Source organism: Melozone crissalis, unplaced genomic scaffold, assembly GCF_028551555.1.
Source record: "Melozone crissalis strain CALT ecotype California unplaced genomic scaffold, PUWL_Pcris_2 ptg000016l_1, whole genome shotgun sequence".
NCBI classification, from domain to species: Eukaryota; Metazoa; Chordata; class Aves; order Passeriformes; family Passerellidae; genus Melozone; species Melozone crissalis.
This window is the reverse complement of record NW_026535794.1, coordinates 43,388,741-43,449,688: the sequence shown is the minus strand read 5'-3', so window position 1 is coordinate 43,449,688 and position 60,948 is coordinate 43,388,741. Positions and strand designations below refer to the sequence as shown.

The window sequence follows — 60,948 nt, the reverse complement described above, 5'->3', positions numbered from 1 at the left end:
GTGTGGGAAGCTTGGGTTTCCAGTCCAAACTAGCAAGACAAGGAGAAATTTGATAACAAGAGAGGTTAAAAAATAAAATTAAAAAAAAAAAAAATCACCATCAAAACAACCATTCAAAGAACCCAGGAAAATGTAACAGGTGTTGACTGGGAGGTCTGCAAAAGTGAGATTCAACCACAACGACCTCTGCTAGTTTTCTAACTGAATGGAGCACAGACAACAGCTCAGCTATGACAGTTTAAGTAAAAACACTTAATACAATGTGGCACTCCTGTACTGCTTTTCATATTAAATACTGTCTATCCCAGCTTTTTACTAAGTAATGATCACATCAGAAGTTGGAACCAGACTTCTTTCCTAAGCATTTTTTGTGCTTGGAACTGCTGGCAGTGAAAGATTTCAGCCTTAAGGTCTTCAAAAGATGTAAACATATAAATGTCTAACAGCTGTAATGTGAGGAATCTATTTTTCTATGAAAACAGGATTCTTTGCCTCCAATTCTGCATGGCTTTACAGCCAATTTTAGCAGCATTAAGTACAGAGATCTTATGTAACAGAATACTTCCCTCCTCCTGCACTAAGGAGGTTTTGGAGAGCCTGACTGCAGCTCTGGTCTTGTGGCACAGTTCAGAATAAAATGTGAGCCACGTATGCAGGGATTTGGGAAGCTGGAAAGAGGCACCAATTGCCCACGTACCTCAATGGATTCTAATGCCAGTGTGACCTCAGCCTGCAGTCTTCAGCTGGAAGTGGACATTTGGAGGCTAAACTTGCTATGGGAGAAGACTGGTTCCTAGCACTTGAGATAAACTTCACTTGCACAGACTCAAAATGTGGAAAACAAAAATGTTTACTGTAGTGTGAAGAATTTTACATTAACTTTGAGAATAGATACACAAGCTGTGGCAGGGATGAAATACAACAGGACTGCAAAAACAGAATAGAAAATACTTTGGGCAATACTAAGATTCCCATCAAATCAACAATATAAACTGACATTTTAGAGAAAATGGTGCTTTCAGAAATGCTTAGTCACCAAAACTGAAGAGTCCTAGGATTTTTACTACCACTTATTAGCATAATTATCAGACACTACTACTGCCTAACAGCTGCTGGCAAAACATGCCCCGTGCCCTTCCTAGTTTTATTGAACACTTTGTCTAGGGCATACTAAAATCCCAAGTCCCTTGAACAGTTATAAACCCCCACACAGTACAACCTACAGAGAAGCTTAAGAACACATTGTCAATCTACACTGGCAATTCCTTTTCTTCATGCATATTTCAAGGGCAAACCCCTTATCATAATCATCCTGAAAACATCTATGACTCCCATTTTTGAGGGGAAAAAAACCAAAACCAAAAAACACTTAAAGTGCTGAAAAATAATTCTTCACTTCTCAGGGAAGCAGAAGGGCAAGGGGCCAACCAACTCTTTTTGGTCACTGGAATCACCTGCAGAGTCCAAGCCAGACTCAGGAAGGTGTCTAGAAAGGGCTTCCCACTGCTGGGCATTACCATCCCCTTCATGTCATCCATCTGTTTTATAGGCTTTTAGAGGCATGACTCATTTTATTTTCTGTGAGCACCAAGGGAAGAGTGAAGGCTTTCAGACCCCCCACATGCAACAGCTTTCCTGTATACAAAATATTTCTACAATTTCAGCATAATAAAGACCAATACAGATGTTTAAAGATTATGCCACTTGTACTCAAGAGACTGGTTGTATCTAAAGAGCATTTCATTCTACAAAACCGAAGCCAAACCACTCTCTGCAAAAGTCTGGCTTGAATTTCAGACCCCTGACTGGCATGAATTTACACGGGAACATTACTAGTTATTGCTTCAGCCAGGCTGCTACAAAACAATTTACAAAGTCTGTGAAATATGAGCACAGCTTAAACATTTGATAACTCGTCCGGCCTACAAAGGATTTACTGAATAAAAACTTCAGCCCTCCACATCAATTAAACTCCTTAGTGCATTTTTCAATTCTCAGAGTAAACGCTTAAGATTTGGCATATATTATTGGCACAACGTTCTTCAAACACTTAGAAGTTCATGTATAAATATTTAGACTCCCATTATTCAGGATGGGGCACGAGAAGGCCTCAGCCAATCTGGGCAGCTTTCCTGCCAGCACAAATTCCCTCCTTGATTTTCATGCACTGCAGGGAGAGCTGCTTCATTCGGTTATCCAGAGCCAGCCCCTCCGTGGAGCTGCCCCTGGTGCTGCTCCTGTTCTTGTTCGCTCTGTCGCTTGTCTTGTTCTCAGCCCCTTCTGCCCTATCCCCTGCAAAGAAAGGATTAAACTGCACGTTAAACCCAGATTTCATTCTGCAAGTTAAGGTTCAAGCAGGTGCCTCTGCAGCTTCCTTTGCCAAAGCACACAGAAATTACAGGAGCAGGAGCAAGATGCTGTAATAAAACCAAGTTTGCCTTCCAAGCCGTGCTCATCTTGTGCACTGCATCAGCAAATTAGTGAGAACAGCCTTAAAATGGAGCAGACAAGGACAGTGGTAATCCTCTAGTCTGAATTAGTCAGCCAGGGCTGCCAGAGCCTGCAACGAGCTCCTTCTGGCATGTTATTTTTTGTGGGGATTTTGCTTTGCTTTTTTCCCCCCTGGAAAGCAAGACTTTCAAAAAGCAGGACAGTAACTTAAATCAATGAACTCAGATTTTCCTCCAAATAAATGTACCATGAGAATCCCACTGATCACTTATTTAGTGAGAAATCTCAAACCCCTGCACTAAGGCAGAACTGGGGAAGGTTCTCAGCCAGGAGAACAGTAATTAATACATTATAGAAATCACTGTTAACTCTAACACACAGGGTCTTCCACAATTGCCTTCCCCACAGAAGCAGCCAGCAGCTCTGAGCATTCCCTGGCATTTGCCTAGGGGAGCTGGGAAGGTTTTCCTGCTCCCTTTATGAGGCTGAAGAGCACTGGCCCAGGGTGTACCCAGCTGTGCATACCTCTCTCAGCTTCACACTCGGGGGAGGAGGCCCCACTGCATTCGCTGCGGGGGCCCAGGACAGGGAAGATCATCCCAAACTCGGAGAGGGAGACGGGGCTGGGCAGGTCCAGGCTTCCAGGCCGTGTGGCAGGAGGAAACTGAGTGGGCACCTCACAGGGACTCGTAGGACCAGAGCTGAAGCTGGACACTGACTGAGTTTCTGAATCTTCTTCGGACACAAAGCTGCTGCCGTTGTCATCCTCAAACACTTCTGAAGCCACTGCAACGTTCAAAGAATATTCCAGTCAGTAATTCAGCCTCCCCTCCTGCACCTTCCCAGGCAAAGGCAAATTTCAGGTTTGCATCCTCCATACACAGACACACTGCTAACCCATGGGCTGCCCCCTCTGGTTTTCTGCCCCCTGTGCAAATCCTTGGCCTGGTTCTCCCTGGGCAGCAGCACACCTGCCAGCCGGGCCATGCAAGGCCAGCTCTGCACTAGCTACTGCTCCTCATGCCAAGGAGCTCTTGGATTTTTACCAGCCCTGCTGGCCTTGTTCATTTGTGGTTTTCAGTAGACAACTTAGGTTAGAGCCTAATTCCCTGTGTCTGCCTCTCCAGCACTATCTTGATGCCTGTGCAGCCTCCTGGTTATTTAAGGTGCTAATCAGAAAGACACAGGTCCCAAGATTTCTTTTTGAATGAGGATCACCAAACAACACCAAAATAAAACAAAACAAAACAAAACATTATTTTCCCTGCTTGTGTTTGCTCAGATCTGAATTCTAATTAAAGCAAACCCGCTCCAAACTGTCTGTCTGGGTTAAGCTGCAGGGTCCTTATGAACAGCCAGAGGACAAACCCATTAAAGAAAGCTCCATTTTGTGCAACACAAGGGTGTAGATTCTGCTGAAATTCAACACACTTCAGAGGCTCATTGCAGGTTGGGGACCAAAGACTTCTGCACACAAGCAGTCCCACTGGGATCAGAAGGTTCTCTACACACATCAGCCTCTACACCACACAAGAGTGTGCTGGAATCCCACTGGCCTGAAGAAGTTCCAGACACAGCAAGACATCCACAGTGACCTGAGGTTATCTCCAATTCCTCCTCCTGGTGACTCCTGCCATTGTTAGCCAGGCTCAGAATCGCCTTGGAAGAGCAGCAGGAGCAAAGCAGAGGCGTTAACAAAATGGCTCAAAGGAGAAGCTTCAAAGAAGTTCTCCTGTCACCTTGGCAGCCTGGGGCACACAGGCACCACTTGGACACAAAGGTGCCAGCAGAGGCTGTTCCTGCCATTTTTATGGCAGAGATGTTCACCCTCTTCCTGCTGGACTTTCAGATTGCAGAACTGCACTTACAAGTTGCAGAATTCACCCCAAAGGCTTCAAACATAAAATGGATAACAACATTATCCACCTTCCTGAGTCCTCTCAAGGGCATTTCATACTCAGAGAGAGCCTTTCTTGTGGTTTGGATTTTGTTGTTTTGTTTTTAATGAAGTCAAATCTAAGACTGCAGCGGGGCCTTTCTTCTCACTTGCTGTGTTTCACCAATATATGGTGAGCAGTACAGATAACTTTGTGGGGAGAAAGCAATAAAAGGTTTGGCAAAAAAGGTGTTTCCAATTAGAGTCCTCTGCTTGGCAAGAAGCACTGACATCAGGCAGTCTGCACATGGCACAGCTAAACTGGAGCTTGCTTTTCACTGTCTAAAAATCACCATAATGCACAGGAGCATCTGCAAGGGCCAAGAAACTCTTGCTGATGACAAGGTGTTATCCAACTCCAGCAGACAGAAATCAAGATACAAAAGGACCTTGGTGGAAAGCTCCCCCCACATTACAATGAGAACTTAATCCAGGCTATTTTATTATTTAATCCAGTCTGCTAGTCCTGCCCTGTCATAACCCAGTTCTGTGTTGGCACCAGACAATCTGATGTCCTTCCACTCATGTCAGACTGTGCATTCAAAGAGAGGGATGAGCCCATGATGCTGGTCCTTGCCTGCAGCCAGGGGAGGCAGCAAGGAATGTTAACATTAACTTGTCTGGCTCTTTCTGCCCCTATATCCCAGGTCCCTGAACTCCTTCAGCACAAAACACCCTAAAGCTCAGTTACACCTAAGGCTTTCAGGAGGCCTTCTGCATGAGGAGGGGGACTTGTGGGTATCCAAAAGAGGCAATTCCTGCCTAGGCTGGAAAGGGTCCACCTCGGGAATTAAGGGTGGCAGAAGATAAGCAGCCATACTGAAACCTGGCTGCATCAGCTGTCCAGACACAGCCCTCCCTTGCTGCTGCAACTCAGGTCCCAGCTGCACAGCACTGAGTGAGAGCTCCAACACATTGTGCAGAAATTCCTGCCACTGCAGAGGGTGGAGGCCAGCCCAGGCCTGCTTCCCAGCTCCCAAGGCTGTACCATGGACCTCCAAGGCCTCAGTGCCAGCACACACTGGTGTCTATGGGGAAATTGCATCTTCTGCCTTTGGGCACCAGGGTTGTGCAATCATCAACTCCTGCAATCCTGACCTAGACTTTCCCCTGTAGAAACGAAGCTGAAATACAAATTAAACTGGAATTTGTGGGACTGGGCAGCAAGAAAAAGACTTTCTGCATTGAGAAGGGGGAAAAGTGTCCAGGAAGGAGGCAAAAGTAGGCCACATGTAATGCCCATCTATCCACTTTCACCCAGAGCCAGGACAAATGCAAACTCATCATACAACAGACCTTGGTGGCACATGGGGACCTTGTCCTGCAGAGAGCAGAGGTTACCTTGCTTGTTTGGAGCTTCCTTGGAAGTTGTTGCTGTCCCACATTTCTCCTACAGAGCCCCTCAGCACACTGCAGCAGCATATTGCTGCTTCTTCCCTTCCCTAGCTCACAGCACACATGCTCTGCTGAAATCACACCTTGGCAAAAGACTCTGCAGCACAAAGGAGCTTATCCTTACATTCTTCGCTGTGAGCATCACACCTTCTCTACTACTGTAGCCACAACTTTAGCTCCCTGTGCCACAGGCCCAGCACTGGAAGAAGCCCCTGATCCAGAAGGTCTGTTCCCAGACTGGCTGAGTGATCTGCCACAGCCTGCAGCCACCCCAGGAGAGTCACTGCCAGCAGCACCACTGGTGTAGAATTAGACACAAGCTTTGGAGTGTGTTCATTTTACTCCTTTCATACAGCACTGTGCAAAAAACTACAGAGATGTTAAGGGAATGGCTGATGCACTTTAACTCATTACCCTTTCCCTTGAAAACTGCCTATTAAAGAATGTAATCAACTCCTGCAATAACAAGAAGCATCACAACTTAGCCACAGTCCCACAGCAGCCAGCCAGCACATTTCAAAACTGCAGAAGACACAGCCCTAACATCAGCATTTCCTACAATGCCCATGGGATGTTCCCAGCACAGAGTGCTCTGTACTCACTGGAGACGGTGTCTGGCTCCGGCTTACTCGCTGCCAGGTCCTCCACGGAGGCGTTGCTCCCCTCGGCACCCACGCCGCACCCTCGGGGCCCCATGGCGGTGGACCTTCTCCTCTCATGGATCTCATCTGAGATCATCTCCAGATTTTTCAAGGCAGTCTTGTACTCTCCCTTTGCCAGGGCCAGTTTGGCCTGCAGGTCATCCACTGTTTTCTTCAGTTGCTAACAAGGGAGACAGGGATTAGATGGACCTTCACTACAAACGAGGCACAGCACACAGCTCCCTGTTACACGTCCAGGCAAGCACAAACTGGGCTGGTATCTAGGGGATGGCAGAGCTCAGAACTCAGAAGCACCCTGGCCCAAGCAGTGCCACTTGTGAAGGAGACAACAGCAAAGCAAACCACGGGAGCCAGGAGCTGGAACTGTCTCTGGAGTGTGGTCATGGTCCCTGGCTAGGCACAGAGCAGGGGTCCCGTTAACATGGGAGCATGCAGGATCTCTCCTTAACAGGAATGCAGCTCTCAGCCATGTCACTGCTTATCCCAGAGCCACCTCCCAGTCTGCAGGGCACAGCAGGGCTGGGGGCCACCCCTGAGGGGGCTGAGCCTCACTCTCTGCTGAGCATCAAACCCATCGCTTTGCTCACTCAACCTGCAGAGCAGAAAGCAACAAACCTCAAACCCTGGCAGCTGTAACACAGCAGTTCCTGTGTCCCCAGGCACAAACACCACCCTACAGCAAGGGCAGAACTGTTGTGCATCCTACTTCCCAAAGGGGAAACACTGCTTGTGTGTCTGTGGTTCTCTCAATGCCTGCTTTTAATGCACAAAAAAACCATCTGTGCTTTTTCCATACGGTTTACACAATCACCTTGCTTCAGGAGGGCACTGAGCAGCTGCCATGGAGAAGCAACAGGCCCACAAAGAGTGCGCCATGCCCGTGGAAAAAAGGGAATTTCTCAAAAGATGCTTCTGGGCAGCAGGGATTATTGCCTGGCTGCCCGCCCAGGGCAGGCAAGGGCTCAGCTTGATGCAGCAGCAACTGCAGGCAGGCAAGGCAGAGGAGGAGAGAGCACCCAAGCCTGGAACCTGGCAAGGAAAAAGGTGCACACCAGAGTCTCTGAGGCTTACAAAATGCTGCTGAATCTCAGGCAGGAAAGGGCTCACAAAACCTTTGTGGGATATGCCTTGCACCCCAGACAAGGAATGGGAATCCTTTTCTAGCCAGGATCCAACTGACCCCGCACCCCACTGGAGCCTTCCTGCACCCATGGCCAGCAGTCCAAGGCAATGTGCTCCACTCAAACCCTGTGCCCATCCCACACAACAACAGCACTGGCCACCGCCCTGCAACTGTGAGGAGCCACAGTCCCCCATTTTAGGGGCCACATGCAGCAAAAGTCACTCAAGCAGAAAGAGAGTGACTCCTGTATTTGAATTTGTAGGGCTGCCCTGCCCTCCAATCCCATCCCTGGTTGTAACAGCAGGGATTACCATCCCACACAGCACTGCCATGCCTGGCCCAGGGCCACTATGTGCTGTGCCCAAGCACTGGCCAGACATTACTGCACCACACAGAATGCACTGCAGAGATGCCAAAAAGCCCTGGAAGCCCAGCCAGCCAAACCCCAAATCCCTCTTATGCCAAACCCCAAATCAGAAATTCACATCTGCACGGTATTTGAGCACTGCAAGCAGGTTACTTATTCTGTTAATTGATCCAGCCAGTGAACATAAAAGAGCACCCCAAGTACAGTTAAACAGTCTGAAGCATAAAACATAGGGGGGGAAAAAATGAAACCCACAACAAATAAATCCCAGACACATTAAACTACAAGAAGAAAGATAGTCAAACTGTACTCTTTTGGTTCTGACAGAGTTCAAACACTCTTATTTCACACAAGGAAACAAAGACTCTCTTAGTCTTTTATCTTTAAAATGTGCTTAGCAAATTGCTCAAGAGGTTTTGAATTGGTTTTGTATAGAAACACAACACAGTTGTCAGAGCACTTGAGATGTAATTTCAGTATTTACTGTAAGCAGTAGAGTTTCAGATGGATGTGAATTACATACGTACCTCTAGCTGAACATAGTACTTCGCCTTGAGTTCAAAATAAGGTCTGTGGAAAAACAAAGAAGAGTTGTTTACAATCACTGGGACTGAATGCCATGTACTGGCGTGGGAGTTGCTCTCCTTGTAGCATTAACACAGCTATTTTGTGTATCACTGCAATCCCAGGAGACCATATCCAGATGATGGAACACCTACACATGCTCTCAGTGTCTCTCTCTTACTCCCTAATGCATCTATTCCTCTTGGGTCCTTTGACCTAAATACAAATTGCGAAATTCCAGTTTTTGGACTTGACAGCATAATTCCTCCAGGCCTAGATTCTGCAAGATAATTAAATGTAACATGCAACTCCAGGCACAGGCATCCTCTCTCTACCCAGCTACTTTCTGAGCCCACAGCACATGTGAATTACTACAGAACCTTCTCTGTGCTCAGGTGTGGGGGGTGGAGGGGCAGCTCTTGGGTTTTCCAGTGAAGGAGAGGGTGTGAAGGGAGGTCAGAGCACCCCACACAAGGGCACAGCACCTTCCTACAGTGGCCCACCAGGCACTTCCCTAAACTTGGTATAAGATTGCAAGAGGACAGGGGTACAACAGGGGCAATGCAAAGCCTAGAAACCACTTTCCACCCTCAAAGTTTTGAAGCCCACAAGCCAATATTGTCTGATACAACTCTGAGCAGGAAAAAGAAAATAATAGCCCTGCTATTTAGCAAGGCTCACTACCCTCCTCCCCTCTCAGAAGCTCTCCTGGAAAGTAGGGGAGAGATAAACAATCAGATATGGCTTTACATGAAAGTAGAAATGTGAACTACCCCTGTTGTGTTTCTACCCTGACAGCAAGGCTCTTCTGAGCTCTAAGCCCTACTGCAGCTGCATTTTGGACTGTGCACTAGAATTCAGGAGTGTGAAACTGTGGCTTTCTGAACCTATATTCTTTGAAGGGTTGAATTCACTACACGGTCACAGACAAAATAACTGAGTTGTGTTTCCATTAGAGTAGGTGATTTCCAGCTCTGATATTTTTAAGCACCCTTCCACCATCACCAGGAGCACACAGCCAAGTCTCAATGCTTCCAGTGACACCAATCCAGCCAGAATGCACTTCAGCCTCCCCTTAGTGGGACATCACCCTGCCAAAGGCTACACAGATGCACTGCCAGGCCAAATGAAACACTGCAGCTGAGAATTTGGGTCCAACAGATAAAGGACTCCTACAGCCCTACCCCAAAGCAATGGTAGCACACAGATATTGGCAGATATTGACAGAGTGGTGTTGCAGGGAAACATGCACAGGGAAAGCAGTGAAACCCACTCACCTCAAGTGACCTGATTCTCAACCTTCCTTACCCTGGTGCCAGCCGGGAGGGAACACCCAGGCTCAAGTCCTAACCTCCCACCAGCTTCCACAAGCCTTGGGAAAGGTCCCCTCTCTATCAGTGACAAGCACAAGTGTTTGCATGGTGTGAAAAAGCAACCCACACATGCACACAAACACATCCCTGTGCACACAGGAGCAGGAATGTCTCACTGCAACAGGTGAGGGAACCCCAGCCCAGCAGCACAAGGAGACCACGAGCCTGGTGTGCAGGAGCTCACATGAACACTCCTGCTCACTCATGGCTCACACACAGCTGGCCACTGGTGCCAGCAGGAACCAGGGCACTGCCAGAGACACTCCCACGTCCCAGGGTCCCTTCATTCCCTGACATCCATGGCCCTGCAGCCACTGGGGGCTGGTCTGTAACTCTGCAGGGCAGGGAGCTGCTCTCTGGTGTCCTACAGCTGAGCCCAGGGCACTGCACTGCACAAAGTGCTTTTCAAGGCAGTGACAGGATGAGTGAAAGGCACTTTGCCCAAGTCACCAGAGCAGAAAGTGACTTCCAAAAACCAGCTAACACAGGCAAGTTCATTATCCCCAGCTCAGAGGCACTGAGCCAGAAGATCTGGTAACTGTTAAGAACATGCAGCCGTATGCACATTCATAGATCACAAGCAAGTAAGCACCCAAAAACTAAACTAAAAGCAAAGCCAGAACAAAACTATCCAATAATCCTTTGCTCATCAACTTTACCCAGCAAATAATCTAAATTACTTTCCTCCAGGATGCCCCAGTCTTGCTTTCAGAACAGTAATGCTTTAAGCATCTTAATCTCAACTGAAGCAAGGAGCAAATGCAAATCATTTTCTGCCCAAAAGAGCACAAATCATTCAGTGTGTCTGTCCACAAGTTTAAAGAGAGAAGATGAAATAAAGGCCAGAAAGGCCAAAGTGTTACAGCCAGTGCTGCCACACTCGCAGGGAGGAGATCAGAGCAGGATGCTGGTGTTAAACCCCCCCTGAAGAGCAGCTAGAGGCCAGCTACACCCTACAATACACACAGCTGCAAATTCAGCAGCCTCATTTCCCAGTTTCTGCAGCCACTTGACAGCACTGATGTTTTCAGCTCAGCTGCAATTTTCCTTTATGTGAAAATTGCAATGCTGGGAGACAACTGACCTTTCCAACATCCCTATATAGCATAACTTCAAAGACATCCACGACTGTTTGTGCCACCAGGCATCTTTCTTAGAAATGGCATTTCTGTACACCCTTTATTAAAGGATGTCCAAAACACCCTACCTAGATGGTTTATGCTGCAATCAGCCCTGCTGTGAGACGAAAGAATACACTGGGATCCTTCCACAGAAGTGGAAACCAGCTTGGCCTGAGGACACTGACACAACACACCCCTCTGAGGATAGTTCCAGCAAAGAAATGAAAACTCAGAGGCACGTCACACAAGAGGCAGCTGGGAAACCAGGCTCCACACCATGATAAAAAGCTGTGTGGGACCCCACTGACAACTTAATCATGGTCTTTATTTTAAATCTTACTGCAAGGAAGGAGCTCCTGGCAGCCCAAACTGTTCTCAGCTATTGCCCTTATCCAGAGGGATCTGTCATTTGGGGATCTGATGATGGTTTTCACAGCCCCTGTGCAGTGCTAGACAAACAGCATGCAGCTCATTCTAGAAGTCACACCACTACACTGTTTCAGCAAACATGCTTGAATCTTGCTTGAGAAGTGCTAATCCTTTCCTGAATTGAGCAAACACCAATCAAAATAGAATTTTAGTTGACCGATTTCACCAAAACGTCATTTTTAGATGGAGGGGATTAAAAGATAAATACAGCAAGCAGATTGTTTAGACAAGCCACAGTCTGGAAATATTAGGAAAAAAAAAAAGACTGTGAAATATAAAGAGGATTAATAATTGGTAGTAAACAGGGCCAAAATTTTAAACAGGTTCTGAGCAAAAAGCTGTTTCACTTCTCTGCAACAGAGCCAAACTGCACAACAAATGCAGACACAATTATTAATGACACAAGCTGCTTAGCTATTCCTTCTGACGGGTGTTTCCTTCCCCCAGAACAGCTCTCACACAGCTTTGCCATGGCAGCAGGAGGAAGTAAACAAGCCTCGTGTACAGCACCTTACACCCGTGCAGTCTCGCACCTTTCAGCTTTCTGCCACTTGCTTTGTTGCTCTCCTAACTAAAAATAAGAACTGTGAACAATCCTAGGCTGTGAAACATCCCCACAGAGCTCTGCAGACGGCACTTGTGTGGATCGCATGTGCCTGTTCCTCAAATCACACACCACCAAGGAGTTCAGTGCACTAGAACAAGACCAGGATGCTGCTCAGAAAAGGTTTCTTTATCCCAATTAGGTGTTTCAAAAGTCCATTAAGTCAGGTGTTTCAAAAGGCACTCAGAAGGACAACAAGGACAAATACCAGTGCCAATTGTGCTGTGAGGCTGCTACACACAGAGAGGAACCCAAAGAGCAATACACTTCCACAAGTCCAAAAACCCTGTAGGACAGGTATTTCCCCCAAACAGTTTCACCACTAAACTCCTCTCCAAACACAAAACATACTTGGATTTATTGATGGCTCTTTTCAGCTTCTTCTCCAGTTGTTTCATCCTTCCCATGGCAGCATTGTATTTGGCTGCAGTCTCCTTGTGAACCAGCTCACTTCTCGTTTTGGTCTGTTCTGCCTCCATGACCTTCAAGAGGGGGATAAAAAACAGGCTGAGCAGCAAGACACAGTGATCCACTTCTTATCATTTCAATTAACAGCAACTCCATAATCTCTCCTATCAGCTTATGTCAGGAAAGTGAGGGTACAGAAAAAATTACTCCCAATGAACCTACTTAAAAGCCTTTCCCAAAAAGAGCAGCAGGTCTTCAAATACTGCAATTTATGACAAATAGTGTGTAAATTATGACAAAGGTGTTACAGCTTTTCACACAATCTCTCTTACAGGAAGTTTAGAAGACCCTCAGCTTTTGGGAACATCAATTTTTTAACCCAGTTAGATATTCACAAGTGGAGCAACACTAGCAGAAGTCAGCAGTCACATTCAACAGCAATGTTTGTTTCCTCCTGCTCCTCTCCCTCCCTGACATTCCCAGCAGAGAGCCTGCTGGTTGCTCAGCTCCCAGCTGCAGCCCCACCACTCTGGGAAGGGCTGGACACCAACCACAGCAGAGGGAGGACTCATACACAGTTTGGCCTCAACAACCAATCACTAGAAAACTGTGTCCAAGATGGCTCTTCCCTGAAAAACAGCTGACATGCCTGAAATCACAGTTTCAACACTGAAAACGCAAAGGTTCAAGCCCTGAGCTGACACTCCCACCATGCAGGTGAGGAGAGTTATGCTGATGACCAGCCCCCCATCCTCATGTATCAAGATATCTAGAACACAAGTCTGATAAGGAGCAGCTGAGGGAGCTGGGGGTGCTCAGCCTGGAGAAAAGGAGGCTCAGGGAGACCTTACTGCTCTCTAAAATCTCCTGAAAGGAGGGTGCAGCCAGGTGGGAATCGGCCTCTTCCCTCCAGTAACAAGCTACAGGGAAGAGGAAAGGCTTCAAGTTGCTCCAGGGGAGGTTTAGATTGCATATTAGGAAATTTTTTTCACTGTAAAGGGTTGTCAAAAGCATTGGGAAAGTAAATGTCTCTCCATTAGCTGCACTGCTGGTATCCCACAGCCACGCTTTGCCAGTAATTTTATCCAGGGTATTTTATTGTTCAAATTTGAGATGTCAGAGGTGTACTGCAATCACTCTTTACTGCTTACAGTAAATACTGAAATTACATCTAAAACACAGAAAATGTGTTTTATTTGGTGCACTAGCAGTCAAGATCCAGGCAGGGAGGTGACTGATTTTTTTGAAGTCAGGAAAGTGGTGACACCTCTTTGTTGGTCTGGCAATGAAGGGAAAGCAGGTGGATTTTTTCAGCTTCCTGTTTTGCAGCTATGAAGGTATTCACACAAAAAAATGGCAGGACTTGATTCCCTCCAGTACTGGATTTTGAAATACCTCAGCTGTGATTCCAACTACTGCACAACTTCACATCAATTTGCTCCACCTGCCTCCCACCACCCAACTACATCTGAGCTCACATATGCAGAGAGAATATTCAAAATATCTTGATTTTAAATAACCTCACCCACAAAGCTTTAATTTTTTTTTTTAAGGTGTGCTAGTCCTCCCAACCCTCAGGCTGAACTGGACAAGGAAAAGAGATGTCCAACTCTGACTCACTGGGATCAGTGTTCCTCTCAGGAAAACTGTCACATTGTCCTTTCTGATGCTCAAATGAAAGAGTGAAACTGCCAAAGCCATCAGCATCAACCTGGAGCTCTCACTGCCACACTTTTTGCTCATCTGCACACACCACTCATTATTAAAGAAAGGAATTCCTAGAGAACTTTAAACTGTGAGAAATAAGTTTTTCAAAGTATCTTCTGATCAGATATAAAATAATATACCCAACCCCCAACACCCTTCAACTTTCTCATATATATAAGGCATTAATTTTCAAAGAAAGGAGCCTTTTTTGTTGTTTTTCCCCCTATCAGGCTCATAACATTCTCTCCTGCATCCTGAAAAATAAACTGCAGCCTCTTATCTCAAACAACTGTTTTAAAGTCAGCTGGTGCAAAGACCTGCCTTAGTGAAACATGTCAGACAAGGCTGGTTTTAATGTGGGAGTCTCTTAAATCAAACTGCAGTCTCCAAAGACTGCACAGAAGGTGGCTCATGGCTCATCTTCCTTCTAGTGTGGCAAGGAAACTGCAATTTAAAATCGCTGCAAGCTACAAAATAATGGAGCAACAGGAATTTGCCAATGCTCAGTTACATGTCAGTCCCTCACATCCTTTCTTAGGGCAAAATTAGCATAAACTTTGATATCTGGGATAAATCACATGGTAAGTATGACCAACACCAGAGTCATAAAGCAGGTTAAGTGTCCAGTACTGTGCTGATTTTTCAAATGTCTCATATCAAACATCACAGAAATGCTGAACCCTGCAGAACTGGGATTTGAGGATGACACATTGCAAACGCCTCAAAACATCTGACAAAATGTGGAATTTGCTACCAGCCATATACACCCACATTCATTACCTTGTTCAGAAAGAAGGGGGGGGGGGGGGGGGAAGACTATATACTTCATGCTTTTGAGAAATCAGTGATGTAAGAAAATCTCTCTCCCCACCCCCCCATAGCCTTGTTTTCCTGTGGGAATTCTGTTCTCCTGCTCACATTATCCACCCAAGTCTGCAGAGACTGCCTGTCCCCTTTTCCTGGGACAGCAGCTTGGGGTGCATGCCTGAGGCTGAGGATATTACCTGGGGGACTGTAAGGTGCCAGGATGTTACTTGGGGGATTCTAAGGTGCCAGGATATTACCTGGGGGGTTGTAAGGTGCCAGGATATTACCTGGAGGATTGTAAGGTGCCAGGATGTTACCTGGTGGATTGTAAGGTGCCTCTGCAGTGATTCATCACCTGCCAAAATGCATTTAAGCACTTCATTCAAACAAGAAGAAGCAAGAGAGATCATCCTCCCTTCCAAATAGCTTTAAATGCCCATCAGGGCTGGCAGACAGGGCTGTCTGTCCATCAGGGCTGGCAGACAGAAACTGCAAATGATGCTGCCACCTCTGCAGCTGGGAAGTTCAATGTAAGACCAGCCAGCCAAGCTCCCCACCTCCTTAAGAAGGCTTAGAAATAGACAGATAGGCTTGTGTAGGAAAGAAGTACTTTTTATTAGAGCTAATAATACATTTGGTGAAAAGATTGCACGGTCATATGGACTTGTAAACAAGCTCTCAGTCACAGTTGCCAAATAAGCTGGTTTGTCTAACCCAAGTGCTTCTACCACCCACCTTGCCTTGCAGATGCTCCTAAGCCAGCACAGATGCAGCAGCATCACTTAGAAAAAGGCAGAAAAATAAGTGAGGATGACACCTCTTCAAACAAAGGCTGCTCAGGACACATCTCACCTCCTGGCATTGGACCTGCCTTTCAGCTCACCCTCAGGGTGAGCAGGGGACACAGTCTGGGACAAAAACAGCAGGATGGATGAACTTCCAGGATACCCACACACCCACCAGACATTCCTGTAGCCCTTGCCTGTCCCCAGCTACTGGATCCCTGGATCACCTACCCCAGGCAGAACTCACTCTCCCAGGCAGCACAGGCTGTAAGATACAAGTAATGGGAAACAGAGCAGGCAAAAACCCCCAACACAGGGATTGATCAATTCCTCTTCTCTCCTTCCCTACTCTCTACTTCCTACCCAGCTGTCGGGAAAAGGAAGGTCAGTGTAGAGTATATATTTACCATCAATAAGGCTGTACAAGTAGCTTTGTTCCACCCAAAATGTTCCCACAATCAGAAGTAAAAATGGACTCAAGGCAAAATTTCAGTAATAATAACAGACGCAAAAGAACAATTTTATCAGTAGAGCTGAGCAAAGCTGACCATCTAAGCAAGAGATTTACTCTGAAGGACTGTTTCTTTCACAAAACATTAAATTGATTGTTCTTCTAGGGGAAGAATTAAAAATAAGAGAGGAAAGAGACAATGCAGTATCAGTAAACCAGGAGAAGGGAATCGACAATAAGAGGGATCACAAAAAAATCACTGCATTTGCAGGATAAAGTGACAGAGAGATCAGGACAAGACAAGGTGTGGTTTGTTGTTTTTTTCATAGACTTTTCTTCTCCCCATTTTTCCTCTAAGTTTTTCTAGCTGCAGGAAGTCTCTCTCCTCTCTACATCATGAAAGCACCCACACATTTTACACTGACAGATGGTACTTCACTGTGTAATATCAAAGGGAGCTTCACAAGCCAAATTAATCCAAGAGGGAGCATGCCTCCTCCCTCTTTACTCTCCCCTCATCCTCTCTTTTTTAAAATGTCTCATGATCAAGAGCCAAAACATTTCTTCTCCCTGCCAGAATTTATGAACTCAACGTATCTCAGGAAAGACTGTAAAAGCAGAACCTTTTTTAAGACTGCAGATTGCATCAGCAATTAGAAATTAGCAATTTCTCTTGAAATTCATGAAGCATCTTCCTTTTTGCTCCAGCTTGTGTCAAACTAGATGTAACACATCTGTCAATACTTTCCTTTTGTACATCTTTATGAATTCTTTTCAATAGGAGCATAAATGTAAAGATCTTTTTCCTCCATCCCTCCAAAATTCAATATCCTTTGGTCCTGTCACAGGACTGTCTTTCACAGCCCTGCTCTCTGCACCCCAAACTGCAGCATTACAATTCAAGGTACAAACAGGCTGGAACCACTAGCAAAAACATCATCTCCAAATTTTAAAGAGACACTGCAGTTACCAAAATCCTGGTAGCCAATGGCTAAGAGTGAACAGTACTCTTCCTCCCAAGGCAGCTTTAGAGCTCATCAAGCCTGTCTACATTTCCATTCTAATCAACAGAGAATGTATCTTTTAATGAACTTGCCCCTCTGGCCACACGAATTGCTCTCCAGACACCACTTACTGAGCAGATCATCTTTCATCATAATGGAAATTTGGCAAGCAATGGTGATACACAGCCAGGTTCCAGACATGACACCATGAGCTAAATTCCAATCTAAGTGTCATTACACTTCTCAGATCTCTGGAAAAATGGACATTTAGGAAAAAACCCCAGGACTTTACCCCAAAATACACATCAAGTTAAGTGCAGAAGTGGGCAAAGCAGCTGCCTGACTTGCAGGATTGCACCACTGCCCAGTGCTTCTCTGTGGTGAACACTCAGCTCAAGCACAGACATTTGCAGGGATCAGCTGCATCTTCACAGGCAGGTAGGCAGGAATCCAGCTCCTATTTATGCTCCCAGCCTCCTTTGGAAACATAGCTCAAACTGCGAGGTGCTAAGAAATTTCTGAGTGATAGCCTATACTCCATGTACATGTTCATGCTGGATCTGCCTGTTCCATGAATAGAATAATTTTCCACACATTATGCTCCCAGCTCACCCAGGAAAAACAAAATTTCAGTAACTGTCCCATTTTGCATCAGCTGAATTGTATGATTTTCTAGATCAGTGGCTACAAAAGTCTTGTTTGCAGAAGCCCAATAGGTCATCACATTAAAAATAGTGTTAATAGCTTTTCAGACTATCAAGACAACCCTTATCTCTATTTCCTCCCAGTGAGGGTCTGGAAACAGCATTTCCTGTTTGGTACCCTGGAACCCAAGTCTTTGTCTATATCCATCAGGTCAAGTGCAAAAGTAACCTGGCAGCATTTCCACACATAGCTGTGTAAAAAATCAGTTTCTCGTTTGTTCTCTCGCCTACCCTTTTCTTTATGCTTTCTGTTTACAGTGTTTGTCAGCTACCAAGCTGCTACAGGGCTCAGGTTTGGCTCCAAGTTTCAAATTCATTCAGTAAAGCCTGCTCCCTCTGCCTAAGAACAGCAAATAAAAACACTTGACTCTGGTCTGACATTTCTATCAGGAGAGAAACAAATGAATCAAGTAGCCCACTTCTAACATTTAGCTCAGAGGTGCTTTTATGCACTTGAGTCCTTGCTTGTAAAAGGCCTGGAGCAAGATTATTCTCTGCCCACTACAACTGTCATCTAAAAATGCATGCAAAAAAAGCCAGAAAATCCAAATAACCATAGTGCCAAAGCTTTCTCCAAGAGCAATTTTATATGTGCCAGCAGAAGATGTCTATTCCTTAACCCTCAGCCTTCATCCACAGAACAGTTTTTTTCCATGAGTGACTTCTAATGTAATTCATAGTTAATGATCTGAGTTGTCAGCAACACTGTAGCAGTCAAGGAGAACTTTTGTTCTAGAAGATTTCATTCTCTAACCTCTTTTCACCCATAACCTGGTAGGCAATGCCAATGTTTTCTCCTCCCTGAGATCCCAATCATTCTGTTTGCCTCACTGAACACTGAGCACTTCATTAATTGCATGCACTGAAGCCAAGGGAAGCCTTCACCCCACTCTTAGAGAAGACACAAAACTCAGTCAAGCACTCCAAACAAACTAAGGCTGGGTGTGCTCAGTCAGGACTTCCAAGAGCATTTTCACCCTTCTTGGCTCTGGCCTCAGCCTCAAGACCTCCACCACAGCCAACGAAAATCACAAGACAAAATTCCATGGAACTCTCCCAAAACCTGCTGCACCATGGAAAGGGGCAGATGGGTGCTTTCTGGCAACTGAGTTTGCCCAGACTATTTTAAGCACTGGGAATTGTTGCTTTCCAAGTTTTCCATTCATGGAGCCCTCAGCTGCTCTACACAGTCCACTCAGTGCCCAGGAGATTTTACAGCTGCAGTGAGTACACCTAAGCACCCCATTTACTGCTCAGCTGTAACAACTCAGAGGCATTATGGCTTGAACCAGCCCCCCAAGAAGGAGCTGTCCTGCAATCACTGACAGCACCCATCAACACCATCAGCACAACTCCACCAAACACTGCCAGCAGCCAGCTGCTGCTCTGGATCACTGGGTTTGCTCATCTCAGGTGCACACCTCTCACACACTGTGAGGGAACCATCAAGGGTTGTAGAAGGACACAAGGATGCCTTTGAAATAGCCAAGGGAAATAAGAATTCATTTGTACCCTCAGGTTGCCATTGTTTCTTTCGCCACCCACCCCAACACAAGTTTTTGTTCTGCCAGCTAGAGAGAGGTAGGTGGCAGATGTGACTGCTGTCACTGTCCACCAAAGCTCAGCAGTTTAGCAGGCAGGAGCTCTGAGCAACTCCTTAAACACTTCTGGTTTTCTCATCTGTCAATTCTGAGAATCAAAAATTATCTATTTCTGGACTTAGTTCATATGGAGCAGGAATTACAGCCAGGAAAAATGACAGCTGGCACACACACACTGCAAAGGTGGGGCTCCCCTTATAAACAAAGAGGTCACCACATCTATTGCTGCAAATACCAAATTATAACAGGGACAGTAACACAAACAGTACCCTGGAGTTCCTCTTCTCATTACTATATACCAGGTTTTCTATCTCTCCCCCACACACAGCAAACTCCCTTTCTGTTCCCTGTTTCTTCATCAGGCAGCTGGATTTTAAAATTCACTCTGAAATAGAGGCTTTCTTTCAACTGAGAAGCTTCTGCAACAGAATAGAGCAACTGTTGCACTGAGGGCTGCAAGACAATATGAGCATTGTATGGCATGATAGCATGTTTGGAATAGCAAGTTCAGCTTCACTGGCATATTAAGTACATGCAGAACAAAGGTTTTTAACTTGGATTTTTGGTTCTTTTATGTTAAAAAAAAAAAAAGGCAGAAAGGTTTATTTTAACAGAGAGAAGACAAATGACAGGAAAATTCTTCCTGACATCTGCTAGAAAGAATACTGTCTCTCTTTGTTAGTGCACCTCTTCTGTAGGTTTAAGAAGACTTTACAAAGGAGGCAGGACCTTGTCTAAATTCCAAAGTTAATTCAGGATAAAGCAGCATGCAAGCTTAAAATGCAACACACGATTTTGAGTAATTCTACATTCAAACACACGTTTCTGAAGCAAAGTGACTTGTCCAATGCAGTCCATACAAAGAACAGGTTATACTAAAACTGGAACATGTCCCTGTTTTGCCAGGGTAAACACTCCCATAACACACATATTCAGGAATAGGCATCCCCACTCAATTGTTCTGGCACAACTCCAAATGCAGACATGCCTTAAGACATTGTTTATCCCTGTAAAATAGATGGTAATAGCTTTTTTAAAAATTTCTGTAGAGAGCTACTCCACTAGTCTAGCACCACCAGGCAGAGAACTAGAGTTGTCCCAGAAGCAGCCAAGGCCCAGAGACCACTCAGGCTTAGGCTTCACCATTCCCATGGCTTCATTTCCTACATGTCAGGTATCTGGACCAAAAGGAAAATCTGGTCTTTCAGAAACTGGGCCTCATACACCACAGGGGAACACAAAGCCTGGAGAAGGCAGGTGCTGGGGCAGGTTGGTGTTACCCTCTGAGTAGCGTGGTTGAGCATCTCCTGCCAGGCAGAGTCAAACTGGCGCTTGTCATCCTCCAGCAGCCGCTGCTCTGCGAGGGAAATGGTCTCCTTGGCAGCACGCAGCACTTCCGTGGCCCTCTGGAAGTCCTGAGTCGCCCTCTGAGCCTCCAGCTGAGCCTAAAGGGGAAAAAAACGTCTGGGAATAGAGGCAAAGAAACTCTCACAGTCACATTTGGAAGATCTATGACACAAATCCCAAGACTTTTATGAAGAGCCACACCGGCGTCACTGTTTCCCAAACTTTTATTTGAAATGACAGATTTCTCACTGCAGTAAGTCCTGCCAAAGCAGCACTTCCCACCCAAAGAGGTCATTTGCCAAGAAGTTTAATTTGTAGCTGATGGCCTACAAATAAGCACCTGGCTGAGAGATAACATCAAATGATGCAGGTTTAATCACTGATGAACAAACCAAAAGAAAGCGAAATGGCAAACTAGTGGCATGGCAAGAATACACTGAGAACGGCACTCCCTGAGTTTAGTCAGGGTGGATTTTTATCTGATACACCATTAATCACGCTGAGGAAATATTTAGGAATTATTAGCTTGCTATAAAGAATAAACAAGTTCTCTGAGATGGTGATTGCTTCATTCTTTGGGTGTTTTTTTACTTTGCTATCGCTGGTACACAACTGGTACACTAAGTCCCCAGCACACAGACACAAGAATAACCACGGGAATTTAAAAAAAAAAAATTACCTGTACTTTTCTATATTACCTATTTCACAGATTTTTATTTAAAGCAATATTTTTGAGCTATTTTGCTCAGAAATACAACCCTTCCAATGTAAGCCTCACACACAATCAATTGAACATCCAGCACCGTGTAGAGAGATCTCATTTACACTTCAATGATTTTTCAGAAATAAACTGGAATTACCCAGTACATACCTATGAAAAACATCTTTGACCAGACATAACTGACAGAACAAAATAATGAATAAAACTTTAGGTATCATGATATGCACAGAAGGAGTCTGACAATCAAACATGAGAAAGGACTTTATCTTCTTCAGTGTAGTATTCTGTATGTCAAAGTCTTATGAATAAAGGAAGAGGTTTTAGCTTGAAGAAATGGTGATCATTTGGGAAGTGGCTAAAAATTCCTGATATAAAATAAGTTGAACAACAGTGTATTTCTCCAGCAAACAGCTGGCTACACCCCCTCAATGCCAGTTGCAAACATCTCCACACTTGAGACAACACAGTTTGTAAAGGTAATGGAAAAAACCCTCCCTCCCTGCCCCATGGCAGGGGAGATGGACTCCTAATTTAAACACAAGTCTCAAAAGGAAATAAAGCGCACTAAGTTTCCCTCTCCATGTCCTGAAATAGCAGCAAGCTCTTCTTACTTCCTTTCCTCTCTCACATGGAGGTACTTCACCCCAAGGTAACCATGCAAAAATAGGAATTATTGTCAGAGGTCCTTCACTTACAAGCTGGAGAGGGAAATAAAAATCATCACAATCAGAGCAGTAATTTCCTTCCAACCAAGGTCCCTGATGCATTTCCTTCTGAAGAGGCTGGTGACGTTTTCCACAGAGAAGTTAATCTAAATATCCCCTTTGTTGTTTTCCAGCCATTTTACACCGTATCACCCTGCCCACAGCCTTTGTGAAGAGCCAGGGCACTAAAAGTGTTAATTTCCATGCAGAACTGCACATTCCAAGGCAGCACAGATCCTTTGGGCCAAGGTTAGTGCGTGCACGGCATCCTGGTAGAAGTTCAATGACAACATTACCTCTTTTCCTCTCTGAAAAAAACCCCACATGTTACACCTCCTTCTCACCCCAGTCACCAGTTGCCTGCTTCAAATATATTAATACATTTTATAAATTCAGAATAAGCCTAACTGTAGAATGTTTTATTTAGCCACTAACTTACCTTAACCCAGCAAGCACAAAAATTCGCCAATACAAAAAAGCCATCTGAGGATCTTTAAACAAGGCTCAGCTTGGGCTTCCAAAAAAGAATACAGCAAAAAGCCTGAATACAGCAAAAAGCTTGAGTGTAGTCCCCAAAATACCTACTAAATTTTCTAAAATCTCACAACTTTCTTTTTTCTATCCAGTAAGTTTGACCTAGTAAAGGAATCAAATACAAATTAAAGGTCAAAAGTTTCCATAACAGTAGTTTGAGATGGGATTTTAAGATAGGAAATAAAATGCAAGACTCCAGTGAGAACCTGCACCAAGTACTGCAGAACAATGCTGAGGATGCCTGGAGGAAGAGCAAGACCAATTTCCATGGAAGACTCTACAAGAGGGAGCCAGGTCCCAGCAGCTTCCAGCAACAAGGCTGTGAAGCTTCTGCTGCATGAGCAGGCCTGCCCATGTGAGAAATGAGTTACAAACACACAAAACCAGACTGGAGACCCATTCCAAGCACAGCCAGAACCTTCTCAGCAAGCAACTGCTTTGGAAACTCAGCACAGCCAGATCCCAGGGGCAATGCAAGCACAGAAGTGCACTTTTCTCACCATAGTGCATCAGCACTTGGAAGTTTCTGTTGGCACACGTACCTGGGTCAGGGAGTAAGACATCTGAGTCAGGAAAAAAGCCTGCAGAGCATTAGGAGCTGAGATACTTAATCCCCATGGAAAACAACACTTAGTGGTAGCTTGCAGTACTAGCAGCCCTTCTGATGAAGGCCTTAATGGCCAATTGACTCTAAAACAGGAAAACTGTCTTTATGATAAAAAAAAACCAGAAGCCAAATTTACAATTTAGTTAGATTTCTGCTTGCACCTGGACCTGTAGGACAGTGACAGCTGGAGCTGTTAACAGGCAAGCCCACAGTTCTAGGCCCATAATCCATTCAGATTCATGCCCTCTAACTGGGTGGGTAAATGGAAAACTGAAACAAAATCACACCTAAACACTCCCTCCCAGCTGCATTTGTTGAATACTGTTCTGCAGTGGCAATTTGGAAACACTGTTTTGTTTCTGAGCAACATAGTAGTCCAAACAGAAATTTAGCTCCAACAGTTATCTGAAGTCAGTCTACAGTCTTTAATTTAAGCAGCTTCCTGAAAGTCTGAGAAAGAAAAAAAAAATGCTAGGGTAAAGAATGATACATTTGTCATTAGGAAAACATCAACAGGTTTGTGGCTTTGCCAATGTGAAGAAGAATATTCAAACACTTTCTTTTGTGTTCTAATACAGTTACCCAATAATTAGCCCTCATTTAAAACTGCCTCCAGCATGTACAAGTTGTTCTGCACCACCACCAAGAGATTGCTCTCAGTCCTAAGCCCACAGGTCACTCCATTTGATGGAAAAGAGAGTAGCCATGTTCTTCATGAGATTTTAAAACCACAGAGAAACCAGCAGGAGCTCACTTCTCCATCCAGCCTCCTTATATTGCATATAAACTTCACTACTTTAGACAGTGGCTGTTTCTCTCAAGACTAAAATCCAAAATTCAAATGAATAGCTGAAAACTAGGTTGTCTTCCATCACAAACTCATGTTTGAGTTGAGAGAGGCTTAGCCTTGGGGTAGAATGAGAGAAAATGTACTAGGGATGAGGACAAAAATTGCTGAGGGAGGCTGGAGGCAGTAGGATATCAACTTTCTGCCTGTCATCCATATCACTGGTGCTTGATGGAGTCTACCCAACACAGAAGTGAGGATCTCTTTCATTATAGTCAGAAGAGCCGGCCCAGTGACGCCTCTTTTTGAAAATGAGCAAGTCCTGACACCTTGGGAACTGGGGGACCCGTGCCCCAGCTCCCACTGCCAGGGTGACAGTGCTCCTTGTGGTTCATGATCAGTGCTTTCTGCCAGGAAACTCAATTATTGAGTGCCTTCACCACTGCAGATCCTTCCTGCATCAGTGGAAAATATAAAATGGGAGTCCTAAAGGAACACAATTAGGCAGCCACAGAGAATGAAGCTGAGGAGGATCCCACTGTCACAGCACATCTGTCACACACTGTCCACACAGAACATCAGCTCTTCCTGCCATTCTGTTTGTCCCTCCTCTGCAACTCAGTCTTCTACAAGCAACCAGCTACAAACACATCTCCCATGACAGCAAATCCCTTCCTACAACCAGCAGCACATGCAGAATTCCTTCTCTGCCCACTCAGCCCTCTCCCCATGGCCAAGAGCTCTCTTTACACCGCTCTCCACCCTGTGCTGTTCTGCTCATGTGACCTCCTCTCACCAGCTCATCCATGTCCCTGATCTCCCTGGCTCTGACAGGCACAGCCCTGAACTTCCCAGCAGCTCCCAAAGACCCAGAAGGGACATGCAGTAGCAGCACTCACAGAAGCAAATCCTGCACTCTGGTATAAAATGTGTCAGCTTAGAAAATAAATGATGTAAAATTAAAGGGGTACTGGCAGGATTCATAACTGCAAGCTATTAATATATTGCTGAAAGATGCTCAGTCCTGACAAATCACTTTTGGGGGATAAAAGCTGCATCCCCATAGGCAGTCCTCTGCTTAGCCCACACAGGGCCTTGCACAGAAGAGAACCAAGCACAACAGACAGATTTATGTTGTCAGGTAGAAATTAAAAAAGCACTAGGCCATGGCGAGCTAACAGAAACCAAAACCAGGCACTTTTTAAATGTAGTCCTTCTGGAACTGCCAGCACCATACTGACATCTGCTTGTCCACTTTCAAAGCAGAAAAGTGTGCACTCTTTAATTATGAAATACAATTTTCTGATTAGTCTACATTAGCTTCTATTGACCCAAACTCTCTTTGTAGTCAAGATCTTGCCCAGTTGCTAATAGAAGATTTTTCCCCACCTTCCCATATATATCTGGAACCTATGACATATCTCATCTCATATTTCATCTCATCTCTGATTTTTGTTTTTGTTTCTGCACAGTATCACTGCCACTGAAACATGATACAACACAGCTATAGCATTCCTCTGAGGTTAGCCAACATCTAAGGTACCCCTGCTAGGCACTGCTCAGCCCCTGACACGTGAGCACACCTGCACACAGCTCACAGCCCAGCCAGGCTTCCCCAAACAGATGCAGAGGGCTCATTTTGTGGAGACGAGCCTATGCAGAATTTCTCCCCTTGGCCAGCCTCATCAGAGGACCAGGCCTCAAGTATAGATATTTAAAGAAAAGGACATCACAACACAACTAGAAATTTTCCCATTAGAAACATCAGTCAGCAAAGATCAGATATTTTCAAAACTGGCTTGTCATTTATCCAAGTGAATCTATCCCATCCTGCACTGCCAAGGCCTCGACACCCACTTTATTTCAGCATCTCTGAGTTACTGCCAATGAAAGACAGGAACAATTTCTGTTTATGAAATCACCATAAGCTGGAACATGGAGGGAACACACAGCTGCTGGTCAGAACAAGGCAGCAGCACCCCACGTGCTGGCCCAAAGCCTTTGCTCTAGAAAGCACTTGTTTGTTACTGTGAAACCAATGTTTCTCCCACTCATTAATCTTTCAAACAATTGTTTAATTGCCACCAGCAAGCATGTACTTGCTTACTAGCAAATAGATAATGATTAACTGTGTTCCAGTCCCACTCTTCAGAAGGAATCAAGTTTCAGATGTTTTCATTCTGGCCCCTCTTCCTTCTTGTATCAACATCCCACGTTAATTTGCTGTGCAAAGTACAACAGGGAGCATGTTTTGAAACAGGAACTTTACTTCATCAATCGCCCACCAGAGCTGCTGTGGCACTGCTTGTCTTCAGGGATCCCTCTGAGTGCAGGGACTGCACCAGGGCACTCTGCACAAGCTTCTGGCAGGAATGGGGACAGCAGGATCACCACTCATGGACCACAGCATCCCCATCTCACCCAGCCCTGCAGCAGATTCAGGGATTCAGAAGCCCCCAGGGTGAAGGGGGGCAGCTGAGTGCTCACTGCACAGCTCACAGTAACCAGCCACTGAGGGCTGCTACTTCAGCTTCAGTTTTCCTCAACCTGTTTCAATTCAGCTGGCAGGAAGGAACAAGAGCAGCAGCCCAGATGTCAGCACAAGGGCTCACCATGCTCAACACCCAAACAAATAACAACAACCTTGGCAATGACACAACTCCATCCACAACAAAACTGCAAATGACACCAAGTCAGAGGAGGTGGCTGAAAAGGCAGAACTTCAGCCTAGATGGACCTTGGGAAGGCTGATTGGGCCAAGAGACACTTTACAAGGGGACCTGTGGAGTCCTGCACTTGGGGTGGAACAATCCCATGGTCAGCCCTGTCCAAAGGACCTGCACACTGCAACAGGTGTCAGGCTGAGAAAGCTGAGAAGGTGCAGTCTCCCTGGGAGTAATGCAAACCATGTCCTAGGCTAAACTAAGAGGGCATGGCTGCCAATCCTGCAGACAGGTTACACAGAGAGGTTTCAAATCCTCATCTCTGGCAGTCTTCAAGACATGGCAAAGCCATGGCTGATGCAATCCAGCAATGTGACAGTTCTGCTTCGAGCAGAAAGTTGGGATCTGATGACCTCCAAAGGTCCCGTACAACCACTATTTCAATGAAATACCATAATATTTTTCCTAGTTTCTCAAAATCTGAAGAACATTTCTGCAAAAACTCTGCAGAGGTGCTGAATGTTCTCCTAGATACTCAGATACATTTATTTTCCTGAATAAACAGACTAGTGGTGCAACTGTGGGGGAGGGGGGTGTAAGGGTTCTGTTTGCTTTCTTTAAGGACCATGACCTTTCCTTCCCCTCTCCCAACAGCCTAAAAACTCTGATCCAAACCAGAACTGAAAAGTAGTAAAAAAGCACTCCAGAAACCCCTTCTAGCTATACTTTTCTAAACAACTTCTAAAATCCAAGGCCATGGGAGTGACCTCATTTTGACACAACTACAAGGCCTGAGCTATATAATCTATGATGACTGTTTACATCAAAATGTACAGTCTCTCAAGAGTCTGAAGTATTCTTTAGTTCTTTAAGTAGTTTATTATAAAGCCATATAATTGAACATGAGTTAGAATTTATTTTTTCAAAAGTAGATTGAAAGATTTTTAACTGGATGGAGAAGGCAGAGGAGAGGAAAATTGAAAACAAGCCTTGCTAAAGTTTTGTGAAACACAAACCATTTCCTCCCTGCTGCATAACTAGTGAAATGCCTATGGAACACTAAAACCATGTGAAGCTTAGTCTCTGCTTTTGATTAGGTGTTTTATTCTTGTGCTGGGCTTTTTGGTCCCCCACATGCATCCACCCCTTCTCTTCTAACAGCCAAATTGTTGCAGAACTGACCTGACTCCTGGTTGTGTGTTACATTCCTATGTAGTCTATAAAAAGGCTCAGGAAATAAGAGCAGACCTACAAAGCATGCTTCCAGAGACATCTAGCTCTGTGCTAAAGTTAGGAGGTATGTGTAACTCCTTTAAGACAGGATCACAAATGTGTTCAAAGAAGCAGAAGGTTCAGGGCACAAGCAAGAGCTCATTCATTAGCTGCTGCTTTCACCAGCATGCAGACAGCTGGACTCCTCAAGGCAGAATCACACCTCCCTTCTTTGGGAGCTGTGGAAGGAAATGGGAAAGAAAATGTCTGAACACACAGTTCCCTTAAACACTGTTATGGCCAGTGCTGTACTGGACTGCACAATCAGCTGCCAGCCCTTCTCTGTTCTCTGGCAGCTCCCATGTAGGCTGTAACCAGAATCTTGCGAAATGAGGGCAAGGATATCCCCTCTGAGCTGATCACTGCCACTGTGCAGGCAGTCATCTGAAACCTGCTGGTCTCCTTGCTGGTTTTCATTGATGTAGCTTCTTGCCTTACAGGAACAGGGAGGTGATGCTCACCTGGGTGCAGAGATTGCATGGCAGACACTACCCCAAGCCTTCTGCCCCTCCTTTGTTTTTCATGCGGTTGTTGAGAGATGCTGGTGTGCTTGGAGTTACTCACACTAATTAACAAGTCTGTGGCACCAGAGCATGACAAATGGCTCAGTCTAATACAGTCCAGGCACAGCCTTCTTGGACATTCAGTGCCATCTGCTTGTTAGTTGTGCAGTTGTTTGTGGCCAAAATTATTAAGCTGCTGCTTTCTGGAAGAGGGGACGATAGAATATGTCCAGGTTTTGATTTCAAAGGTAAACAATCTTATTAAGAGAGAAAAACACTGAGGTAATCCTCCCTGCTCTGTGCACCTGCATTCTGAGAGCTTAGGCAGTGAGTCAGCGAGTCCAGGGCTTACAGCTGCCTTCCAGGTTTACAGAGGCTCCACATGCTCATCTGCACCTGGCAGCAGCCTGCTTTGCTGGAATTAAATATAGAAGCAAGGAACAACTCCCTTGAATACACCCTGGAAGAGGGACACCGCCTGCATTAGTGGCTTTTTTTAATTACCCAAGATAATCAACATTCAGCACACAGAGGCAACAGGCATGTTCAGGAGAAACACAGGACCCTTGTCTCATGCAATCACCACCAAAGCAGCAAATGTTTTCAAGTAGAAGTTTCCAGGGTGCTGGCAAGGGACTGGCAGGCTGCTTCTGAAAGCACATCTTGTGCATTCATACTGGCATAAGCACAGACAAGGCATGTGGGTAGGAGTTTCACCTGGCTGATGGGTTGCTCTGGACACGTTCTCCCAGTTCCCAGAAAGCCCCACACCCACAGCCTGTCCTCAATACCAGAATACGCTCTGGAAGAAAGTTCTAGGCTGACCTTGTCCACCTCTGCCTGCTCACAGATACTCTTTAGACAGTCATCCTCCTAAGGGACATGTTGAAGATAACTATTGACCCTTCAGCATTTTTCCTAGTCAAATTCCACAACTCCACAGCACAGGTGAATAACACCTGCTGCACTTAACCAAAGAAGCTGCAGGCGGTGTCCCGCACTAATGAAGGGCTCAGTCCACTCCTCGAAGGAAATAGCCCAGGTAGCAGCAGGAATAGGGAATATGTCAGCTCCACAGCAAAAAAAAAAATCCTCCTTTGAGAACAAGCCATTAGCACACTTCACCAAATTAAAAGAACTTACCAAGACAAACCAAACAATAACAATAAAACGGAAACCAAACAACCAGACACAGCTAAAAGAGGTGGACATTTCTCCCACATCCTGGCAGCAAAATTTCTTGTTGAACAGTACAACTTTTTGTTTGCTGCAATTGAGATGTATTTCTTGTAGAAACTAAGTCAATGCAGAGCCATTCCCACATGCTAATTTCCTAATACAGAAATTAGAGTATTCAGATAATTTTTACCAGCAAGAACAGACAAAAGCTGCAAAATTCATACTGTTTTACTAGAAGTCATACCAAAACACATCCAGAAGGCAGTAACCAACATCCATATCACATCTGTTTTGGCAGCAGACCTCAGCATGAGCATCTATCACTCCAAAATAAACTCCCACCTATTTAGACCACTGTACACAGGAAACACTTGGTTGGCTGAAAAAATTCCCCGAAGTTGCAAGACTTGTGCTGCCTTCAGCAGTCATCCCTGAGCAATTATCACACAAAACAGGTAGGCAGGATATCACCCTGACCTCAAGCCACCCAGGCTCAAATGCCAACTACTATTTTTAACAGATGATCCTGTCTGTGGTTTACAATCTCTTGAAATAGACTTTACTAGAGGCCAGACAAAAAAAAAAAAAAAAAAAAAAAAAAAAAAAAAAAAAAAAAAAATCAGGGAAGAAAATGGTGACAGACAACAAAGCAAAGCAACCTTTTTCCTTTAAATTGTTTTGGGTTTTTTTTCCTGTAGATCAGTGTTCTGCCAATAGCTGTGGAAGTGCTACAGTCACACAAAGGAATGCACAACCTAATCCCTCAGGTTTTTCCAAATTAAAGAGGATGCAAAATGATGTCACTTAAATCTTCATGCAACAGCAGAGGAAAAAGGGATTCTGTTCTATTTTCACATTCCAGGACTTTCTGAGAGCTGCTTACACCTTCCTGCCAGTTCCAGCATCTGTTATTGTATCTGTGGCTAAACATAACAGCCAGACCACCTGTATCACTTCTTCCTGCCTAAATCATCTGACATTTATCAAAAAAAACCCAAATGTTTCTGCACCAGCCTTCTTCTTACTCCAAAGAACTGAGGGTATTTCACATGAACTTAACCAAGTATTCCATTGCTTCAGACCTACTTGCACAATACTTCAGGTATTTCACAACAGAAAAAAAATTCTTGAAGATAGGAAAAATAATTAGGTCATTTGATTGCCAACAATTAATGGAGAGGAGGTTGAACAGCTATCTGGCTTTGAGCTACTGCCATCCGCTATGGCTGAGAACTGATGGAGGCTTTGTAGAGCTGGAGAAAGTGGTAGGGACACCAAAAGAGAGTGATTCTATTCATCTCTCCTAGATAAATTCTTCAAAACACATTAAATAGTATTTTCTTCTACTTCTGCAAAGAAAAGCAGAAGAGGGAAGAATCTCTAATTTACAGAGCATAGTCAACAAATTTACATGATGGAGCCCTTCAAGGCACATCAGCAAATAACCATAAGAAAACAGTTTTTGTATCAATAGCTTATACAACCATCCTTCAACAGGATAGTGCTCACACAAACCAGAAATGCAGGGTGTATGAATACCAACCCAGAATAACTAGACCCATATGCTGAGGCACAGAGGCTCAGGGAGATACAGGCGATCTAACTTTTAGAGAGGGACATGCACACACACAGAACTTACTGACACAGGTATTTCCACAAGCAAGTGGTTAAAATTAGTTCCCATTATCCAAATGTGCCAGGAACATTGTACTTGCAGATGATACTGTTACACATGCCACCTCCTCTGCAGGAAATAATAGCAACAGAGCACTAAATTTGAATCAGGTAAGGATTTTTTCCATTCATCTGAGAAGCAGCAGTTGTCAGTGCTCCCAAACATGGGGCAGATTAAGAGGGTAAAAACCTGCCAGCCACACTGACCTACTGTCCTATTGGTAAGGTTGATGGGAAGACAAACACATTAAGGAGCTTTCCTTCAAAGATCAGATCTTTGGCATAACTTTCCCAAGCCAACCAGGCAACATCTGTCATCTTCTCAGCAGTTTAAGGACACTCAGTTTGACACACTCCACTATCACACTCTTCAACCAGGTGACTGAGCCAGAACACAAAAGCCACATTAAGTCAGGCTTTAAGTAAATAAATAATGTTAATAAATCATCCAGGCAAAACCTAGCTTGTTGACCCAGGTAAGTGACCCTGAGTTCCCTGCTTCCTAGGCTTTGTTGCTACTTTGGCCTGAAGGAAAATGCAACAGAGCCCATGATTCAAGACTTAAAATACAGTTTTCAGGTTCTAAGCATTCAGGAGGAACAAACAGGGCACACCAAGCACAAGTTCTGTGCAGCAGCAGTGAGACACTGAGCACTGATGGCAGGTAGTGGCTCCCCACACACTGCTTACAGGGTTTCAGATCCCAACTGTGCAAACACGACAGGAGACACTCCATCAAACTTTGAGCATGGCAAAACATTTGCCTGACTGAATCCAAAGTACATCCTGCCTTAGAAAAAGCTTACAAAATTCAGTGGGTTCCCTGGTGAAAGTCCAGGAAGTGACTCCTCACCCTCAATAATAAAGTTACAGATTCCCTTGCTTGGCTTATGCCCCCTTCAGCCATGCTTTGTGTGGGAAGGGAGATTATTACAGTGGGAATGCCCTTTGGGATCACAGCAGCAGGAACTCCACATTGCACCACAGGACTGACGTCACATCGACACGGTTTACCCAAGATTTAATGATGTGCTTTGTAATAAAAAAACCAAAAACATTGCTGGGAAGAAGGGGTTCAGACCTAGAGCAGGTCCATAGGGAGCAGAACGGTAAAAAGGACACACAAAACTTCACAGGCAAACAGGTACAACACACAGCCTCAATGCTCCATACTTTCAGGCACTTCTTGCACAGCTCACCTACGTTTCCTTCCCTTTCCATTTCTTCACAGCACTGAGCTTCCTGACTGCTCACACAGCAAGCTCCATGTCTCTTTTCCCTTCAGAGCACACCCATCATCTGTTCCCAGGCAAGGCCTGTGCCTGCCTGCCTCCCTCCCATGCCTGCCACAGCACCAGCCGAGGCCAGCACATCAGCATCCATCCCACACACAGGTTCCTCAACCACAAAGCCCCAGTTCAGGAAGGGAGCTGCTCCCCTGCCTCTCCAGCAAGTAATCTAAAAATCACAGCCATTCCCACATGGCTGATTTACAGACCCAGGGAGTGAGCTGCTTTGCACACCATGCACCCCACCTTCCCCATGCAGGCATCATCCCCTCCCATCTCCCAGTGCCAAGAGGCTCCCAGAGAGCCACCAGGGCAGCTGCAGTACAGCATCCTCAGTTCAAAGGGCCAACAGCACAGGCAGGGCGCAAACAACACAACCTACACTGCCAGCCTAGACTCCCTATTGCAAAAGGCCAGAGCAGCAACAGCCATCCAAAACACAAATAACACAAAATGCAAAAAAAAATGTCCTAGTGATCAGACAAGGGGAGCAGTTTTAAATTAAAAGTGGAGAGATTTGGATTACATGTTAGGAAGAGATTATTTACTCAGAGAGTACTGAGGCACTGTAACAGGTTGCCCAGGGCAGTTGTGGATGACCCACCCCTGGAAGTGCTCAAGGACAGGATGGCTTGGGCATTGAGCAACCCAGTCTAGGGGGTGGCACCTATGCCCAGGACAGGTGGGCTGGAACTTGTTGATATCTAAGGTCCCTTCTAACCCAAATCATTTCATGATTGTATGATTACTTAAAAACAATAACAGCACCGAACTATAGCCACAGAAAGCAGTCAAGTACTCTGGGCATTTGGCTTTTTCCTTAAACAGTTGGGAGAATTTGCAGAAGGTGTGTCAAAGTTTATTTTCAAGTCTCTCTATTCTTTCCTTTCAAAATGTGAATCCACATTTTGGATAGTTATTTGGTTTATGAACAGTTAACCAGAAACACTCCTTCAGCCAGGAAAGGTCAGCTGATTGCTTCACTGTAACTGTGCCAATAATTTTGCTTTTTACTAGCTCCATGGCAAGTCTCCAAACAGGAATGCAAGTCTGTCACAGTTCTGCTGACATTTAATTTTTGCTTCTCAAGTTCCTTCTCCCTCCACCTATTTTTTTTTTTTTTTTTGCCAAGATAAACTTACCAGATTAGACAAATCAGTCTTAACTCCTTGTTGCCCTAAACATGAGCATCAGGACTTCAGCTCCTAAAAGCAGGATGGAGAAGGAGATTCCTTCTCCATCCTACTTTTATGACATGGGAAGTCAATATACTGATGGATAACACATTTAGTGTCTAGGAACAACAGGGAAAGACCTGGATATCTACCACTGTTGGAACTGGACCCAGGAGCTGCCATCCACACCCAATGCTGCCCTCCTTCTCCCAGCAGAGCCAGCTGGTGCTGTGATCCCATTAGCTCTCCCTCACTGAGTGAATTTGGATACAAAACTTGGGTGCTGTGGGAATTGAACTGGCAAGACCACAGTTTCCAGTTCCTAATTGATCTTTAAGGATGTTTGGCAGTTTTGAACCTCCAAGTTACATGAATTTAAAAAGCTTTTGTTTCCTGAGCTCAGGAAGTCACCATCTGCAACTTTCCACACTACTTTCAGACATCTCAAGCTGAACACTTTGCAGCTGAGATGCAATGGCCACCTCAGAAAGTTTTGTTCATTTACTGGCTTGATCTCTACAAAGAAAGGTATCAGTCTCATCTGCTGAGGAAGACTCTTCCAGGTAGGTAGGTGAGCTCTTATCTGCTTACACCCCTCCCACCTTCACCACCAAGTGGCTCAGTTCCTCCTCCATTCCTGTTCTGCAAGATTACAGCAGCTACTTCTCATCCTGATTCACTAAGAATAAAAAATTCACTGAATCACATCAAAACTCACATTTGAGAGAGGAAATAGTTTCCCAGTGGTAACTGGGCTCCCCTAAGTTTTGTGAAGACAAGCAGAATGGAGGTGCAGGATCTGAATATCTGAAAGCTCACCTTGAATAATTCTTTATTCTCTCAGCTGGTTTCTTCACACAGATGTGGCAATCCAGTTATAAAATATTACATGATTAAAAGATTATTAGTGAGGTGAGAGAAAGAAGCTCTACAACATAAAAAGTTGCAGTGAACAGGATGGGACAGCTGTCCCTACTTGTCTATCAACTGCACTTCCTCTTGGCTATGCCTGGACACCAATGAAGAACAACCACTGTAAATACAAATTCCAGCAGGTTTTTCCAAGCCTTTTCAGATAAAAGAGTGCTGCTTAAGTATGCCAACAACATGAAAAAAATAATTAGCTGTAAAACTTAGAAGACTGACCCAAGAGGAAGCAGAACATGGATATCCTCCAACATATTGCTGTAAGAACACATGGTACAGGTGGGTACTAGTTCCAAGTTTCTATCTTTGCTAGGTATGACCTAGCATGGATCTTTCACCTATTTTTGCCTGAAGTAAGTTTTCTGACACTTATTTTAAAAGCTAAATGAGGCAGGGGGCAGAGGGGTGAAGGGAATATCACAAAGCAAAACCATGTTTCTCCCAAATAGGCTCTGTACTAAAGCTGAGCAAAGCATACTCACTCCCAATCTGAGCCAATAAAATGTAACCCCTCATCCTGCCACAAAACCAAACCAAACCAGCCTATCACCAAACAAAAACCAACCAACAAAAAATGAACCAAAAACAAACCAAAACAATGCTGAAACTCAATTAAAAACAATACTCCCAGGGCTTTTAGTCAGGTTAGGATCAGTGAAAATACATGGATTGTTTTATTTGTGGGGGTGGGAATATACTTTTCTCAGATTATTTTTCCAGCAGAAGCAAAGCAGAAAGGCACATCTCCTGCTCAATTTGTCTATGGGCTCACAAGTGATGATGTACGGACAGCAGTGTTTAAATGGCACCTCTCACCCAGTGACCCCAAAGTGCTTTTACTTCCCTTAATGAACTCAGCTTCACAGCAGCTTGACAGCTTCATTTTACATGGGAACTGAGAGAGAGATGAAGTCATTCATCTGTGCCATGCTGCAGCACAAAATCAGCCCCTGCCAGCCCAGTGATTTATGCATTAGACCACACTTGCCTTTGCACAGCATCCTGTCACCAGGGAGGCAGCACACTTCCCAGCCCTGTCACTTGTTCAGGCACCACTGTGAACACCATTGCATAGGTACTTTCCAGCCCCAGCCCTGCAAAATGTGAAGTCAACAGTGGCTTAAGACACTCCTTACCTCAGACTCAGGACTGCTCTTTACATTATTAATGTTTCCTGGTAACTTCACCCTTCTTCCCCACCAGCATTGGGTAAGAAAAGTCTCATTCTTTGACTAGACAACTAGGGAAGCAGCTACTAGTGGAAAAAAAAAAAAAAAGAAAAAAAAAGAGAGAAAAGAAAAAAGAATAAACCACCACCCAAACCAAACAAACATGGGAAGTTTGATTTTCTGAACATTTAGAACCTGGACCACCTTCTGGATTACAGGAATTTCATATTGCTGCAATGTGGGCATTTCTTGTGTACTTGCACAATCCTCTACATGCCAAGGTTCTTCCATTGAACATGGGCATTACTGCTTAATGTTAAAGAACAAATGTTCTCACAGCACAAGTACTTCAAAATTTATTAATCAACAAATTGGGATCAAAATGCTCCAAAACAGTAAGGTATTGTCTGCAATCCAAAGGCCCACTGCTGTACCAAATGAGGAATCACAACAGTTCTGTCTTGGCAGAAGTTACATGAAATTTCCTTGAACAAGAATATGAGCCAGATCTCACTTGAGTCTCAGAAAAAAACAAATTTTACTGCTTTGGTACCAAGAGACAGCATCCTGACTCCCTGTGCCACCATTTCAGGAGGCAAAGTACTCAGACTAACACCAAGGGACCAATGTTCTGGTGAAGCAAAGTTTCACCCTGAGACAGGCCAAGCCATGGCTCTCTTGGCAAACATTCCACAAACAAGATCCTACAGGACCTTTGCATAGGAGAGTTAATTTGCTTTGAATTCCCTATCTTCTGCCAACACAGGATTGCACAAGATGGGGATAAGGGTGAGTAGACAAAAGGGCTCAAGATCCTAAAGCTTCTCCAGTGTTATACTTCAGTTGGTGACCTGGTTTTTGGTGACCCCACATCACCACCCTCATAAGTTTTTAATGGGTTTTATCTTAATAGATGAAACATGTATTCATGTATTTCCAAAAGAGACTTGTGCTGGTGCCATGTGAAAGCAAACTCCTCAATGTGACTGACTACAGCTTGCATTAGGTAACTTACCCTGCAGCTGACATCTTAAACTCAAGTAACTCTGGACAACTCCTGCATTTCTGCCAAACTAAGAGTCATTAATTATGCAATTCTGTATTTCCAAAAGGCTTAAAATTTACAAGGTCATAGTTTTACTTCCCTTTAGTGAGAACAACAAACAGGAATTTACACTTCCCTTTCTCTTACCAGTAGAGTCACTCATTTTTCCCTTATTGATTAATTAAAGCTCTTTCAGCCTTCAAGAACCTTGTTCCTGTATTTCTGAAGGCAGCCTAATGGCTCTAAAATAAGTGTAAAGAAAAGAGGAGGAAGACAATTCTTCACAGGCTAGATGTTATTATTAATTTAAAAAAATAATAACAAGCTCTTCCCATGATTTCTCTCCAGTTTAGCAAATCAAAGTAAAAAGAGAAATGCAATCTGGCATCTAACCATGTTAATACTCTGGTGCATTCCTTCAGTTTCATATTTCCCTACCTATTCTGCCCTTCTTCATACTTTATTATAGTGGATTTGCTCCTAGTTATGTGGAATTTTCCAGATTAAATTAAAACTAGAAAAACTCTTTAGGCAGATGCTTTACTGCTGATTGGCACCAATCTCCCAGCTTCCAGATAGATCCATTGCTCAATGCTTGCATTCCTCTTGGCCGTCACATTTTCCATTTTAAGATGCTATTAGACAAAGGGCAAAAGGGAAACCAGAGACCATCTTCTATCTCTGTCTGCTGAGCAGATACAAAGTGGGAACTCTTTTCCATGACCAGATCCATTACACAAAATGAGGAAAAGGGAAATGAGTGGTTAGAAGGGCAACCCCTGCTTTAAAATAAAATGCTGTCAAGGAATTAAAACACAAATGAATGTGACGCATTCTAAATGGGATAAACAGCATTTAAATCTAGCTAGTGACAGAATGGATTGGGGAAAAAAAATACTGTTCCCTCTAACAAGCCTACTGCTGGAGCAGTGATTCTACTGATTTAAGGACCTTCAGGAGCTTGGGTTTCTTAGTGGTCTTGCAAAGTACCTTTGAACCAGAATGACTGAATGGATTTCAGGGGTAGCAGAGACATAACAATACAAAACTCCATTTCCAGAACATAAACTGCTGCCAGCTTCAGGACAGAGAGCAAAGTTCGCTGCTCTGAGTTTGTGATGTTACAAACCTCAAAGTCAATTGATCTTTTGATGTTTTATTTTTGTACTGCAAAGTGTGTGCTTCTACCATTAACTCTTCCAAGTGTAACTCTTGAAGTCCAACGCATGCTGTGCCTTACCCAGCTATTTATAGTAACAGAAGTATAAGATCATGCTCAGGGCAGGGTGGCTGGGATAGTTTTTCCAAATTGCACATAGTAGTTTACACAATTACTAACTCTGTAGCTCACCACTGGTTTATCCCTAGACACACCATAGCCCTCAAGAGCAGGGTTTCAGAGCACTTACAGATGAGAGGCAGATACTTCAAAGCACAACAAGCAGGGCAGAGTTTACCTCTTTGCCACACTGCTTCCAGTCTGCAGGATTAAGCCTAATACTCCCTACACCTCATCCCCATCACCTGAGACAATGCCTCCTGAACAATGCTATGCAATTTAAAGCAACTTCATCCCCATCACCTGAGACAATGCCTCCTGAAAAATGCTATGCAAGTTAAAGCATCAACACAGTCACATATTACCTTGCATGCCACATCCCATCAACCCAGTTCCTGCTTCACCAACTTCCAAGGAAATGAAGCTTGTTCATTCCTCCCTTTCCTGTCGCTGTTCTGAGGACACATTCTCTTCCCTCCCCTTCTCCTATCCTGAGAGTTTACTCTGCCTCCTGGCACACACCTACTCTACTTTTCTCATCCTTCTACCTACTTCTATGAACAAAATCCTTCTGCAGTTTTCCCATATTTCACAGATGCTACCCCATCTCTCACTCTTTCCTTGAACAAAATCACATCCCAGCTACCCAGCCACAGATGCCACCCCACACATCCATCCAGCCAAGCACAGAAGTAGCAGCTCCAGGCAGTTCTTCCTGACTCTTCCTGCCTCAAGAGAAAACAGAAATAGCAACCAGGAACATGCTTCCCTTGGGGAAAAAACCAAAAAGCCTCACCTACCAGCAAGCCCCACCACCACAAACACCCAGCAGCAGCACTGCCTAAGCCACCACACACTCGACTCTCTGCAGCTTCCTCCCTAAAATGAGATGCTGCCTGACATGTCACAAGCTCTCTGGCTTTCTCTTCATCCAGCAGGTCACACTCTTCCCTCCACACCTCATCCCTCCCTGAGCTCCACAGGCCCATCAAGCAGTAGCTGGGGCATGGGAAGTAAGGCCCTGATGACAGAGAAAGCCAAGCTCAGTTTGTGCCCAAACCAAAACACTTTAGAGACACATTTAGCACTTTCCTACTTGAGCACAACCCAATCAGCACCAGACCCTGCCCCACTCCAGCCTTTTTCCCTGCAGCTTCCAGCTGCAGCCATTGAGCTGCTGAGCATTTTGCTTTAAGAAGAAAAGCCACATAGACAATGTCTACACTGTATTTTCAAATAAGTACAACTACTGATAGGAGAGAGCTCTGAAAGGCCATTTATTATGAGAGAAGAGAGCTAGTCTTTTGCTATTGTGTCTGCTGTAGCTGTTCTGGGTTTGAAGAGCATGTGCAGCTGTGGCTGTGAAGAAATCCATTTTGCCATTGATTCCCATGGCTGACATGCAACTGAAGGCACAGCCCAGCGTCAGCCAAGTGCATGTGCTTGGGATGTTATTAATAGCAGGAAAGCAACACCACCAGTGTGTGCCCACAAGCTGACAAGGCAGAAAGCTCTTACCTGCCTGGCCACCCTCCGAGCTTCCCAGTAAGGTTTAGAGTCTTCTACAGCTTTTCCAATCTTCTTGACCAGCTCATCCAGTTTTACTGTGGCCTCCACCAGCACAGAGCGGAACTTCTGGCGCGCATCCTTCAAAACGGCGCAGGAAGGGAAGAAAGGACAAAGGCAGATTAGAGCTTTACAAGTTATTTCTACCTCTTTCGTTCCTACCTTCAGGTTCCTCTTTAGATTCACACAGGAGCTGACACATTCAGAACAGTCACTGGAATTTGGATTAAGGCAGAATTTTTCAGCAGAGGAACCCTGGAACCCAGAGCCAAATCCTAAAGCTGGCATCCTGGACACCAAATCTTTGTTTTTCAGTGACAGCTTTTATACAAAGCCTACAACAGCCTGTTCTAGATGTTACCTCTGGCAGGGTTTCTCAGAGAGGAATTGTTTGTAAATTACTCACTCTGTGAGGAGGCAAACAGCAGTGAAACAAGCTCTGAGAGGGACTTCAAAGGCAAAGACATCTCACATACATAAAGCTAGAATGGTGCTAGCAGGCAGGCCAAACCCCACAGCAGGCTGGCACATCAGCTGGAATTGGCACAGAAAATCCATCTTTTCAGCTGTGGTTTCTATCAATGGAGAAGGGCACCTACATTCCATTTCACTGTTAATATTTTCTATACTTAAAAAATCCAGCTACTTCCAAACAGGATGAGTTGCACTCCTTACATGATTAGCTAAAGCAATTAAAATATTTTCTCTGCTCCGCTGCAATTTCCACACATGTAAGCAAAGTGATTCTGATTTCAATCTCAGAATCCCCCACAGACTCTAAATATATGAAATTATTGCAGATTGATGCAAATTCAGGCTGGGACCTGGCCCAGGATTTAAGGAGATGAAGAGGAAGGGCCATGTGAGTTCTCAACAAGGCTTGTAACTCTAATTGGAGTGCAACATTTATGCAGACTGCTGCAGTGACATGTTGATAATCAGGAAGCAGCTGGCTTCAAGAAGTGCCCTAATTCAGGAGGGTTTTGTCATTATTGTTGACGATTTCTAGAATGCAAAACTGCTTATTCACTGGAAGATTTAAAATACATTGCAAGCTGCCACTATGCTCTCAGAAGTGGAAAAAAAAATGCAACAATACATCAGTTTTTGCAGAAAAAGCAATATACTTCTGTAAAAAGCTTCTTTGCTTCCCTTTTAGTGTTATGTAAAACCTGAACCAGCATCAGCATTATCTTAGTCCAGGCCAAATAGCTTTAGATTCTTAAGGTACTCCAATTTATTCTAAGGAATTATTCAAATGGGTAACAAGGTCAAAAATGGAGAATTAAATGGACATTAACTTATTATTTCATTAACTCAAATCCAGTCAATAATCTCATTTCTCAGTGAAAGCCTGAAATGTATCATTTAGACAATATTTATCGAGTCAATGATTTTCTCAGCGAGAAGAATTTGAATATTTCCAATTAAGTTACTGGACCATACATGGTTCATTGCTCAAAATGAGTTTCATAAGTAACTGAAAAAAGACTCCAAGCATGATGACTATATTGCAAGAAAAATAATAAGCACTGAAGTATATTTAACAAAGAGAAAAATTCTTTGCAGGTGTAGGAACAGGATTAAAAGCTCATTTCTAAATGAATGAGCCAGAAGATTTGACTCTCTTTGTGAAAGCTGCATTTAAGGATATTAGTTAGGCAAAATAGTTTAAGTAAAAAAATCCCAATGCAGTGATTCATCCAAAAGTTCAGTTCCCATGTTTGTAAGATCACTTGGAACAAAGAAACCATCACTACAAATCTGTGCTCGGAGACCTACCCCAAATTTACTCATGTAATAATTATACACAGTCTTATCCCATAGGAAAAAGATGACTAGTCCCCACTTGGAGTTTAAAAACACAAAACAAAAGAAAACAAAGGACACTAAGAACAAAGCAGTCAAATTAACAGCAACTTCTGTACCCATTCATCTCCCTTGAACTCTGAAGCATATACAAGTGCTCCTCTAGCTGGTGCCTGAAGCACAGGTCTTACAAATGGTGAAGCAGACATTTGCCCATGAGCAAACTCCACTCCACAAAGTAGTTAGTTACACAGAATAGGGAGCTTCAGCTGAAAAACACAATGGTGTGGAACCCCAGTTTCTCATTTTCCTCCAAAGATGACTGAGGTCTGACCACCCTCATTCTTGCAGCGAAGAACAATAATGAAAACCAAAGCCCCCCAGAACTTTGTATCATCCATCACAACTTATTTTAGTGACATTTTTTCTCAGGCTCCTGACTGCCAGGAACACAAGCCTGCAGGCTCCAACACCTTCTGCATGACAGAACAAGCAGATGTTCAGTTCTCTGCTGGGATGAGACCCCCACCAAAGCTTTCCAGCCATCCCCTTCAGTGGTTCAAAGCTATAAATCCTCCTAACAGTGTTTTCTGTAAGGACACTCACATCAAAAACTCAGAGGCTCAGAGCAGCACATCAGTGCAGCTCATTTGTGGTGCCCAGCACAGGGTAAGTCCTACATCCATGTCAGAAAGACAACCACAACGTTTTCAGGCTACTTATCAAATCCTCTGGTGTGACTTGCCCCTCCATGCAAGTGTTACTATTTAACTGCCAAACTCTTGCTTCATTTAGACCTTTATCATGCACACACAGATAACAGAGAAAGGAAAATATGTCAATTCCTGCAACTTGCTGTGGTGAGCAAAATCAAAACAGTGCAGCATATGCCATAGAAATTTTCTAGCACAATCCTCAATCTCTAGTTTCTGTATTTCAGTTTCTTGAAAGATAACTCATTCCAGCAGAAACGCTATTCATTGATAACAGCAGCCTTAGGTAACATGTGAGTCACACTCATCATTTCTGGGTCAGTTTTTATGTTTTGGTGGGGTTCTTTTTCTTTTTTAAAAACACATTTTGTTTTTCTCATCACTGCACTGAACACATACACAGACTCTAACAGAAGCAATGCAACTGACATGAAACATCTCAAACACCCTGACATTTTTAAAGTGTGTTTTTCCCCTCTACTCACTCCTAATCTTATGTCATCATTTTTAAGAACACCTTGCTTCTGATTTCAGAAATAGAAAGGTGACATTGAAAATGTTAGCCAGTCAGCTTTCAACGTTTTTTCCCCCTCCTATTTGCTCAAATGAGATGATGATAAACCTTTTACAAGCTGGACAAAAGCCGATTAAGGCATTTATCCTCAATGTGTGTTGCAAGGTAAAAAAAAAAACAACAACAAAAAAAAAAAGTAGCAGGAGAAGCTTCTTATTTAAATTACAGCCTTAACAAGGAGACTCTCACTAGCTAGGTGTTTGTCATACACACACTCCAGCAGGCAGAGCATTTAGTGTAGCACGTGGACAGCTGCAGTTTACGTTTCAACATCTTGTTCTATGGCTGCAAGAGCTCCATGCTCATCAGCTTTCTTTCTGGAAATCCTCAGCACTTTTCTTTCAAATGAGATTTCACTAGTGCTGTCTTAAGGAGCATGCCAGACCTCTACCCCATATATGGTTTTGCTGCAATAGTTCATTATTAAAAGCACACTTTGTTTTGCTGCTGGGCAGCTTTTTAATACTGCACCAGAAAGAGGGACCACACTTAAGGACAGGTCATCCTTACAGCAGCATTTTGAAGATCCATTCTCAAATGTGGGGAAAAAACTGAAAAGCTAAAATACAATTTTCAACTCATACTGCACCTGTCAGCAGAAAAAAGCATGGCTGTTTTCCTCACTCATGAGTGATGGTGATGAGCTGCTGTTAGATGCCAGATGACAAGTAAATAACTATTTCTGCCCATCAAATGAAACATGTACTTTCAAACAATTCTATTTTTAAGATGAGCTTTACATATCAACCAAGTCTGAATCATCCTAGTACCAAGCACATCTAAATTTCATTTACAAAGGTTGTCTCGTGACCGTTCTGCCAGTCTGGTGTGCAGAACCTCTGGCAAGCACGGGAGGTGCATGGAAATCGAATTGCTGGCTGAGAGACAGCCTTCATCTATTTCCAGGAGGCTGACAGGATCCATACCCATCTCCTCTGCTAAAAAGACCCAGCAGCTGCAAAAGCTCATCTCCAAGCTAAACCAGCATCAGCATCATACCTCCACACCAAACAGATGCACGAGGTGTGCTCAGAAATCCACCTTCAAGCATCCAACCAGTTAAGGACACTTTAAATGTCTCCTTGGTACCTGAACAGCTCAAGTAAGCCAGACTGGCAACCAAATCTTAAAAACAAGATTTTTTAAAAACAAGTGCAAGGAAGGGGAAAAGTAGTAGTATCTCAATTTTTAAGGGATAAGAAAAGTCTTTGGTTTGGGTTTTTTTTTAAGGTAGCTACTATTTTGTCATCTAAGAATAATTAAAAAAAACAGTACCTGGAAGCTGCTCTAACCTCCTGCTTGCAGACAGTTACAAACTGAGACTACCCATTCTTTTTACTACAAATGTTTTAAATTCTCTCAGAAGAAGAGAGAAGAAAGCAGGCATGGGAGGGTACTGGGTGCTCCTTCTAAAGCAAGATTTCTCCACCTAACCCTTCCTCTCTCAGACTGGAAACCCATCTTTACGTCAAGAACATGAACCAAGTAAAGCCCTTTGACTCACTTGGTTGACAAAACTTTTCCAGAGCCACAGCAGAGGAAGAAGCCTTCCCTTGCTCATCCTTGGATGAAAGCAGAAGGCAAAACAACAAGGAATTCACACACAGGAGCCATTTCCTATGGAAGCAAGTAGATCACAAAGAAATGTGGAAAGATTTGTCCTGATAGCGCTGGACGAATCCATCACACATGTACATGCTCCTCCCAAAGCCAGCAGGAACAGCAGCCAGTGAGCTGCTCTGCCCTTATCTCTGCATTCTTTTGTGGACACTGGAAAATGCTGCACAGGGATACTGATAAGGTGGCGGATGTTTCCACTGATGGATGTTTCCTCAAGCCAAGCAGGCACGCTCAGAATGAGATTCCAGACACTGAGAGGTCATTTTTCTAAAACCTCAAAGATGGAGGATTTTTCTTTAAAATCTACTTACATGTTTTATATGTGACAGGGTCAACAGCTCAAGTTTTTTTCCTACAGCCAAGTATTTTAGTGAAGAAGTAAGAAGCAATTCAAAATAACTGGTGAATATCTGCCTGCCAGTGGGAAGCAGAGAATTAATTCCTTGTATTGTTTTGCTTGTGTGTGCAGCTTTTGCTTTACTTAACTGCCTTTATCTCAACCCATGGGTTTTCTCACTTCTACTCTTCTGCTTCTCCCACACTGGCAGAGAGGGAGCAAGGGGCTGTGTCATGCTTAGCAGCCAGCTGGGGTTAAACCATGACAAAAAGTCCTTCCCCTTCTGAGAGGGGCTCAAATGCTGACAAGGCTCACCAGTGAAAGAGCACCACAACTAATAAACCCCTTCCCATATATCCAACAACAACCCAGGGTGACCTTTATGATAAACCCAGGACTAAAAGTAACACAAAGTGTTGCAGATCAGGACTAGGGGACCTAGGCAAGCACACAAGAAGGATGCCAGCCAGGCCCTCTGATAAGGGCATGGCTGAAAGCAGCACTGTTCAGCTCCAGTCTTCCTGTGCAGTATCTGAACAAACACTGGCAAGCTCGTAGCTCCAGCAACACAAAAAACTCTCTCTAACAAAAACCACATTTGGGATAGCTGGGATTCCAGTGGTAACTTTAATGGTATGTGCTGCATTTCCCCTCCCCACAAGGCTGCCAGAGGGTCCCCGGGTTAATTTGTTACAGCTGAGTTGTACTTTCAGCGCCAGTCCAAGCCCTCTGTGAGCTGGCTGGACAGACAAACCCTGCACATTTGTTAAGGACATTCACAGCTCCTGATGCGAGCTCAGATGGAGATGCACTTCCAATAAACAGGAAAAACCTCTTGCATTTGGCCAAAACACACTTGTATCTCGCCTGCAAGGCGTTTCCCCCAGCCCTTCGCAGACGCTTGAAACATAAACAGGGACATTAGCGAAGCCAAGTGTTAAATCCCTCAGAGAACCCTTATCACCCTTCTGCTGTGTCAGTAATGCTCAGTGCTGCACTTAGGACGAGCAGCATTATGGATTTTAAATCAAGTCTAATCAAAGATTCATTAACAGGCAATACATTAACGCAACGTATAACCACGAGCCACTCGGTGCCCTTCAGCAGCCCTGCAGCTCCTGAACATGCAGCGAGTGTCAGCAGGTCAGGATGTTTCTTCAGGGTTTAATAGGATAGGTCAAAAGAGCAAAAAATGAGTAATTCTTCCAAGTAAAAGAATATATGCATCCAACTTCAATGTATCTGCTCAAGCCATGCCATGCATGTATATCCAGTGTTCTCACAGGCGGTATAGGTGCAGAATTTATTTTAAAAGATTAAAAAATCCAGGCTGTTCAATTTAAAAATAGGTCATATGGCAGTTTCAGAGCAGAACTCAAAGAAGTGGCAGGCTGGTGAACTCAAAACAGAATTCCCCATTTTATCACCTCTGTAAGCAGCAGACACCAGTATTTTCTACATTGCTCAAACAAGGACATTCCTGTGGCTACTCCAGGCCAGTGCAGCCTCAAAATCCTAGAAGCCTCCACTGAATTCAGCCCATAACATTTTCCACTGGGCAACACAGCATTATTACTTCCACTCTGCAGATGCAGACCTGAGGCACAGCGAGAACAGAAGCATGGGTTTAGAAGGATTTAACAGCTTTTTTTTTTCCAGTTAATGGGAACTGGAGACAGCCAGCATTCTCACTTAGAGCAACTCACACAAAGCTACATTCAGGAAGTCCAGAAAAGTCTTGCAGAATTCAGATGCCACAAGGTTACCCTTCCTGCTTATCAGAGAGAACATCAAGTCACAAAAACATGGGTGTCTTTTTCTGAACTTCCTTCAAAGAAATATACCTTCTACTCAAACACTCCCATTGCTTTTCCAGATTATTCTGGGAAAAAAATCAGCAGTGGGAATCTAGGGACCACAAAGTAACATTACAGGAAGCTGGTCGCCAGCAACTTGTGCTCTAAATAATGTAATGATACATCTATGTTCCCATTAAAGATATTGGAAAGATAAAGAAAATTATACTACCAAAACAGGATAAATATAACTCCATTGTCTGGTTAAAAAACACCCACACACATCTCTCTTCCAATGAAATATAGCAGGAACACCACAAACTAGGAAGGGGCAGCAAGAGGGACCCAAAGCAGCAAACAAGAGCCAAAAGCGCAAATCTTCAAAGGGAAACTCAGCATGGCTCTCCCAGAAGCCCACATTTTCAGCAGCATTCATGGATTTTGGAAGCCTTTGAAGCAGAACGATCCCAGTTCCAAACTCCTCCTTCCAAACTTTCCTATAAGTCTGCTCGGCAAATCTTTCTTTTCTTGTGCAGAGTATGAATGCAGAGATTTTCTGCTAACCACAAGTGCTGGGTGTCGTGGGATTTTTTTATTCCTTTCCCCTAGAAAGGTTTTAAGTCCATTTAAAATATATTTATCAACCTGTATAGAAATTAAGCTTTGCTTACATCATCCAAACTGCATATTTAAGCAGATAAAATGTAATGAAAATCTTTACAGATTAAAAATTATGCAGTTGCATGATACCACAAACTGGCACCCATCCAATAATAAGATTTTTGGATGAAAAGCGAAGAGGAAACATTCAAGAAAGCATCCTCTTGGTGGTATTTCACCTTAATTCCATCAAACACTGCTTACAGTAAGTAGTACAGATAGATCTGCAGCAAACACTTAATGGCAAATGCAGAGAATGATTATATGACTTTCTACCTATCTAGCAGCTGGTATTTACCAGGCTGAGTAAGCCACACTGTAAGACCAAGTTAGTGTGGAAATTCTGCTCCTTTATTTACAGTTATATTTCCAGGAGCCTTTCAGCCTCTACAGCTCAGCATGTGCCACACACACAGTAGCTACAAATCTGCAGGCTCCACAAACACTTGATCACATGAATAATTTTAATCAAGCAGCAAAATCCCATCTTAAAGTCACTGGGATTTATTTCATGAGGATGCCTTTGCATTATTATTACTATTCCATCTGCTTCATAATATGTCCTCAGTGCAAGGTTATGACAAAATTAATGAAATCCAGGCAACTATCCATAACACCATCTTTCAATTTCAGTACCTCAGCATGAAATAAGGAGACTGAAAAGATACATACGATAATTTTTTTCAATATATCTATATAAAGATTCCTGAAGTCCATTTAATTGCTTCTAGTGCAGACTAGAATACTGATTTTTAAAGTTCACTCATAAAATTTAAATCATGCTAGTGCCACTGAACAGGTCTCACAGCAAAAATACTGTTTCATTATGCATAGCAATTAGTTCCCCATTTAACTAAGTTTATTAACCAATGAATTCATGATCTACATGCCACAATGACAGAATATGCAAACAAGTGGGGATAAGAAAAAAGCTACAAGACAAGGCTTGTCCAAAGATCATAACCCCATTTTCTGTTCAGTGCTTTCAGTGGATACTCCAGTATTTTAAAATTCTACCAAGAACCACGCTATGCTTGAGGTATCCATCTCATGAAAAGACACACAAGAGGGAAAAAAAATTAAAAAGAAACAAACAAACAAACCATACTTTGATATTTTGAAGGTACAGACAGAAATCTACAGATGTACTTTTATAGCATGCTCCTCACTGCAATCTCAGAATGTTTTATTTAATACAATATTCAAGACTTTGTAATGACATCAAAATTATTTAGGATGTAAAGTCATATTTTATGCCAGTTTTTCTTTAGCAGCATGTTTATCCTATACTTTCATTGTGTTTATCTTCTTTGTTTTGCAAACAAAAGAAAATTCAGATACACACACAGGATAGTTTGTTTTGCTTCACTATTAGATCAATAATGCTGAGCCTTCCAGAATAACTAGCAAGTAGATGAAGCTCAAATTTGGGGATTTAGAAACAATTTCTCTAGAATTTGCTTTAGATTTTTAAGTATCCCTGAAAACCTCTCTGTATAAGCAGGAAGTCTTTTATTCCAACTTTCCTTCATCACCGTCCTTGCTCAGGAAGTGATGACAAAAAAGGCAAAGATAACAATCTAAAAAAACCCCAAACAGCCACCAAAGAGAAGATCCTGGCAGACAGTTGTATGACAAAAACCTCTTAGCCAAATAACTTTCCCTGTCTATAATCAACAAACACAAACCAGTCACTTGTAAAAATAAAACTTGTCTAAGCTTAGTGTCAAAACCTAAAAATAAGTTCTGGCAGTGGTTGTGTGTGAGGTTCTCCACACAGGGTTTTTCCACTGTCAGAATACCTCTACCTTTCCCTGTTAGGTCAATTCATACCTTTAAAAACATCATCACCAGACTCTTGCTGCAAAATTACCATTCAGGATACACAAATTAAGGAGGCAACCCACTCAAAACCACTGTCCTTTCATTCACACAATCCAACATGCACAAAAGGAAAACGCAAGGGTAAATTCTGTACCTCCAGCTCCGTCTCTCTGCGATTGATATCATCTGTAGATTGATTCAGTTTTTCTAGCTCCCCCTAGAAGGAAAGAAAGTCAGATGCATAGTAAGAAATCGGGGGAAAAAACATGTCTGAGAAGGATCATTCAGCATCCCCACTGAAAGCTCACAAGGGCTGTGGCCAATGAATTTAGTGAAAAGAGGAAACCTTGAGATGCCCAGTTAACTTTGCCACTGGTCTTCTACTTTGCTACTTAAAAGAAAAAATAATCAGAGAAGCTCTATAGCTTTATGTTAAGGCAACACATTTCCTATTCTGGCTACTTCTTCACTGTTACAAATAAACACAAGGTACAGTAAGCTCAATATAATCAATATCAGTGAGGTACTGGGGAGACAGACACACCCACCCCAGAAGATTAGCAAAGTTTGTACTATCACAGGAGACACGCAGTGAAAGGACAGAACTGATAAGAAACACATCTTGCCACATGAGAAGCATTTTATTTTGGATTTCAGCAAATCATTTCTTAACCCAAACAGTCCATGGGAGAAATACAATTATGTTTACATAATTTGCCTTCCTGCCAACACTTTGATCCTCTAACAGCAGAAACAAAGGTGTTAAATCCCTTGAATAAATATGTAGTAGAAGTGGTGTTGGCATGAATGAAGTTACTGTAAAAATAAAGCTCATTCTTACTGACTTTCTTACCTCAAAAAGCAACCCTTAGGAAGAGATCTGATAGCCTTCTTTATCTGGGCAACATGATTATAAGATTTTTAACAGGAATGTTCTCCAATTTAAACGTTATTTAATTGTCAACCAGTGTAACAGAACACGCCTGGAAATGTTTTGCTGTACAAACCAAACGTTGTAAATTGATTGTCACTTGAACAGCGTCCCACTGGACTACAAGAATGACTCTGGTTACAACCAGAAAGGAATTCATTACAACAGTTTAGCTCTCTTATCCCCAGCAGTCAGATTTCATTTCCTACTCCTAGGACTTGGAAAACACCTACTTGGTTATCCATGTTGTCTGAAACAAACACTCATCCAAAAATTACCTAATTGTCTCTTACTGTAAGGCTCAAAGCCTCATGGCTCTCACGGAAGCAGACACAGCAGCCTGTTTTTCCAACCAAACAGAAAACTGAACAAAACCAATTGTTTTGCCAACAATTCACAAATCGTATACGTGGAAATGTGTAGCAAGCTGAAGAACCTATGGCCAAAATTAGATCAATAGACACCAACCAAGCTCAACCTCTTAAAATCAGGGCAGTACCAGGCTAGCTTTTGGCTGAGGCCCTCGCTCTGTGTAACCATGTTTTGGGAATTTTGCAATGGCTCTGCACAGCCCTGGAAAACAAAATGCTCACGATGGAGAAAAGAATGACAATTACAGCGAGCAGGGACCTACGCCAAGGATCCTCTCAGCAATGTACACACGTGTTATATTCATTCATGACAAGCAGTACCAGCAATGCTGGAGGCAAAAGCCATAAATCGGCAGAGACCTAAAAAGACATTTCATTTCAGGGACCACAGCGTGCTGCAAGTTTGCACCGTGCTATTGGTCGAGACACGATTTTGGGGAGAAAAGCTTTGTTTAGAAACCATGCAAGAATAAAAACCATTGCAGAAGGCATTCACTGAGAGGAAGCACCATATTCCACTAAAGCTCCTTTTTACAAGAAACAAGAAAATAACGATAAAAATAATGAGACAAAATTTTAACCCCATTTTCCCGCATTCATGAATTTCTAAGCCCCGCTCCACGAGCAAGGTCACGCTGTCATGGTCAAAACTAAACAGGGGAAGGGGGGATTTCGGCAGCAGCAGGAGGAGAAGCAGGGACGCCCAGGAGAGCCGGGCGGGAGCGATGCCCGGGGTAACAAAGGGCTGGGGCGCCCCGGGGGCGCTGCCCCGCTCCCGGCGGGCGCCGAGACACCCGGGAAAAAAAAAAAAGGAAAAAAGAAAATATACATATATATATACACACACATATGTGTGCATGCATATGTGAGTGTACGCGTGAGTGTACGTATGTGTATATATATATATATGTATGTATGCACATACGCAGCAAAAGCAATAAAATAAAAGGCAACCATTATTACATACATTACATTACATTGCTTCATACAGCCATAACGCACATACTAAAACGAACTTGAGGAAGCGCAGCCGCGCCTCGGCAGGCAGGCCCTCACCTGGATGCGGGGATCCACCTCCTCGTCCTCGGGCCGCGCTGGTTCCTCGGCGGGGCGGCCCCGCCGGCCCCCCGGCTCCATGGCGGCTCCCGCTCCCTCAGCCTCAGCCGCCGCCGGCGCCTCCCGCTCCCGCTGCCGCCGCCGCTGCTCCCGGCCCGGCCCGGCCCGGCCCCGCCTCCGGGGGAACCCCTCCCTCCCCACAGCGCCCCCGTCTCTTTGTGCCTTCGCAGCGCAGCCCGGAAAGCAGCGCCGAATTGCGGGGTTTCCTTTTTTTCCCCCCTTCTTCTTCTTCTTTTTTTTTTTCTTTATTTTTATTTTAACGCTCCTTCACGCCTCGTTTTCCTGGCCTGCTAATTCCTGGGTCCCCCCCGCAAGGGCGCTGCGTGAAAGCGGGATGAGTAGTTCCAGGTGCAGGGAAACGCTGAGGACACCTTGCTGGCTTTTTTAATTTATTTTTTTCCGCCCCGTTTCTTTTCTTCTTTCCTCTTTTTCATGCTCTGCTGGAGGCTGACATGGCCATGGAGAGAAAAAAAAACAGAAGAGAAAAATACTAAAGGCACTTTCTACAAGCTTGAAAATTCAAATGAAACCCAGATTTCTATTGTGTGGCGGCTAAGCGGGCAACTATTGTACCTACTGCATGCAGTAGAAAAAGACATACTGAAGACACATCCTTTTGTTGTCAGTAAAAAGGAACTTTGTACAAGAAATATGTACATGCTTGGCCCATGTCTAACGGAGCAGTTGAGATTAGTGTCTCCCTAATCACAGGGGTGGATAACAAGTAATTTTGAACAAATGAGGAATATGTTTCCACCTTTAAACTACCACTATTAATTTAACCCAAATTTTTTGTTAGAAAAATCCTCAAAAGGTAGTAAAAAAAATGGAAAGTTTAGATGTGGTGAAGAAAGGAGCATCCTTTGTGAGACTGAAGGTGAAAAAGAATCTCATATCTCTTTATAAGATAAAAATAAGAGGGAGGTAAAATAAGATGATAAAAATTAACATTGCTAAGGTAACTAAGGTAAAAAAGGAGGCAAAAGAAAAGCAGTCAAGGTCTTCCAAATGCTATAAAGCAACCAGGGAGGAAAAAACCAAAATATGGGAAGAGAGTGACATAAACATTTGAAAATAGTATAAACATGCAAAGTGACACCAACAACCTAAAATAATCAAGGAACAGAGGAGGTGTTGCAAAAACGCAGATGGGTTGTTTGCAACATCTTCACTGCTCACAGCAGAAAAAAATCATGTTAAGGAGGGGAAAAAAATAAAAACAAACCAAAAACCAAATTAGCCAAAGCCAAATGTTTGCTCTTACTGCTATCTGTTAAGGGATTCCAATGTGTACACATAGCCAGAGGTTCCCAGGACCTTGGCGTTTCTTTTCCCTGGTGTGCTGTGGCTCATGCCAAGACTGTAGTGGTCAAATGTCCAACACTGCCATCATCCTAAAATAGCACAGAAAATGCAAAGCTGCACATTTAAGACTTAATGTGGACAGTCCTGCTGTTACCACTTCAATTTCTAAAAAACAAGACCATGTAAAAGATTCATTGCAGCCATGCCCTGTTCCTCCAAAACTGCACAGGCTGACCCATGGAGATGTCACAGAAAGCACTGCCCACTGTTTGGGGTACAGAAGTGGTCCTGCACACAGGTGCTCTCCCAAAGAGATTTGTGATGTTTGCACAAAGGACCCTCTTCTTCCATTGCCACTGTGACAATCCCCATGATTGTTGCAGCTCGAAAACATCCAGCCAAACTCTTCAATCTGCCACACTCAGAGCAAGCTGTCTCTCTCTTTAGATTCAGAAAGTTGGGAGAGCTGCCTGCAGAGCTTAGCACTGTGCAAGAGATGGTGCGGACACACAAGCCCCTTTTCCCACGAATCTGAAATCTCTCATAGAGCCCTGAGGCCATCGAGATAATTTTATATCAAGCCAATACGTTGGGTAGGTCTGGATATAATAAAATCAGTGAAGAATGCACATCTGTCATTACTGCAGACATCACTAAGGCATTAACAGAAAAGTGGCCTGAAGGAAAAGATTTGACAGAACAGGGAAAGGGAGACTATTCAGTACAATAAAGATCAATAAAAGACTCAAGGCTATTATTTACATGTTCATTTTCTTCTCTTTGCCATGGAGTGGATTTTGCTGAAACTGCTGTCCCATGCAAAGGGCAGCAGGACCCAAGAAATACCTGAGGAACAAACCTGTGTCTCACATATGGCATGGTCTCCACAGGTTTGTGGGTGACACCAAGCTGTGTGGTGAGATTGACAGCTTGGAGGGAAGGGACATCAACTAGAGGGACCTTGACAGGTGTGAGAGGTGGGTCTGGGCCAACCTCTTGGAGTTCAACAAGGCCAAGTGCAAGCTGCTGCACATGGGTTGGGGCATCCCAAGCAAAAATACAGGCTGAGTGGAGAATGTACTGAGAGCAGCCGTGGTGAGAAGGACATGAGAGTGTTGGTTGACAAGATCAACATGATTCAGAAATGTGTGCTTGCAGCCCAGAAAGCCAACCACATCCTGGGCTGCATCAAGAGAAGCACGAGCAGCAGCTAAGGGAGGTGATTCTCCCACTCTGATCCATTCTGGAATGGCGTATCAGATGAAGTTCTTTACTGTGGGGCTGGTGAGGCACTGGCACAGGTTGCCCAGAGAAGTTACGGTTCCCCCATCCCTGGCAGTGTTCAAGGCCAGGCTGGATGGGGCTTTGTGCATCCTACTCTAATGGAAGCCATTGATGCCCATGGTTAGAGGATATTTCAGGTCCCTTCCAGCCCAAACCATTCTATGGTTCTATGCTCTCCTTAGATCAATCCTGTGCAAGAAGTGAGCTGCAGTAGATGGCATTTGGGTGTCACATTCGCCTAATCATGAGTGATCTCATCCCATCAAATCCCTCCTACACAATCTGTTGAAGGCCAGAGTGCTCCCCAGCCCCACCCCACTCCCAAAAAGCCAGTCATGCTGACCTTTTCCTTCCCCCACAGGCCCTACATGCGCCAAGGCGTCTGAGCAAAGCTTGCACGAGGCCTGACCGAGACAGTCTGTACTCTCTCCTGTATCAATATTTCAAAACCCCAGTCCCAAGTATTCAATATTTGAACAAAGCACTCTGAAGTCAAGGCAGGAAGAAACCACTCGCTCTTTCACTAATGGGATTCCAGAGTGGCCACAGCAGAGAATTAGTCTAGACTTGTCAGGCTGGGCTGCAACTTAACATGAGCTGTGCTGAAGAGGGTACAGCTCAACTAAAAAGCACAAGGAGAGGTTCTGATGAAGGAAAAGGCACAATCCAAGCAATCCAAGCTGCTTCAGCAACCAATTTAAGTGGATCAGGCAACACCTCTGCCTTACATTACAGCAGGCATTTAGGATGCAAGCTTTATCATTAACATCAAGCCCTGGAGCACAGAAATCCCTAGGCAAGGGTGATGTTCTGGCTGAGAGTACAGCTACAGCTCTACTTTTGGGGTAAGCTGCTACATAAACACATTATCTAGTCCCACAGAAATCCTCAGTGTACAGGCAAGGGAAAGATTTGGCAAGGGAGAGATTGAAATGTCTGTACTTTGAGGAAGGAATTCAGAGAAGAATTCTCTTCCTCATTTTGGAAGATGGTTTGTAGATTCGCTATTACATTGCTGAATAGCCATGGGGAACTAGAAGTTGCATTTTAAATAAAATCAGCTGGGAAGAAGTATGCATCAGTGAAGAATTGCCTGAGGAAACATCCTAATGACTGTAGTTAATTTAGGGATAAAATTCAAAGGGAATGGATAGTGTAATTTTACATATATTTGATAATGGTAGATTCTGAATGGATTTTAAGGAAGATTTTTTTCCAAATCTCATCTTACATTTGAATTTCTGCTCATACTTGCCCTCAAAGCTTGCTTCTGCCCCAGCACTAGAGGCAAGAGCCAAAAACACAAATCAAAAGTTGCATTTCCTTCCTCATAAACATGAATCTTCTCTTTCTGAACATTGATAGCAAATTAAGCAAAGTTCAGGACTAATTAATGCACATTTGATTACTGAAGACACATTTCAGCTCACGGAAATGTTCAAGGAGAAAACAGCCTAAGAGACAGAACCCTGCTTACAGAATACTGCCCCTCTCCTCACGGGGACTGGAGAAACAGTTCTGCTCTGAGAAATTCTTCTGCTTCCTTTGATGATGGTGCTAGAGGCTAACTTTCAATTGGCTTCAAATGTTGAAGGGCTGTTGTAATTCAGTTTTAAATAATTTACCCACAAACGAACACAGAAGTATAAACAGTCCAATTCTAAGGAGTAACACAGTCCCCAAAATACATTTATGAGCATAAATTCTACCATGTAGCTTGTTAGCTGAATTAACTCTGAAAACCAGTTTACTACACTGACTTTTGCAATGTTTCACCAGAAATTAGTTTAACTCAGGAATATCTCATTTAAACACAGAGCAAACTCCTCTGTCTTCCAACCTGCAGCAAAGACATTGCTCTGCCAGTGTTCAAATCCCATATACTTTCCTGGGTTTCCAGAAGTCTACTGCACATGTTGGAAATATTTTTAAACATTAAGTGGTATCTCACCCACAGTTATTTGAAGATCTGGGCCTCTATCACTAAATCTTTTATAGGAGGCTAAGCACAAAATTTTTATGGAAGGTATGCACTTGCATTTATTTAAGATTTTAAATTTCTTGGATGCGTATGCACGGTATTAAATATAAAGTGGTCAGAATCAAAACTTTCCCCAGCTTATTTCTCAATAAATTTCATGCTTCCATACTCACAGTGGTTGTGACATGTTTGTGCTCTGCATTTTAGAAAGCACTAAAAATCAATTATCTCTCCTACACCAGTCTATAAGATGGTATTGCCTTATGAACTTGCACACAAAGAAATATTAATGGAGCTTGAGCATCTGTGGTACAAAAAACTTGTAGATTTCCCCACCTACAAGGAATGTATTTAAAGAAAAGGCTATATTCCAAAATACCCTTTGATTTCACTTCTCTTTAACAAGCACAATTTAAAATTAAAAATAACCTCCAGGCTTCACAGGCTACAAAGAAAGGAGGCTCATTTTAAAGAGGTACAATCTATTTTCAAGCCACACTAATCTTAGTATCTTCCATAAAAATTAAATACATAGATTATTAGCAAAATTATCTGCCGGGCAATTTTCTATTGTATATACATTTATCTCCCACCATATCATGAGTTACTTTTCTCATTATTTTGAAGGCTGAAATTGATGATGCTTCATACAGAGAGTGTGAGTGCAATGTAGTTTTTTATACACACACATAGACACACTCACATGCACTATGCTATATATCTGTGTGTGTGTGTGTGTGTGTGTGTGTGTGTGTGTGTGTGTAAAAAATGCATGACTAACAGCTTGATGGATTTCCCTACTTGTTCTTATTTCATTGGGACAGAACCACCATCATCACAGGAAATTTTCTCCTCCTCCAAGCTGTCTTTTGGCAAGGCTGGCGGTGGTGGAATTTCCCACTGGAAAAAACCATCCGTGCAGTGACACTACACTTGCAGCAGTCCTGCTGCTCCTCTGGCCACAATGCAGAGTGTGCTGCTCTTGCAGATTTAGAAAATAACAGAGTAACATGAGCCTCTTCCTCAGATCTGCTGCTGAATGATAAGGAAGATCCCTTTTACAGTGCTTCATACCTGAACAGGGAATAACCCTATACTGCACCCTTTGAAGTTGAATATATCCACCTAGGTTCCCAGTCCTGCTATCTGCTTTCCTTGATTAGCAGCCTCACATCAGTTTCAGTGGCAGCAGGATCAAATGCAAAGGTGTTAGTCTGTTCTCAAAATGAGGCCTTTGACAAGAGGCATTGGCTTGTGAGAGCCAAAATGAGATGCAAGTGCCATTCTCCTCTACCCAGCCTGCAATTCACTGAGGCTTTGCAGCGGTGTGGATACATCATTGCTATTCAGTACAAAAACACCCACCCTCCTGCTTTATTCTTTACACTTAGACATCTATGCAAGCCACATCTAAAGCATTTATTTAAAGAACCACCTCTGACTCTCAGATGATGTCAGCCACGTGCAAGAATACATCTCATTTTTTCAGCAGTGAGCCTAATGTTCAGACCAGTTCCATATTTGTGTCTGTTTTACTCTAGCAGTAGATTTCTCAGTGATAAATTAAAGGATAAATTCTGTTCACAGGTTTCTTGCCATCTGCCCATGCTCGAATGCAACACGGACAGAAGGCAGGAGTTCCTGTGATAATGTAAGGACAAAAAGGAAACTCCAGGTAGTGACGTTCCTGTGGCTCTGTTCAGGGTATTCATGTGCCTGGTGCACTTTCTGTGAGAGAGCCAGGAAGGGCTGCTTAAAGCTGGCAATTTCCACAACCCTTCCCTCATGCAGCATGGCTACTCTATGCACTTGGCACATTCCAGCTCAGCAGGAGAGGGTCTCCATGTGTCTCCATGTGCCTCCTGGTCCCAGACAATGCTCCTGACAGATGCTTTGTGACACCTGCTCCCTGCCGTGAGTCATTCCCCATGGAGCAAAGGTACCTGGCGTGGGCAGGCTGGAGCACAGCTCTGTGCAGAGGCAACCAGGTGACTGCTGAAGGCTCTCTGACCACAGACTTTGCTTCCTACTAATCTTGTTATCAGGCAGGAAATCCACTCATGCCCTATTTTAAGCTGCTGAAAACACAACATCAAAATCTTGAGCTTCCGTCGGAGATCTCAGAGCATTCCTTCAAGCATCAGCTATCCAGAGAACCTTTCCCTTTGGACCCCAGCACAAATCCCATTTATTTTACATGCCAATTGATTAATAGAGGGAAGCAGCATAGACATATCAAGTAAAAGCATGGCCCAGAGGATGAGGGGAACAAATACCTGTTCAAAACTAGCTCCCTGAGTAGACCAGGTAGCTGCAGGAAGATTTGGGATCTCATTATCATCATGAACAGCTCAAGTGCTAAGAGAAAAGGCAGAATCACGCTCTATATCTAGAGAAAAAAAAAAGACAGGGATGGGCAACCACAGGGTAACTCCTGCCTGTGAGTTGTGAAGGCAGACTGGCAGCCAAGAGGGAGACAGCTGGGAAGCCCAGAGATGGGGACAGGCCCTTCCACAGCCAAGTCTCATTAGCAGGATATTAAGAAAGGTCTTTGCACTGCCTATTTGCTTCCTAACCACATTTAACTGCCCGACAAATAGGAAATGTTTTTATACCCTCCTCTATGGTTTCCTTCCCAGGCTGGCTATAGCCTATTTTACCTTGTGCCAGAAACTATGAAGCCTATGAAGTATCTAGATACAGAAAAATTTGTCAGTTTTCCAAACTGAATTTGATGTCTGCAAGATCCTAAGTGTCCACACTTCAAGTGTGCCCTTCCATACATAAATGTATATAGGAAATTCAAACCTTTAAAATACTTGAATTAAAAATATCTGTCTTAGATTTGTACAAGTGAAATGCCTCCTGTGTACAAAGCCCCCTTTTTCCCTCTCCCAGCATTAATAGCTAGATTTTCTGCTCTGGCAGAATCAGAATTTTCAGTGCTTCCTGTTACATTAAAAATGGAATGATTGAGCACATTGTGTGTAGGAGTGAAGCAGAGTCTGTTTTAGCATCCAGCTTTGTATGTCAGGAGAAGTAGTGATTAACTGTGATCCCTCTCCTGCCTTCTCTCATGCCATAACCTCCAGGAGCATGTTGCTTCAGAGCCACATCCCTGCATTTCCACCTTGGTGCCCAAGAGCAGCCTGCAGCAGCAGCACCAAGGCTGTGAAACCAAAGGCAGTCACACAGGGCAGGTTTTGAAGCCTCCCTGGCACAACCATGCTGCAGCAGTACCTGACGAAATGCCTCACATCTCTTAGAGCTTAATAAACACTTTAGATTACAATGCAGATCTCTGCTCCTCATTCCTCATGTCTGTCATCTCTACTGCTCCCTCACCATCCAGCTCAGCCTTGTTTATTTCCCAGTCTCAATACCTTCCCCTTCTTTCTACCACTGCAAGTATAATTTAACCCATTGTTTCCCTCCTTCCTCAATTTGTCTTTGTCCTTCATTTCTCTTTTCCCCTTCTTTCATGTATGAACTGTTACACAGCAATTGCCATTAGCTATGCTAATGGTTCAGCTCCACCATTTGTCAAAATGATGCAGCTTCATCATTTCACCTCCCACTTTGGGGTTGGGTTTGCTCATCTGTTGCAGAGACTGAAAAACTTTTGCAGTATCATTTTGAGTATGTTGATCTCCCCCAGAGCAGAGCAGTCTCTTTTGCCACAGGAAACATATTCAACCCTAGCTGCAAATTCCTCTCCACTGAAGTCTCTCCAACATCAGGGTAGTTTTGCAATCCCAGTGAATAAGAGGTCATAGGGACAGAAATGAAACATTTTACTTTGAAAGTCCCTGCAACTCCCCCAGTGGTTAGAAATTGTTCCTTTTTTTGAAATGCCCTCTAGACTTCCAGAGTGGGATTCATTTTGTGTAGATAACTGGATTAAAAAACGACTCCCTTTTGTCTAAAAGGGCATTGATTCTTTGGTTTTCCTTCTTCTCTTGACACAAGAAGGTAAGATGACAATTCCTTTATTCTCTTCTAGTGACTATATCAGAACAGCAATTTTCCAGCTCAAATTGCAGGTATAGTTCCTAGATGTAACAGCCATTATGTATCTCAGGGGCAAGTTCCACAACAGCAGGAAGAGATAAGGGAACACACATCAGCTCTTTGGAAAATCCTGCCCAAAAGGATCATGTTGAGCCTGACAGATTGTCATTTATTAAGATGCAGATGAACACAAATCACTCCACAATGGGGACTGTATTCCTCTGATCTAAAACGTGACCCCTGAGCCTCTTTTTTTAGCTCCTTGGCCTTCCCTCAATTTCCTCCCACCCCTTTATTTCCTACCCTCCCACAGGGTAACTCCTTTCAAGTGAGCTGTTCACACCAGAAGCCACACATACACCCCTGCACCCACACTTCTGTCGAGGCACCAAGGTACAAACAAATCCCCTGTGATGCAAAGCATCTGAATTCCCTGCAAGTGGAAGGTATGCTGAATACCTGGGGGGTGGGGGGGGATTCTGGGAAAGACAGTGGGATTTTATATGTCCAAAACATGATTTCATATATCAAAAAAAAGGCTACCTTGATTTCTCTTTGTTTTTCACATTACTTTCTGTGAAAAAGGCATTCAGGTCTTAAAAAGAAAAAGCTGCCTAGGTGATTTGCTGTCAGGACAATTTCAGCAAATGGACTTAGGAAATCAATGTGGAGGAAAGTAGTTG

The 60,948-nt window shown here is 43.8% G+C and overlaps 1 protein-coding gene across 1 annotated transcript; it reads right to left on the bottom strand.

Annotated features, from left to right (window-relative positions):
* Positions 1-832: 832 nt before the first annotated feature.
* Positions 833-51,754, bottom strand: SH3BP5 (SH3 domain binding protein 5). Its single transcript, XM_054273639.1, has 9 exons — positions 51,625-51,754; positions 49,421-49,483; positions 39,886-40,014; positions 20,773-20,937; positions 12,377-12,507; positions 8,462-8,504; positions 6,385-6,604; positions 2,977-3,237; positions 833-2,292 (listed from the first exon to the last, which is right to left on the bottom strand). Exons 1-9 carry the CDS (start codon positions 51,703-51,705, stop codon positions 2,111-2,113), a joined length of 1,275 nt encoding a protein of 424 aa, XP_054129614.1. The 5' UTR covers positions 51,706-51,754; the 3' UTR covers positions 833-2,110.
* Between the last annotated feature and the right edge of the window lie 9,194 nt (positions 51,755-60,948).

Excerpts from the sequence above, each read along its gene's own strand:
- SH3BP5 (XM_054273639.1), bottom strand. The coding sequence starts at position 51,705 with ATGGAGCCGGGGGGCCGGCGGGGCCGCCCCGCCGAGGAACCAGCGCGG. Across the intron at positions 49,484-51,624 it reads AGGTGGATCCCCGCATCCAG|GGGGAGCTAGAAAAACTGAA; the intron begins GTGAGGGCCTGC and ends CTTTCCTTCTAG. Across the intron at positions 6,605-8,461 it reads AGTACTATGTTCAGCTAGAG|CAACTGAAGAAAACAGTGGA; the intron begins GTACGTATGTAA and ends CTCCCTTGTTAG.